Genomic DNA, 72089 nt, shown 5'->3' on the forward strand with positions numbered 1-72089 from the left:
AATGTTGTATTCTTGGCTGAACGACTGCAGATCGGTTTCTTGAAGGACCGATGGCAGCTCGTCTAGGGGGAGGTTCTCTCTCCCTAAAGAAGGCGCATGCCTTGATAATGTCGCTTGTCCCAGAGCCGAATGAAGACCCTAGGAGGTTCAGTCGCGCGCTGGCCCGACTACCTCTACCTCATCTGACGACCACAAAATCAATAGAAGGAGGGCTCAGAGCTCTCAACCTTCTGCACCGCCATTTTCAAGGAAATAAAGATTTTAAACTAAAAAGAAAGATCAAAGCCCTTACCGAGTCCGACGGTGCCTGAGGAACTTGAGAAAATGAGAGGATTTCAAGGTTGTTCGCAAGAGACCGAAATGACATAAGAGAGCGAATGGCCGCCCTCCTCTATTTATACTCATCCGAGCATTTAATGCTCACTGGCCCTAGGCGGCGATCGGCTAACTGGATTCGCCACCTGCTTCTCGACATTTCCCAAGAATATTCTAGATACCTCACAAAGAGATCGCTAGGTAAGGATCATGGATTAAAAGGGATTTTTGAATTGCAGATCGGATAAGTGTCATTCGTAAAGAACCAGATAGGATAATCACATTAGAGATCAAAATAATCAATGCAATAATAATAAGATGATAATCGACAAAATAAAGTCTTTATTTTCAAAAGATCGGATTACATCATTTGGGCCATCTCTAGGGATCGGATTACACTAAAATTGGATCACATCATTTCTGTGATCTCTAGAGATCGGATTACATTGAAAACAAAATACATAATTTGGGCGATCTCTAGGGACCGTAATGTCACATTGTGATCGATCCAAAGGGGTGTCACCGACTGTAACCGAGGCGCCAGTTTAACACCCAATGTGGAGGGAAGTCGTTTAACACCCAATGTGGTGAGAAGTTGAATAAACTTGGAAGAGCAACCTTCAAGGGTCACGAACATCGCAATTTGCTCGGTCAAAATCGGTTCACGATTATGCCGCTTGAACGACTCGAGATCGACACAATCGAGGTCCGCAATCCAGATCGGTTAATTGATTTAGTTCTCTCACCATCATCAGATAAAGTCATCACGATTATTCGATCACCAGGGTCATGAGTTTTCAGTCGGGGAATAAAAAGGTCCATCAAAAGATCAAAACCACAATCCGCGAACAACTACGAACGATCACGAATAACTAGAATAGGAAAGTAAAGAAGAAAAGAGGAAAATCGATGGAGAAAGTTTTGGGTCAGTATATATAGGGGAAATCAAGCATTTATTGTCGAAGGTAAAACGGCTTGACGCCGAATTGAGGGGAATTAATGCTTGACCGACCGAGCCCGTTAAGGGAAGTATTGGAATAATAGAGATCGAAGAGGGAAGATCGCATGAAAGATCTGAGAAGGACCATGTTAAGAAGATCGAAAGGAAGAGAGAACAGAAACGAAAGCGCCATCGCCACCATAATCAAAGCCGAGGTAGTTAAAGCATTGCTGTAAAATCTCAACCGCACGCCTGCACTGCCCATTTCTCGACATGCGCTGACATCCTAATCTCCACCATTGATCCAATTTGTAAGGACGAGCTCAGAGCCCTTAGATCAAAGAAGAAGACGACAAAACTCAGCCTTTTCACTCCTAGCCCTGATCCCCTGCATAAGAGAATTTAGGACCGCTGATTAGAAGAAGAAAATGACAAATGTTCTAAAGAGGATCTCACTGGTCTGCTCGATCCTCTTTAATTCCCGAGCCTCGATCATGACCTTCAAATCTCGACCTCCATCTCCTCAAAATAGATCCCGACTCTTCATGGGGAGCACCCGATTCCTATAAATACTGCATGAAAACTGCTCAAAAGGAGGACGGAAAAAGATAGAAAAAGGCAAAGTTGATCATAGTGGAAGAACTCAAACTTAATTCACTACATTCGCTATTTTAGCTTACATAAGAAAACTTTGGAAACCATTTCAAGTGTTTTCTGCAAAGGATTTTTGAATATCAAATTCTTCATTTTCAAATTGCTCATTATCCCGTGACACTCTCACCTTTTGTCCTTGTTATCTTCTATTTCCATTCATATTGTCCAAGTTCAACTCTATTCAAGATTGGTTATTTTGACTGCTTACATTTTAACAAAGAATCTTTCATTTCGAGTAACCTTAGTCCTCCAAACTATCAACCTCAGCCTCACATTCTGTGATTCCATAGTTAGTTTAGTAGATTCGACTCCCAGTGAGTGCTAGCATCGCCCTGGTGAGTGCGTTTCATCAAGCCCGTGACTGTTGTCCTGGACAGCTAGGATGCCTAGAACTACACTTTGACATGAGGGAGGAGACATAAAATAATGAAATACAAGAAAAGAAAATACAAGAAAACAAAGAAAAATAATAGCAAAGAAATGTGATCAAGTTAAACGAAATGAAACCTAACGATGGGTGATCAGACTGGAAGTCACGGCGTGGACCGTTGACTAGCTCTGATCATGGGAACCCTGGAAAACATTTTTAGGACTTACATAGAACCTTATTTAAGAATAAATATCATTAGAAAGATTAAAGAAAAATTAAATAATTAGTACAAAGAAAAGTGAGAAATCAAAAATGCATAAAATACTTGTTATCGAAAATCGAATGCCACTCCTAACAGGCATTATGGTCATTTGACATCCCGAATTGTCTTTTGACCTAAATGTCCATTAAAAATAAATAATATTACACTTAGAAAATGAAATGAAAATTAAAAGAGGGTACCTAATACAAATAGCCAAAAGTGGGGTGACAAATGTGTAAATAACACATTTAAACTTATTTTATGATATAATTTAAATGAGTGGACCACTAAGGGAATAAAATAAAACAAAGAGGGGCAGCTGTACTTCCACTAAACCAATAGAAACTTCATCTTCTTCATTTGGATTCAAAGTTGCCGAATTGAAGAAAATGGAAACCACCATGGCCATTTTTCATGCAAGCTCTCTTAACTCTCCATTTTCAACTCCAACTCTTAGGTTCCTTCATGAAACTTTGTCTACTCATCACAAGGAAGAGTTTGATACTAAATTTGAGAAGTTTAAGCAAGGTTTAGCAAGTTACAATTAAAAGTAAGTTTACATTTTTGAGAATTCCTTTGTTAAACTTTATGTTCATGTTATGGGTGTTAGTTTTGTGAAGGAAATTTTAAAGTTTAAATAGTTATTGAGATAGCCATTTTGACAACCATGGGGTCACGATTTAATGATTTATTATGCATATAATTGATGAGAAATAATGTTGATCATGGTGATTTAATATCCTAGTGAATTATTTCACATATATATGGTGATTTATGCACTTGGATGGGAATTGGTAAATTGTAGGCACTTTGATGTTGAAGGACAATTTTTGGCAGCTTGGGAACACTTGAGTAAATGTATGTATTCATGGACGTGTAGGCAGAATATTGACCTAGAAGGATTGATGGATAGGTATGTAGATTGATATTGTAAAGTGTATGTAAGATTTGTAATGGTTAGGTGTGTATGTAATGGTACTTAGAACTTGTAAATGTGAATTATATTTGGTGTGTTGAGGGTAATTGTAATCTGCCCAAAGTAATGTTAGTGTAAAGTAGAATATGCTTTTGGTAGTGTACCAAAACAGATTGGTAGGAAGTAAACATATTGCAAGGTAAATGTGTGTAATTGATGTGTTAAGCAAAGTAACCAAGGGCAGTGTACATTTTAGCCAATTAGTTTAAATGTGTAACCTCTATTGGTATGAGACCAATTGGAGGTGGAACTAGGCTCAAAATGTGCCAACTTTCATTGAGAAAACATACCAAATTTCTGCTTGCAAGGTGACCTAAGAAAATGACCAATTCGGATTAGGTACAATTAGGACCTGAAAAATGACCAATTGGGTAGCAGTGAGTGTTTAGGCCATAACTCACTCAAAACAGGTCCAATTGACTGAAATTTTAACCATGAATAGTTAAGACCCATACCTACAAGTCTTATGAAGATACCAAACCCAGAAATGACCAGAAGCAAGTCAAAAGCTTGCACAAGTTCGGGTCCAAAACTGGCCGAACCAAAGTTGACCAAATTGACCTAAAATTGACTTAATTTGATGCCATTTGACCAGCAATAGTATAATGACCATAACTTGGTCTACTTAACTCGGATTGACCTGAAATTTTGCCCCGTGCAATAAGACATAGGTCTACAAGTTTGTAGTTTTGACCAAACCTGAAAACCGAGGAACTAGTCCGTCCGGCTTAGGTCAAACTAGTATCCTAATCCATTTATGGTTGAGACTAGGACGGTATCCGATCGCCTTCGAGCCCCCAACTTTCGCTTCTGATTAATGAAAACATCCTTGGCAAATGCTTTCGCAGCTTGTTCGCCTTTCATAAATCCAAGAATTTCACCGACTATGAAATACGAATGCCCCGATCGTCCCTCGTTAATCATTACTCCGATCCCAAGGCCAACACAATAGGACCGAAATCCTATGATGTTATCCCATGCTAATGTATCCAGAGCGTAGGCTTGCTTTGAGCACTCTAATTTCTTCAGTAACAAATACGAGGCACGACTCCGCCGCTAAGGCCAGAGCGCATCGCCGCGCAGAAGGGACGAGCCGACAGTGCACACCGCGAGGCGGACCGGCCGACCCAACCCAAGGTCCAACTACGCAGCTTTTTAACCGCAACAACTTAAATATACGCTATTGAGCTGGAATTACCGCGCTACCGCACCGCATTTGCCCTCCAATGGATCCTCGTTAAGGGATTTAGATTGTACTATTCCAATTACTGCACTCAAGAGCCCGGTATTGTTATTTATTGTCACTACCTCCCGTGTCGATTGGGTAATTTGCGCGCCGCCGCCTTTCCTTGGATGTGGTAGCCGCTTCTCGTGCTCCTCTCCTAATCGAACCCTAATTCTCCGTCACCCGCCACCACCATGGTAGGCCTCATCCTACCATCGAAAGTTGATAGGGCGTAAATTTGAATGATGCGCCGCACGATGGCCGCGGCGATCCGCCGAGTTATCATGAATCATCGTGAGCAACGCAGAGCCCGCCGACCTTTTATCTAATAAATGCATCCCTTCCGTAAGTCGGGTTTGTTGCACGATAGCTCTAGAATTACTACTGCTATCCGAGTAGCGTATACCATCAAACAAACTATAATCGATTTAATGAGCCATTCGCAGCTTTCACAATCAATTAGTTCATACTTACACATGCATGGCTTAATCTTTGAGACAAGCATATGACTACCGCGTGATCAACCAGTAGCATTCCTTCGCGACGGCTGCCGCCGCACGAAGCCCCCGCGAGCCGAGGCCTCGAGACAGCGCGCCGGCCGCTCCGCTACCGATTGGACGCTTGGGCCGATGGAGGAGTTGCCACCCTCCGCCCGCATCACATTCCGCATCCGAGAGCACACGACATTCCGTGGGCCACGGCAGCTGAGGCATGCTTGGAGCACTGATGCCGCTACGGGTTCACCTCGCACTCCTAAACAAGGCGCAGCTAAAACGGACAAAGATAGCTTTCAATTCCGCTGTGGGTATGCAACACAGAACCGATCATGTCACCGAGGCACATTCCGCCTCGCAACAATCAAGGGGATCGAGCCAACAGCTCAATGCTCGAGCAAAGAGCCCGCCAACCCAAACGACCAAACAACCGCCATGCGCCGCCACGCACGTTGAGCGCTGATCCCACTCCAACGAATTGCCCCCGACGCAGCGTAAGCACGATGGGAAGTCAAAACGCCGAATGGAACCGCTACTCACACCGCTTGGCGCTAAACAAATCCGAGGAGGGACGGCTAACAAGGAAATACAAGCAACACGGCGACCCGCCTCGATTCTCGACGTAGCGCTGACTCGCCACGAGGATTCCCATACAAAGGCTCTCACTTTGCCTCAAGAAACCGCACATCGGATTGAGCACAGCCGAACGCCGCACTCCTCACCAAGCACTCGCCGCCTCAACAAAACATCCGCACTGTGCTCATCCCCGCAACCTTAGTAGCAAATGCAAGCACCGGAAGGGAAAGAACGGGCTTTGTAATAAAGCAGTAATCACCGCACCAAGAAACTCGCCGCATAATGTTCTCAACACATGCCTCGCTGAGCTCATGCATCGCTCGAGCACATGTGGCATGAAACGCCACGCCTCACCTCAACATTCGCACAACTTCAAAGCAAAGTAAAGGCACCGTGCTCGCCCCTCTACCTAAGCAAAGGCAACGCTCTCACAGGGACACATCGCCGCAAGCAACACTGCACACCACCGCAATCGTAGGAAAGCGCCTACCACTCATTGCCAATACTCATGCCTCGACATCGCCACAAGATAGGATCAAGCACGGCATCGTAACGCCACGCCTCTCCCAACACTTGTAATGCCTCAACACTTGCGGAAGCACCGCCACCATTCCCACAACCCGAGCAATGCACGATCGCAATGTCCGACGCCCATCCACGACTCCCGAGTAATGTAGCATCCCAACTCCCCGCAAGCCTTCCCCATCGTGAGCTCACCCCATGCCCGATGGCGTTGCATGTCCGCTCGCACTCGACACAAGCACAAAGACGTAAGCACCATGCCCACACCTTGTACCGACTTTCACTTAACACCCTCGAGAGCAAGGAGATCGACCCCAATAAAGCTCGGCCTACCACTGCACTCCAAACTCCTCAAAAGCCTATGCCACCGAGAACTCACACCATGCCCAAGCAGTATCGCTTATCCGCAAGACGCCAAAGACAGAATAGCACGTAAATGCCACGCCCACACCTTGCACCAAAGATCCAATTGACACACGCAAGCATGGAGATCGCCCCAATAGCACCGGGTTCATCGCCGTGATTCGAGTCCAGCCCAAGGAGTTAGTTTGCAAACGCTGGCCAACCGAAGCTCCCATGCCCAAGGTAACGCATGTCCGCCGCACGCTTCAAGACAAGCACAAAGACGCAAATGCCCTGCTCGCACCATGCACTAGCATCCATTCGACACACTTTTATATAGGATTCAACCACCGATTCATTTCCCACAATTGCTGCGAACGGGCCCGAGCCATGGCGGGCCGGGCCCACCACGCACGGGATTTTTTTCCGATTTTTTCCGACTTCCAACCGACGGGGTAGAGGTGGAGAGGGGGCTAACAAGCTAATTTCCATGCTAAACCGATGCCCACATATGGCCTGGAGGCATCCCTGTGCCCGGCCTTGTCCCTGTGGGGGTGACTACCCACACCCCCCTAAAGAGCATTAGGAACACAATGAAGTCTGGCAGGAGGAAACATGACTATGTCTGAGCCATCACACCCCCCCTAAAAAATTCAATTTTGGGTATTTTGACCTGATTTTTTGCAGAGGTGTTTAGAAAAATGTAATCTACTCTCACAAAAATTTTGAAATTTTTTTTTTCACCGTAGCTATTTTTTTTTATTTTTTTAACCCGAAAAATACATAAATTCATAAAAAATAGAAAACTCATCAGAAAATCACCAAATTTTTTGTGGAACATCAGAAAAATATTATAAACCCATTTGAGTTGTCATTGGGTGGTTTTCTTAAAGTTTGCACGGAGAATTGGCTTAGGGGCATAACATTTGGCCATATCGGCATGGAAGGTAAGTAGAGAAAAAATCATAGAAGAGTTGTCATGTGCACAATATTAGATTTTGTGCTCTTTATACTCAATGAGGGAATTGTTCCATAAAACATGAAGCACAAAACCTTAGGGTCATAGTGAGAACGCACGAAGCGCTCCATAGATAGCATCCCCACATGATGAAGGTAAGCGTAGATGCAAGGCACCAATGACTGGAATATCTTGGGTAATATTTCAATCACGTATACGAAGAGAATAACATAACTTATAAGCAAAAAGCATGTTAGGGACGAGAGCCTGCCGAAAATAAAAATGTTAGTGTATGCTAGCAAAGGGGCCAGGCGAACCTCTTTTTTGCCTATTAGCTGAGGAATAAAACTGCATCCCGTGCCAATTATAGCCTCATTTTGCATGAGATGGGTGAATAACAAACGCCCCGCAAGAGCACCGGGAGGCGCGGCATCGCCACGGCCCGCTTGGGGCAATCGAGGCACTGGCATCGCCACGGCCCGCTTGGGGAGCAATCGGGCAATCGGGAGGAACTGGCATCGCCACGGCCCGCTTGGGGCAATCGGGAGGCACCGCATCGCCACGGCCCGCTTGGGAGCAATCGAGGAATCGGGCATCGCCACGGCCCGCTGGGCAATCGGGAGGCATCGGCATCGCCACGGCCCGCCGGGGCAATCCGAGGCACCGGGCATCGCCACGCCAATCGCGGGAGCAATCGAGGCATCGGGCATCGCCACGGCCCGCTTGGGCAATCGAGGAATCGGGCATCGCCACGGCCCGCTTGGGCAATCGAGGCACCGCATCGCCACGGCCCGACGGGGAGCAACCGGGAGGCACTGGCATCGCCACGCCAATCGGCGGGAGCAATCGAGGCACTGGCATCGCCACGGCCCGCTGGGCAATCGGGAGGCACCGGGCATCGCCACGGCCCGCCGGGGCAATCGAGGCACCGGGCATCGCCACGCCCGGCGGGAGCAATCGGGAGGCACCGGGCATCGCCACGGCCCGCCGGGGCAATCGAGGCACTGGCATCGCCACGGCCCGGGGCAATCGGGAGGCACTGGCATCGCCACGGCCCGCTGGGCAAATCGAGGCATCGCACGCCACGCCAATCGGGGAGCAATCGGGAGGCACTGGCATCGCCACGGCCCGCTGGGGCAATCGGGAGGCACTGGCATCGCCACGGCCCGCCGGGGCAATCGGGAGGCATCGGGCATCGCCACGGCCCGCCGGCAATCGAGGCACTGGCATCGCCACGGCCGGGGCAATCGGGAGGCATCGGGCACGCCACGCCAATCGGGGAGCAATCGGGAGGCACTGGCATCGCACGCGCCACGCCCGCCGGGGCAATCGAGGCACTGGCATCGCCACGGCCCGCCGGGGCAATCGGGAGGCATCGGGCATCGCCACGGCCCGCTGGGAGCAATCGAGGCATCGGGCATCGCCACGCCCGCCGGGGCAATCGAGGCACTGGCATCGCCACGGCCCGCTTGGGGCAATCGGGAGGCACTGGCATCGCCACGGCCCGCCGGGGCAATCGGGAGGCACCGGCATCGCCACGGCCCGCCGGGGCAATCGGGAGGCATCGGGCATCGCCACGGCCCGCCGGGCAATCGAGGCATCGGGCATCGCCACGCCCGCCGGGGCAATCGGGAGGCACTGGCATCGCCACGGCCCGCCGGGGAGCAATCGAGGCATCGGGCATCGCCACGGCCCGACGGGGCAATCGGGAGGCACTGGCATCGCCACGCCCGGCTGGGAGCAATCGGGAGGCATCGGGCATCGCCACGGCTCGCTTGGGGCAATCGGGAGGAATCGGGCATCGCCACGGCCCGCCGGGGCAATCGGGAGGCACTGGCATCGCCACGGCCCGCTTGGGAGCAATCGAGGCACCGCATCGCCACGGCCCGCTGGGAGCAATCGAGGCACCGCATCGCCACGGCCCGCCGGGGCAATCGAGGCACCTGCATCGCCACCGCCAATCGAGGGGATCAACCGAGGCACCGGGCACCGCCACGGCCCGCTGGGAGCAACCGAGGCATCGCATCGCCACGCCTGCTTTTGGACTTGGGAAAGGGATGGTGCTCGCACTTGACCTCTAATGTTTCAAGACTTGCCGCACCGAAGTGATGGGGCATCCTCAAGGGGCCTCGCATGTTAAGGGTGGGGTAAGGGGGCGCTAACCTCGTGGGGCGTAGAGGAGATGAGGCGAGGGGGAGGGACGAATCTGAGCGACAAAGGGCTGAATTCGCGGATCGTGGCAGCAAGGCCACTCGCCACTTACAATACCCCGTCACAGATTTAAGCCGCCCGCAAAGCGATTCTCGCCCGACGCCCGTGGGAATAGTACTTCAGCGCCCGCGCTCGCCCGCCGCGGGGCTTGGCCAACGGCACGCGCTCGGGGCCGGAGGGCCTCATCGCTGGTCGGCAAGCGGCGCCGACACGGGCGCCGCTCGCCCGGATTCGACTTAGAGGCGTTTCACCATAATCCAAATAAGACGGTAGCTTCACGCCATCGCTTTTCAACCAAGCGCGATGACCAATTGTGCGAATCAACCGCCTCTCGCATTCAGGTTGAATTACCACGCGACGCCGCCATCGCAGGGTAAAACTAACCTCGCCTCACGACGGCCTAAACCCACCACGCTCCCTATTGGTGGGTGAACAATCCAACACTTGGTGAATTCGCTTCACAATGATAGGAAGAGCCGACATCGAAGGATCAAAAGCAACGCCGCTTATGAACGCTTGGCTCGCCACAAGCCGCTTATCCCCGTGGTAACTTTTCCGACACCTCTAGCTTCAAATCCCAAGGTCTAAAGGATCGATAGGCCACGCTTTCACTGGCTCAGATTCGCATCGGAAATCGTAATCAAACGAGCTTTTACCCTTTGTTCCACACGAGATTGCTCGCTGAGCTCATCTTAGGACACCGTTATCTTTTAACAGATGTGCCGCCTCACCAAACTCCCCACCGACAATGTCTTCCGCTCGATCGGCCGTGGCGGCCTTGGGTCCAAAAAGAGGGGCGAGGCCCCGCCTCCGATTCACTAATAAGTAAAATAACGTTAAAAGTAGTGGTATTTCACCGCCGCCGCTTCCGCCCCACTTATCCTACACCTCTCAAGTCATTTCACAAAGTCTGACTAGAGTCAAGCTCAACAGGTCTTCTTTCCTCACGATTCCGCCAAGCCCGCTCCTTGGCCGTGGTTTCACCGATAGTAGACAGGACAAGTGGGAATCTCGTTAATCCATTCATGCGCCACTAATTAGATGACGCAGGCATTTGGCTACCTTAAGAGAGTCATAGTTACTCCCGCCGCTTACCCGCGCTTGGTTGAATTTCTTCACTTTGACATTCGTGAGCATCAAGCGTAAATCACATTGCGTGAGCATCCGCAGGACCATCGCAATGCTTTGTTTTAATTAAATGGATTCCCTTGTCCGCACTCGGGCCTCGAAGTCGATCGCTCGACGCCTCGGAAGGCCCCCTGAGGGGCTGCTCACCGTCTCTCTCGCCAAGACGCTGGCGACCCGCCTCGCCGCGGAGCAGCCGAGCAGTCCGCCGACACCGACGGGTTGGGGATCGACCCCGCCCACCTCGTGAGCCAATCCTTTTCCCGAGGTTACTGATCCGCTTTGCCGACTTCCTTGCCTACATTGTTCCATTGGCCGCAGGTCGCTCACCTTGGAGACCTGATGCGTTATGAGTACGACCGGGCGCGGAGGCACTCGGCCCTCCGGATTTTCACGGCCGCCGGGCGCGCACCGACACCGCGCGACGCGGCGGTGCTCTTCTCCGGCCGCTGACCCTACCTCCGATCGAAGTCGCTTCTGTGGTGGGCGGGTCGTTAAACGTAAAAGATAACTCTTCCCGAGGCCCCCGCCGACGCCTCCGACTTCTAACGCCGCTACCGCCAAGGCCTTGCTCGGGAATTTTAACCCGATTCCTTTCGGCTCGCATGACGCTACTGCCGGACGCGCTTCCCCGCCTCTTAGGATCGACTAACCCATGTGCAAGTGCCGCTCACATGGAACCTTTCCTCTTCGCCTTCAAAGTTCTCATTTGAATATTTGCTACTACCACTAAGATCCGCACCGACGGCCGCTTCCGCCGCTCGCGCTCGGTTTTGCAGGCCGCCGCGCCTCCTACTCATCTGGCTCGCTCTTGCCCCGACGGCCGGTATAGGTCGCGCGCTAAGCGCCATCCATTTTCGGGCTAGTTGATTCGGCAGTGAGTTGTTACACACTCCTTAGCGGATTTCGACTTCCATGACCACCGCCCCGCTGCCTTAATCGACCAACACCCTTTGTGGGTTCTCGTTAGCGCGCAGCTGGGCACCGTGAATCCCGGCCTTCGGCTCATCCCGCATCGCTAGCTCGCTACCAAAAATGGCCCACTTGGAGCTCTCGATTCCGTGGCGCCGCCAAATGGGCAGCCGCCGCCCTACCTATTTAAAGTTTGAGAATAGGTCGAGGGCGCTGCGCCCGATGCCTCTAATCATTGGCTTTACCCGATAGAACTCGCCCCGAGCTCCACTATCCCGAGGGAAACTTCTGAGGGAACCAGCTACTAGACGGCTCGATTAGTCTTTCGCCTCTATACCCAAGTCGATTTAACGATTTGCACGCCAAGATCGCCGCTGGCCTCCACCAGAGTTTCTCGCTTCGCCCCGCCAGCATAGTTCACCATCTTTCGGTCCCGACAGCATGCTCTCACCGAACCCTTCTCGTAAGATCGAGGTCGGCCGGCGGTGCAACCTCTGGGATCCCGCCACCGCCTTCCTTGCGCTTACGTTTACTTCCGCCCGCTGACTCGCACACATGTCGACTCTTGGTCCGTGTTTCAAGACGGCCGAATGGGGAGCCCGCCGCCGACGCCAGAGCGCTACTGGTGCCGGGCACGCCGTGACGGCGCCGCTACGATGTCCACGATCGCCGCGACGGCGCTCCGCTGGCGCTTAGTGCCCGGCTTGGGCCGCCGCGATCCGCTGGCCGTCCGCGCTTCGAAGCCGATCGGGCGGACCGCTTGTCGCTCCACATCCGACCGGGCGCATCGCCGCCCCCATCCGCTTCCTCCCGACAATTTCAAGCACTCTTTGACTCTCTTTTCAAAGTCCTTTTCATCTTTCCTCGCAGATTTGTTCGCCATCGGCCTCTCGCACGATTTAGCCTTGGACGGAATTTACCGCCCGATTGGGGTCAGATTCCCAAACAACCCGACTCGCAGACAATACCGTGGTGCGACAGTGGTCCGGCACGACGGCTCTCACTTTCTCCGCGCCTCTTCCAGTGGACTTGGGCCCGGTCCGCACGAGGACGCTTCCAGATTACACCCGGACGCCGAGGGCGCCCGATTCTCGCCGGGCTCTTCCTGCTCGCCGCTACTAGGGGAATCTCGTAAGTTTCTTTTCCTCCGCTTTATTGATATGCTTAAACTCACGGGTGTTCCCGCCGACTGGTCGCGGTCGGAGGCGCTCCTCGTGGACGCGCAGGGGTCTCGGTCCCGGTGGCCGGCGACACGCGCGCTCGTCCGAGGGTCTTTCAACCACCGATAGCCGTGGCGTATCATCGCCGAGGACTCGCTTTTGGGCCAACCGCGAGCGAGGAGCGCACGGAGGCCAGATCCGCTTCGCACCGCACGGGCGAGGGGTTGGGGCGACGGCTGCGTGACACCCAGTGCAGACGTGCCTCGGCCGGATGGCTTCGGCGCAACTTGCGCTCAAAGACTCGATGGTTCGCGGATTCTCGCAATTCACACCAAGCATCGATTTTGCCGCGCTTCTTCATCGATGCGAGCCGAGATATCCGCTGCCGAGTCGCTATGGTTCTCGAAGAGGACGACGCTGTCCCGAACGGAGCGCTTCTTTTCGCTTCATGTTCCTTGGCGCTTCGCGGGTTGGTTGTTAGGCCGCGAGAGCCGGCGGGCGAGGCCCACCGCTTCTCGACCTTTCGGGCGACGGGGACCGAAGGCCCCCGCGTCCTCGCTGCTTGTGGACGCTGTCATGGGTCGCTCGCGGAGCAGTTTCGACAATGATCCTTCCGCAGTTCACCTACGGAAACCTTGTTACGACTTCTCCTTCCTCTAAATGATAAGGTTCGCGACTTCTCGCGACGCCGCCGGCGCGAACCGCCCACGCCGCCGCGATCCGAACACTTCACCGACCATTCAATCGGTAGGAGCGACGGGCGTGTGTACAAAGGGCGTGGACGTAGTCAACGCGAGCCGATGACTCGCGCTTACTAGGAATTCCTCGCTGAAGACCAACAATTGCAATGATCTATCCCCATCACGATGAAATTTCAAAGATTACCCGGCCCGCTTCGCCAAGGCTATAGACTCGCTGAATACATCGCAGAAGCGCGGCGCCCGTAACATCTAAGGGCATCACTGCACTGCTATTGCCTCAAACTTCCTTGGCCTAAAAGGCCATAGTCCTCTAAGAAGCCGGTCCGCGAGGGTCACCTCCGCATAGCTAGTTAGCAGGCCGAGGTCTCGCTCATAACTAATTAACTGCATAAATCGCTTCCACCAACTAAGAACGCCATGCACCACCACCCATAGAATCAAGAAAGAGCTCTCACCACAATCCTTACTATGTCCGACTCGTAAGTTTCCCGTGTTGAGTCAAATTAAGCCGCAGTGCTCCACTCGTGGTGCCCTTCCACAATTCCTTTAAGTTTCAGCCATGCACCATACTCCCTAACCCAAAGACTTTGATTTCTCATAAGGTGCCATGAGTCCTAAAAGCAACATCCGCCGATCCTCGGCTCGGCATCGCTTATGGTTGAGACTAGGACGGTATCCGATCGCCTTCGAGCCCCCAACTTTCGCTCTGATTAATGAAAACATCCTTGGCAAATGCTTTCGCAGCTTGTTCGCCTTTCATAAATCCAAGAATTTCACCGACTATGAAATACGAATGCCCCGATCGTCCCTCGTTAATCATTACTCCGATCCCAAGGCCAACACAATAGGACCGAAATCCTATGATGTTATCCCATGCTAATGTATCCAGAGCGTAGGCTTGCTTTGAGCACTCTAATTTCTTCAAAGTAACAAATACGAGGCACGACCCGGCCGCTAAGGCCGTGAGCGCATCGCCGCAGAAGGGACGAGCCGACAGTGCACACCGCGAGGCGACCGGCCGACCCAACCCAAGGTCCAACTACGCAGCTTTTTAACCGCAACAACTTAAATATACGCTATTGAGCTGGAATTACCGCGGCCGCACCGCATTTGCCCTCCAATGGATCCTCGTTAAGGGATTTAGATTGTACTATTCCAATTACTGCACTCAAGAGCCCGGTATTGTTATTTATTGTCACTACCTCCCGTGTCGATTGGGTAATTTGCGCTACCGCTTTCCTTGGATGTGGTAGCCGCTTTCGTGCTCCTCTCCTCCGAATCGAACCCTAATTCTCCGTCACCCGCCACCACCATGGTAGGCCTCATCCTACCATCGAAAGTTGATAGGGCGTAAATTTGAATGATGCGCCGCCGCACGATGGCCGCGGCGATCCGCCGAAAGTTATCATGAATCATCGTGAGCAACGCAGAGCCCGCGCCGACCTTTTATCTAATAAATGCATCCCTTCCGTAAGTCGGGTTTGTTGCACGATTAGCTCTAGAATTACTACTGCTATCCGAGTAGCGTATACCATCAAACAAACTATAATCGATTTAATGAGCCATTCGCAGCTTTCACAAATCAATTAGTTCATACTTACACATGCATGGCTTAATCTTTGAGACAAGCATATGACTACCGCAGATCAACCGTAGCATTCCTTCGCGACGGCTGCCGCTCGCACGAAGCCCCCGCGAGCCGAGGCCTCGAGACAGCGCCGGCCGCTCCGCTACCGATTGGACGCTTGGGCCGATGGAGGGAGTTGCCACCCTCCGCCCGCATCACATTCCGCATCCGAGAGCACAATGACATTCCGCGGCCACGGCAGCCGCTGAGGCATGCTTGGAGCACTGATGCCGCTACGGGTTCACCTCGCACTCCTAAACAAGGCGCAGTTAAAACGGACAAAGATAGCTTTCAATTCCGCTGCGGGTATGCAACACAGAACCGAACCATGTCACCGAGGCACATTCCGCCTCGCAACAATCGGCGGGATCGAGCCAGCTTCAATGCTCGAGCAAAGAGCCCGCCAACCCAAACGATCAAACAACCGCCATGCGCCGCCACGCACGTTGAGCGCTGATCCCACTCCAACGAATTGCTCCCGACGCAGCGTAAGCACGATGGGAAGTCAAAACGCCGAATGGAACCGCTACTCACACCGCTTGGCGCTAAACAAATCCGAGGAGGGACGGCTTAACAAAGGAAATACAAGCAACACGGCGGGACCCGCTCGATTCTCGACGTAGCGCTGACTCGCCACGAGGATTCCCATACAAAGGTTCTCGCCTTGCCTCAAGAAACGCACATCGGATTGAGCACAGCCACAACGCCGCACTCTCACCAAGCACTCGCCGCCTCAACAAAACATCCGCACTGTGCTCATCCCCGCAACCTTAGTAGCAAATGCAAGCACCGGAAGGGAAAGAACGGGCTTTGTAATGCAGTAATCACCGCACCAAGAAACTCGCCAGACAATGTTCTCAACACATGCCTCGCTGAAGCTCATGCATCGCTCGAGCACATGTGGCATGAAACGCCACGCCTCACCTCAACATTCGCACAACTTCAAAGCAAAGTAAAGGCACCGTGCTCGCCCCTCAACCTAAGCAAAGGCAACGATCACAAAGGGACACATCGACGCAAGCAACAATGCACACCACCGCAATCGAAGGAAAGCGCTACCACTCAATGCCACAACTCATGCCTCGACATCGCCACAAGATAGGATCAAGCACGGCATCGTAACGCCACGCCTCTCCCAACACTTGTAATGCCTCAACACTTGCGGAAGCACCGCCACCATTCCCACAACCCGAGCAATGCACGATCGCAATGTACTCCGACGCCCATCCACGACTCCCGAGTAATGTAGCATCCCAACTCCCCGCAAGCCTTCCCCATCGTGAGCTCACCCCATGCCCGATGGCGCTGCATGTCCGCTCGCACTGACACAAGCACAAAGACGTAAGCACCATGCCCACACCTTGTACCGACTTTCACTTAACACCCTCGAGAGCAAGGAGATCGACTCAATAAAGCTCGGCCTACCACTGCACTCCAAACTCCTCAAAAGCCTATGCCACCGAGAACTCACACCATGCCCAAGCAGTATCGCTTATCCACAAGACGCCAAAGACAGAATAGCACGTAAATGCCACGCCCACACCTTGCACCAAAGATCCAATTGACACACGCAAGCATGGAGATCGCCCCAATAGCACCGGGTTCATCGCCGTGATTCGAAGTCCAGCCCAAGGAGTTAGTTTGCAAACGCTGGCCAACCGAAGCTCCCATGCCCAGTAACGCATGTCCGCCGCACGCTTCAAGACAAGCACAAAGACGCAAATGCCATGCTCGCACCATGCACTAGCATCCATTCGACACACTTTTATATAGGATTCAACCACCGATTCATTTCCCACAATTGCTGCGAACGGGCCCGAGCCATGGCGGGCCGGGCCCACCACGCACGGGATTTTTTTCCGATTTTTTCCGACTTCCAACCGACGGGGTAGAGGTGGAGAGGGGGCTAACAAGCTAATTTCCATGCTAAACCGATGCCCACATATGGCCTGGAGGCATCCCTGTGCCCGGCCTTGTCCTGTGGGGGTGACTACCCACACCCCTAACGAGCATTAGGAACACAATGAAGTCGGGCAGGAGGAAACATGACTATGTCTGAGCCATCACACCCCCCCTAAAAAATTCAATTTTGGGTATTTTGACCTGATTTTTTGCAGAGGTGTTTAGAAAAATGTAATCTACTCTCACAAAAATTTTGAAATTTTTTTTTTCACCGTAGCTATTTTTTTTATTTTTTTAACCCGAAAAATACATAAATTCATAAAAAATAGAAAACTCATCAGAAAATCACCAAATTTTTTGTGGAACATCAGAAAAATATTATAAACCCATTTGAGTTGTCATTGGGTGGTTTTCTTAAAGTTTGCACGGAGAATTGGCTTAGGGGCATAACATTTGGCCATATCGGCATGGAAGGTAAGTAGAGAAAAAATCATAGAAGAGTTGTCATGTGCACAATATTAGATTTTGTGCTCTTTATACTCAATGAGGGAATTGTTCCATAAAACATGAAGCACAAAACCTTAGGGTCATAGTGAGAACGCAAGAAGCGCTCCATAGATAGCATCCCCACATGATGAAGGTAAGCGTAGATGCAAGGCACCAATGACTGGAATATCTTGGGTAATATGTCAATAACGAATACCAAGAGAATAACAAAACTTATAATCAAAAAGCATGTTAGGGACGAGCTCTCAAAAAATAAAATGTTAGTGTATGCTAGCAAAGGGGCCAAAGTAAACCTCTTTTTTGCCTATTAGCTAAGGAATAAAACCGCATCCCGTACAATTATAGCCTCATTTTGCATGAGATGGTGTGAATAATAAACGCCTCGCAAGAGCAAGAGCATCGCCACGGCCCGCTTGAGGCAATCGAGGCACTGGCATCGCCACGGCCCGCTTGGGAGCAATCGAGGAATCCGGGCATCGCCACGCCAATCGGGAGCAATCGAGGAACCGCATCGCCACGGCCCGCTGGGGCAATCGGGAGGCACTGGCATCGCCACGGCCCGCTTGGGAGCAATCGAGGAATCGGGCATCGCCACGGCCCGCCGGGGCAATCGAGGCACTGGCATCGCCACGCCAATCGGAGCAACCGGGAGGCACCGGGCATCGCCACGGCCCGCTGGGAGCAATCGAGGAACTGGCATCGCCACGCCCGCTTGGGGCAATCGAGGCACCGGGCATCGCCACGGCCCGCTTGGGGCAATCGAGGCATCGCATCGCCACGCCAATCGGGGAGCAATCGAGGCACTGGCATCGCCACGGCCCGCTGGGGCAATCGAGGCACCGGGCATCGCCACGGCCCGCTGGGAGCAATCGAGGCACTGGCATCGCCACGGCCCGCTGGGGCAATCGAGGCATCCGGGCATCGCCACGCCAATCGCGGGAGCAATCGAGGCACTGGCATCGCCACGGCCCGCCGGGGCAATCGAGGAATCGGGCATCGCCACGGCCCGCTGGGGCAATCGAGGCACTGGCATCGCCACGCCCGCCGGGGCAATCGAGGCACTGGCATCGCCACGGCCCGCCGGGGCAATCGAGGCACTGGCATCGCCACGCCCGCCGGGGCAATCGGGAGGCACCGGGCATCGCCACGGCCCGCTGGGCAATCGAGGCACTGGCATCGCCACGGCCCGCCGGGGCAATCGAGGCACTGGCATCGCCACGGCCCGCCGGGGCAATCGGGAGGCATCGGGCATCGCCACGCCCGCCGGGGCAATCGAGGCATCGCATCGCCACGGCCCGCTGGGGCAATCGAGGCACCGGGCATCGCCACGGCCCGCTTGGAGCAATCGGGAGGCACCGGGCATCGCCACGGCCCGCCGGGGCAATCGAGGCATCGGGCATCGCCACGGCCCGCCGGGGCAATCGAGGCACTGGCATCGCCACGCCCGCCGGGGCAATCGAGGCACTGGCATCGCCACGGCCCGCCGGGAGCAATCGAGGCATCGGGCATCGCCACGGCCCGACGGGGCAATCGGGAGGCACTGGCATCGCCACGCCCGGCTGGGAGCAATCGAGGCATCGGGCATCGCCACGCTCGCCGGGGCAATCGAGGAATCGGGCATCGCCACGGCCCGCTTGGGGAGCAATCGGGAGGCATCGGGCATCGCCACGGCCCGCTTGGCAATCGAGGCACTGGCATCGCCACGCCCGCTGGGAGCAATCGAGGCACGGCATCGCCACGGCCCGCCGGGGCAATCGGGAGGCACTGGCACCGCCATCGCCAATCGAGGATCAACCGAGGCACTGGCATCGCCACGGCCCGCTGGGAGCAATCGAGGCATCGGGCATCGCCACGCCTGCTTTTGGACTTTGGGAAAGGGATGGTGCTCGCACTTGACCTCTAATGTTTCAAGACTTGCCGCACCGAAGTGATGGGGGCATCCTCAAGGGGCCTCTCGTATGTTAAGGGTGGGGAAAGGGGGCGCTAACCTCGTGGGGCGTAGAGGAGATGAGGCGGAGGGGAGGGATTTAATCTGAGCGACAAAGGGCTGAATCTCGCGGATCGTGGGCAGCAAGGCCACTCGCCACTTACAATACCCCGTCACAGATTTAAGTCGCCCGCAAAGCGATTCTCGCCCGACGCCCGTGGGAATAGTACTTCAGGCGCCCGCGCTCGCCCGCGGGGCTTGGCCAACGGCACGCGCTCGGGGCCGGAGGGCCTCATCGCTGGTCGGCAAGCTGGCGCCGACACGGGCGCCGCTCGCCCTGACTCGACTTAGAGGCGTTTCACCATAATCCAACAAGACGGTAGCTTCGCGCCATCGCTTTTCAACCAAGCGCGATGACCAATTGTGCGAATCAACCGCTCCTCTCGCATTCAGGTTGAATTACCACGCGACGCCGGCCATCGCAGGGTAAAACTAACCTGCCTCACGACTCGCCTAAACCCACCACGCTCCCTATTGGTGGGTGAACAATCCAACACTTGGTGAATTCTCGCTTCACAATGATAGGAAGAGCCGACATCGAAGGATCAAAAGCAACGCCGCTTATGAACGCTTGGTCGCCACAAGCCGCTTATCCTCGTGGTAACTTTTCCGACACCTCTAGCTTCAAATTCAAGGTCTAAAGGATCGATAGGCCACGCCACTCGTCAGACTGCATCGGAAATCGTAATCAAACGAGCTTTTACCCTTTGTTCCACACGAGATTGCTCGCTGAGCTCATCTTAGACACCGCGTTATCTTTTAACAGATGTGCCGCCTCACCAAACTCCCCACCGACAATGTCTTCCGCTCGATCGGCCGTGGCGGCCTTGGGTCCAAAAAGAGGGGCGAGGCCCCGCCTCCGATTCACTAATAAGTAAAATAACGTTAAAAGTAGTGGTATTTCACCGCCGCCGCTTCCGCTCCCACTTATCCTACACCTCTCAAGTCATTTCACAAAGTCTGACTAGAGTCAAGCTCAACAGCAGGTCTTTCCTCACGATTCCGCCAAGCCCGCTCTCTTGGTCGTGGTTTCGCCGATAGTAGACAGGACAAGTGGGAATCTCGTTAATCCATTCATGCGCCACTAATTAGATGACGAGGCATTTGGCTACCTTAAGAGAGTCATAGTTACTCCCGCCGCTTACCCGCGCTTGGTTGAATTTCTTCACTTTGACATTCGTGAGCATCGGGCGTAAATCACATTGGCGTGAGCATCCGCAGGACCATCGCAATGCTTTGTTTTAATTAAACAATGGATTCCCTTGTCCGCACTCGCTCGAAGTCGATCGCTCGACGCCGGAAGGCCCCCGAGGGGCTGCTCACCGCCTCTCGCCAAGACGCTGGCGACCCGCCTCGCCGCGGAGCAGCCGAGCAGTCCGCCGACACCGACGGGTTCGGATCGACCCCGCCCACCTCGTGAGCCAATCCTTTTCCCGAGGTTACTGATCCGCTTTGCCGACTTCCTTGCCTACATTGTTCCATTGGCCGCAGGTCGCTCACCTTGGAGACCGATGCGCGTTATGAGTACGACCGGCGCGGAGGCACTCGGCCCTCCGGATTTTCACGGCCGCCGGCGCACCGACACCGCGCGACGCGGCGGTGCTCTTCCGGCCGCTGACCCTACCTCCGATCGAAGTCGCTCTGTGGTGGGCGGGCTGTTAAACGTAAAAGATAACTCTTCCCGAGGCCCCGCCGACGCCTCCGACTTCTAACGCCGCTGCCACCAAGGCTCCTTCGGGAATTTTAACCCGATTCCTTTCGGCTCGCGCTACGACGCTTGCCGGACGGGCTTCCCGCCTCTTAGGATCGACTAACCCATGTGCAAGTGCCGCTCACATGGAACCTTTCCTCTTCGCCTTCAAAGTTCTCATTTGAATATTTGCTACTACCACTAAGATCTGCACCGACGGCCGCCCGCCGCTCGCGCTCGGTTTTGCAGCCGCCGCGCCTCCTACTCATCGGGCTCGCTCTTGCCCCGACGGCCGGTATAGGTCGCGCGCTAAGCGCCATCCATTTTCGGGCTAGTTGATTCGGCAGTGAGTTGTTACACACTCCTTAGCGGATTTCGACTTCCATGACCACCGCCCCATTGCCTTAATCGACCAACACCCTTTGTGGGTTCTCGGGTTAGCGCAGCTTGGGCACCGTGAACCCGGCTTCCGGCTCATCCCGCATCGCTAGCTCGCTACCAAAAATGGCCCACTTGGAGCTCTCGATTCGCGTGGCGCCGCCAAATGGGCACCGCGCTGGCCCTACCTATTTAAAGTTTGAGAATAGGTCGAGGGCGCTGCGCCCGATGCCTCTAATCATTGGCTTTACCCGATAGAACTCGCCCCGAGCTCCAGCTATCCCGAGGGAAACTTCTGAGGGAACCAGCTACTAGACGGCTCGATTAGTCTTTCGCCTCTATACCCAAGTCGATTTAACGATTTGCACGCCAAGATCGCCGCGCCTCCACCGTAGTTTCTCGCTTCGCCCCGCCAGCATAGTTCACCATCTTTCGGTCCCGACAGCATGCTCTCACTCAACCCTTCTCGTAAGATCGAGGTCGGCCGGCGGTGCAACCTCTGGGATCCCGCCACGCCTTCCTTGCGCTTACGGTTTACTTCGCCCGCTGACTCGCATACATGTCGACTTTGGTCCGTGTTTCAAGACGGCCGAATGGGGAGCCCGCCGCCGACGCCAGAGCGCTACGGGTGCCGGGCACGCCGTGACGGGCGCTACCGATGTCCACGATCGCCGCGACGGCGCCTCCGCGGGCGCTTTAGTGCCCGGCTTGGGCCGCCACGCGATCCGCCGGTCCGCGCTTCGAAGCCGATCGGGCGACCGCTTGTCGCTGCTCCACATCCGGACGGGCGCATCGCCGCCCCCATCCGCTTCCTCCCGACAATTTCAAGCACTCTTGACTCTCTTTTCAAAGTCCTTTTCATCTTTCTCGCGCAGATTTGTTCGCCATCTGCCTCTCGCACGATTTAGCCTTGGACGGAATTTACCGCCCGATTGGGGTCTGATTCCCAAACAACCCGACTCGCAGACAATACCGTGGTGCGACAGGTCCGGCACGACGGGGCTCTCACCTTCTCCGCGCCTCTTCCAGGGACTTGGGCCCGGCCCGCCGAGGACGCTTCTCCAGATTACAATTCGACGCCGAGGGCGCCCGATTCTCAAGCCGGGCTCTTCCTGCTCGCCGCCGCTACTAGGGGAATCTCGTAAGTTTCTTTTTCCTCCGCTTTATTGATATGCTTAAACTCACGGGTGTTCCTACCGACTGGTCGCGTCGGAGGCGCTCCTCAGGGACGCGCAGGGGTCTCGGTCCCGGTGGCCGGCGACGCGCGCGGCTCACCGAGGGTCTTTCAACCACCGATAGTCAGGCGATCATCGCCGAGGACTCGCTTTTGGGCCAACCGCGAGCGAGGAGCGCACGGAGGCCAGATCCGCTTCGCACCGCACGGGCGAGGGGTTGGGGCGACGGCTGCGTGACACCTGTGCAGACGCGTTCTCACGGATGGCTTCGGCGCAACTTGGCGCTCAAAGACTCGATGGTTCGCGGATTCTCGCAATTCACACCAAGCATCGATTTTGCCGCGCTCTTCATCGGCGCGAGCCGAGATATCCGCTGCCGAGTCGCTATGGTTCTCGAAGAGGACGACGCTGCCCCGAACGGAGCGCTTCTTTTCGCTTCATGTTCCTGGCGCTTCGCACGGTTGGTTGTTAGGCCGCGAGAGCCGGCGGGCGAGGCCCACCGCTTCCTCGACCTTTCGGGCGACGGGGACCAAGGCCCCCGCGTCCCCGCTGCTTGTGGACGCTGTCATGCGGTCGCTCGCGGAGCGTGTTTCGACAATGATCCTTCCGCAGTTCACCTACGGAAACCTTGTTACGACTTTTACTTCCTCTAAATGATAAGGTTCGCGACTTCGCGACGCCGCCGGGCGCGAACCGCCCACGCCGCCGCGATCCAACACTTCACCTGACCATTCAATCGGTAGGAGCGACGCGGTGTGTACAAAGGGCGTGGACGTAGTCAACGCGAGCCGATGACTCGCGCTTACTAGGAATTCCTCGCTGAAGACCAACAATTGCAATGATCTATCCCCATCACGATGAAATTTCAAAGATTACCCGCCCGCTTCGCCAAGGCTATAGACTCGCTGAATACATCGCAGTAGCGCGCGGCGCCCGTAACATCTAAGGGCATCACTGCACTGCTATTGCCTCAAACTTCCTTGGCCTAAAAGGCCATAGTCCTCTAAGAAGCCGTCCGCGAGGGTCACCTCCGCATAGCTAGTTAGCAGGCCGAGGTCTCGCTCGCTAACTAATTAACTGCATAAATCGCTTCCACCAACTAAGAACGCCATGCACCACCACCCATAGAATCAAGAAAGAGCTCTCACCACAATCCTTACTATGTCCGACTCGTAAGTTTCCCGTGTTGAGTCAAATTAAGCCGCAGTGCTCCACTCCCGTGGTGCCCTTCCACAATTCCTTTAAGTTTCAGCCTTGCACCATACTCCCTAACCCAAAGACTTTGATTTCTCATAAGGTGCCATGAGTCCTAAAAGCAACATCCGCCGATCCTCGGCTCGGCATCGCTTATGGTTGAGACTAGGACGGTATCCGATCGCCTTCGAGCCCCCAACTTTCGCTCTGATTAATGAAAACATCCTTGGCAAATGCTTTCGCAGCTTGTTCGCCTTTCATAAATCCAAGAATTTCACCGACTATGAAATACGAATGCCCCCGATCGTCCCTCGTTAATCATTACTCCGATCCCGAAGGCCAACACAATAGGACCGAAATCCTATGATGTTATCCCATGCTAATGTATCCAGAGCGTAGGCTTGCTTTGAGCACTCTAATTTCTTCAAAGTAATACGAGGCACGACTCCGCCGCTTAAGGCCGTGGAGCGCATCGCCGCAGTAAGGGACGAGCCGACAGTGCACACCGCGAGGCGACCGGCCGACCCAACCCAAGGTCCAACTACGAGCTTTTTAACCGCAACAACTTAAATATACGCTATTGAGCCGAATTACCGCGTACCGCACCGCATTTGCCCTCCAATGGATCCTCGTTAAGGGATTTAGATTGTACTATTCCAATTACTGCACTCAAGAGCCCGGTATTGTTATTTATTGTCACTACCTCCCGCGTGTCGATTGGGTAATTTGCGCGCCGCCTTCCTTGGATGTGGTAGCCGCTTCTCGTGCTCCTCTCCTAATCGAACCCTAATTCTCCGTCACCCGCCACCACCATGGTAGGCCTCATCCTACCATCGAAAGTTGATAGGGCGTAAATTTGAATGATGCGCCGCCGCACGATGGCCGCGGCGATCCGCCGAGTTATCATGAATCATCGTGAGCAACGCGCAGAGCCCGCGCCGACCTTTTATCTAATAAATGCATCCCTTCCGTAAGTCGGGTTTGTTGCACGATAGCTCTAGAATTACTACTGCTATCCGAGTAGCGTATACCATCAAACAAACTATAATCGATTTAATGAGCCATTCGCAGCTTTCACACCAATTAGTTCATACTTACACATGCATGGCTTAATCTTTGAGACAAGCATATGACTACCGCGTGATCAACCGTAGCATTCCTTCGCGACGGCTGCCGCTCGCGACGAAGCTCCCGCGAGCCGAGGCCTCGAGACAGCGCGCCGGCCGCTCCGCTACCGATTGGACGCTTGGGCTGATGGAGGAGTTGCCACCCTCCGCCCGCATCACATTCCGCATCCGAGAGCACAATGACATTCCGTGGGCCACGGCAGCGCTGAGGCATGCTTGGAGCACTGATGCCGCTACGGGTTCACCTCGCACTCCTAAACAAGGCGCAGCTAAAACGGACAAAGATAGCTTTCAATTCCGCTGTGGGTATGCAACACAGAACCGAACCATGTCACCGAGGCACATTCCGCCTCGCAACAATCAAGGGGATCGAGCCAACAGCTCAATGCTCGAGCAAAGAGCCCGCCAACCCAAACGACTCAAACAACCGCCATGCGCCGCCACGCACGTTGAGCGTTGATCCCACTCCAACGAATTGCTCCGACGCAGCGTAAGCACGATGGGAAGTCAAAACGCCGAATGGAACCGCTACTCACACCGCTTGGCGCTAAACAAATCCGAGGAGGGACGGCTTAACAAAGGAAATACAAGCAACACGGCGACCCGCCTGATTCTCGACGTAGCGCTGACTCGCCACGAGGATTCCCATACAAAGCTGCCTCGCCTTTGCCTCAAGAAACGCACATCGGATTGAGCACAGCCACCAACGCCGCACCTCACCAAGCACTCGCCGCCTCAACAAAACATCCGCACTGTGCTCATCCCCGCAACCTTAGTAGCAAATGCAAGCACCGGAAGGGAAAGAACGGGCTTTGTAACAGGTAATCACCGCACCAAGAAACTCGCCGCATAATGTTCTCAACACATGCTCCCGCTGAAGCTCATGCATCGGCCGAGCACATGTGGCATGAAACGCCACGCCTCACCTCAACATTCGCACAACTTCAAAGCAAAGTAAAGGCACCGTGCTCGCCCTCAACCTAAGCAAAGGCAACGATCACAAAGGGACACATCGACGCAAGCAACAATGCACACCACCGCAATCGAAGGAAAGCGCTACCACTCAATGCCACAACTCATGCCTCGACATCGCCACAAGATAGGATCAAGCACGCATCGTAACGCCACGCCTCTCCCAACACTTGTAATGCCTCAACACTTGCGGAAGCACCGCCACCATTCCCACAACCCGAGCAATGCACGATCGCAATGTTCCGACGCCCATCCACGACCCCGAGTAATGTAGCATCCCAACTCCCCGCAAGCCTTCCCCATCGTGAGCTCACCCCATGCCCGATGGCGTTGCATGTCCGCTCGCACTCGACACAAGCACAAAGACGTAAGCACCATGCCCACACCTTGTACCGACTTTCACTTAACACCCTCGAGAGCAAGGAGATCGACCCCAATAAAGCTCTGGCCTACCACTGCACTCCAAAGTCCTCAAAAGCCTATGCCACCGAGAACTCACACCATGCCCAAGCAGTATCGCTTATCCACAAGACGCCAAAGACAGAATAGCACGTAAATGCCACGCCCACACCTTGCACCAAAGATCCAATTGACACACGCAAGCATGGAGATCGCCCCAATAGCACCGGGTTCATCGCCGTGATTCGAAGTCCAGCCCAAGGAGTTAGTTTGCAAACGCTGGCCAACCGAAGCTCCCATGCCCAAGGTAACGCATGTCCGCCGCACGCCTAAGACAAGCACAAAGACGCAAATGCCATGCTCGCACCATGCACTCAGCATCCATTCGACACACTTTTATATAGGATTCAACCACCGATTCATGTCCCTCAATTGTCGCGAACGGGCCCGAGCCATGGCGTCGCCCACCACGCACGGGATTTTTTCCGATTTTTTCCGACTACCAAACGACGCCGTAGAGGTTGAGAGTTGGCAAACAAGCAAATATCAATGCTAAACCGATGCCCACATATGGCCCGGAGGCATCCCTGTGCCCGGCCTTGTCAGCCCTGTGGGGGTGACTACCCACACCCCCCTAAAGAGCAGTAGGAACCCAATGTAGTCTGGCATGCGGAAACATGACTATGTCTGAGCCATCACACCCCCCCTAAAAAATTCAATTTTGGGTATTTTGACCTGATTTTTTGCAGAGGTGTTTAGAAAAATGTAATCTACTCTCACAAAAATTTTGAAATTTTTTTTTTCACCGTAGCTATTTTTTTTTATTTTTTTAACCCGAAAAATACATAAATTCATAAAAAATAGAAAACTCATCAGAAAATCACCAAATTTTTTGTGGAACATCATAAAAATATTATAAACCCATTTGAGTTGTCATTGGGTGGTTTTCTTAAAGTTTGCACGGAGAATTGGCTTAGGGGCATAACATTTGGCCATATCGGCATGGAAGGTAAGTAGAGAAAAAATCATAGAAGAGTTGTCATGTGCACAATATTAGATTTTGTGCTCTTTATACTCAATGAGGGAATTGTTCCATAAAACATGAAGCACAAAACCTTAGGGTCATAGTGAGAACGCAAGAAGCGCTCCATAGATAGCATCCCCACATGATGAAGGTAAGCGTAGATGCAAGGCACCAATGACTGGAATATCTTGGGTAATATTTCAATCACGTATACGAAGAGAATAACATAACTTATAAGCAAAAAGCATGTTAGGGACGAGAGCCTGCCGAAAATAAAAATGTTAGTGTATGCTAGCAAAGGGGCCAGGCAAACCTCTTTTTTGCCTATTAGCTGAGGAATAAAACTGCATCCCGTGCCAATTATAGCCTCAGTTTGCATGAGATGGGTGAATAACCAACGCCCCCCGTGCAAGAGCACCGGGAGGCGCGGCATCGCCACGGCCCGCTTGGGAGCAATCGAGGAATCGGCATCGCCACGGCCCGCTTGGGCAATCGAGGCACTGGCATCGCCACGGCCCGCTTGGGAGCAATCGGGAGGAATCGGGCATCGCCACGCCAATCGGGAGCAATCGAGGCACTGGCATCGCCACGGCCCGCTTGGGAGCAATCGAGGAACTGGCATCGCCACGGCCCGCTGGGCAATCGAGGCACCGGCATCGCCACGCCCGCTTGGGAGCAATCGAGGCACCGCACGCCACGCCAATCGGCGGGAGCAATCGAGGCACTGGCATCGCCACGCCCGCTTGGGGCAATCGAGGCATCGGGCATCGCCACGGCCCGCTTGGCAATCGAGGCACTGGCATCGCCACGGCCCGACGGGGCAACCGGGAGGCATCGCACGCCACGGCCAATCGGGGGAGCAATCGAGGCACCGGGCATCGCCACGGCCCGCTTGGGGCAATCGGGAGGCACTGGCATCGCCACGGCCCGCCGGGGCAATCGAGGCACCGGGCATCGCCACGGCCCGCCGGGGCAATCGGGAGGCACTGGCATCGCCACGGCCCGCTGGGAGCAATCGAGGCACTGGCATCGCCACGGCCCGCCGGGGCAATCGAGGCACCGGGCATCGCCACGCCCGCTGGGGCAATCGGGAGGCACTGGCATCGCCACGCCCGCCGGGAGCAATCGAGGCACTGGCATCGCCACGGCCCGCTTGGGCAATCGGGAGGCACCGGGCATCGCCACGGCCCGCTGGGAGCAATCGGGAGGCACTGGCATCGCCACGCCCGCTGGGGCAATCGGGAGGCATCGGGCATCGCCACGCCCGCCGGGAGCAATCGAGGCACTGGCATCGCCACGGCCCGCTTGGGCAATCGGGAGGCACTGGCATCGCCACGGCCCGCCGGGAGCAATCGGGAGGCACCGGGCATCGCCACGGCCCGCTGGGGCAATCGGGAGGCATCGGGCATCGCCACGGCCCGCCGGGCAATCGAGGCACTGGCATCGCCACGGCCCGCTTGGGGCAATCGGGAGGCACTGGCATCGCCACGGCCCGCCGGGGCAATCGAGGCACTGGCATCGCCACGCCCGCTGGGGCAATCGGGAGGCACCGGGCATCGCCACGCCCGCCTGGGAGCAATCGGGAGGCACTGGCATCGCCACGCCCGCCGGGGCAATCGGGAGGCATCGGCACGCCCGCTTGGGCAATCGAGGCACCGGGCATCGCCACGGCCCGCCGGGGCAATCGGGAGGCACTGGCATCGCCACGGCCCGCTTGGGAGCAATCGAGGCATCGCACGCCACGCCATCGCAATCGGGAGGAATCGGGCATCGCCACGCCAATCGAGGGGAGCAGGGAGGCATCGGGCATCGCCACGGCCCGACGGGGCAATCGAGGCACCGGGCATCGCCACGCCCGCTGGGAGCAATCGAGGCACCGCATCGCCACGGCCCGCCGGGGCAAATCGGGAGGCACTGGCACCGCCACCGCCAATCGAGGGGATCAACCGAGGCATCGGGCATCGCCACGCCTGCTTTTGGACTTGGGAAAGGGATGGTGCTCGCGCTTGACCTTTAATGTTTCAAGACTTGCCGCACCGAAGTGATGGGGGCATCCTCGCACGTTAAGGGACGGAGGGTAAGGGGGCGCTAACCTCGTGGGGCGTAGAGGAGATGAGGCGAGGGGGAGGGACGACCTGAGCGACAAAGGGCTGAATCTCGCGGATCGTGGCAGCAAGGCCACTCGCCACTTACAATACCCCGTCACAGATGGCCGCCCGCAAAGCGATTCTCGCCCGACGCCCGTGGGAATAGTACTTCATGCCCGCGCTGCTCGTCCGCCGCTGGGCTTGGCCAACGGCACGCGGCTCGGGGCCGGAGGGCCCCCATCGCTGGTCGGCAAGCGGCGCCGACACGGGCGTTGCCGCTCGCCCTGATTCTCGACTTAGAGGCGTTTCACCATAATCCAAATAAGACGGTAGCTTCACACGCCATCGCTTTTCAACCAAGCGATGACCAATTGTGCGAATCAACCGCCTCTCGCATTCAGGTTGAATTACCACGCGACGCCGGCCATCGCAGGGTAAAACTAACCTCGCCTCACGACGGCCTAAACCCACCACGCTCCCTATTGGTGGGTGAACAATCCAACACTTGGTGAATTCTCGCTTCACAATGATAGGAAGAGCCGACATCGAAGGATCAAAAGCAACGCCGCTTATGAACGCTTGGTCGCCACAAGCCGCTTATCCCCGTGGTAACTTTTCCGACACCTCTAGCTTCAAATTCAAGGTCTAAAGGATCGATAGGCCACGCTTTCACTGGCTCAGATTCGCATCGGAAATCGTAATCAAACGAAGCTTTTACCCTTTGTTCCACACGAGATTTCGCTCGCTGAGCTCATCTTAGACACCGCGTTATCTTTTAACAGATGTGCCGCCTCACCAAACTCCCCACCGACAATGTCTTCCGCCGGACGGCCGCGTGGCGGCCTTGGGTCCAAAAAGAGGGGCGAGGCCCCGCCTCCGATTCACTAATAAGTAAAATAACGTTAAAAGTAGTGGTATTTCACCGCCGCCGCTTCCGGCCCCACTTATCCTACACCTCTCAAGTCATTTCACAAAGTCTGACTAGAGTCAAGCTCAACAGGTCTTCTTTCCTCACGATTCCGCCAAGCCCGCTCTTTGGCCGTGGTTTCGCCGATAGTAGACAGTGACAAGTGGGAATCTCGTTAATCCATTCATGCGCTACTAATTAGATGACGCAGGCATTTGGCTACCTTAAGAGAGTCATAGTTACTCCCGCCGCTTACCCGCGCTTGGTTGAATTTCTTCACTTTGACATTCGTGAGCATCGGGCGTAAATCACATTGCGTGAGCATCCGCAGGACCATCGCAATGCTTTGTTTTAATTAAACAATGGATTCCCTTGTCCGCACTCGCTCGAAGTCGATCGCTCGACGCCGGAAGGCCCCCGAGGCCGCTCACCGTCTCGCTCGGCAAGACGCTGGCGACCCGCCTCGCCGCGGAGCAGCCGAGCAGTCCGCCGACAACCGACGGTTCGGATCGGGACCCCGCCCAAATCTCGTGAGCCAATCCTTTTCCCGAGGTTACTGATCCGCTTTGCCGACTTCCCTTGCCTACATTGTTCCATTGGCCGCAGGTCGCTCACCTTGGAGACCGATGCGTTATGAGTACGACCGGGCGCGGAGGCACTCGGCCCTCCGGATTTTCACGGGCCGGGCGCACCGACACCGCGACGCGGCGGTGCTCTTCCGGCCGCTGACCCTACCTCCGATCGAAGTCGCTTCTGTGGTGGGCGGGCTCGTTAAACGTAAAAGATAACTCTTCCCGAGGCCCCGCCGACGCCTCCGACTTCTAACGCCGCCACACCAAGGCCCTGCTCGGGAATTTTAACCCGATTCCTTTCGGCTCGCATACGGACGCTACCGTCGGACGGGCTTCCCGCCTCTTAGGATCGACTAACCCATGTGCAAGTGCCGCTCACATGGAACCTTTCCTCTTCGCCTTCAAAGTTCTCATTTGAATATTTGCTACTACCACTAAGATCCGCACCGACGGCCCGCCCGCTCGCTCGGTTTTGCAGCCGCGCCGCGCCTCCTACTCATCTGGCTCGCTCTTGCCCCGACGGCCGGTATAGGTCGCGCGCTTAAGCGCCATCCATTTTCGGGCTAGTTGATTCGGCAGTGAGTTGTTACACACTCCTTAGCGGATTTCGACTTCCATGACCACCGCCCCGTTGCCTTAATCGACCAACACCCTTTGTGGGTTCTCGTTAGCGCACCTTGCACCAGAATCTCCTGCTCATCCCGCATCGCTAGCTCGCTACCAAAAATGGCCCACTTGGAGCTCGATTCGTGGCGCCACAAATGGGCACCGCGCTGGCCCTACCTATTTAAAGTTTGAGAATAGGTCGAGGGCGCTGCGCCCGATGCCTCTAATCATTGGCTTTACCCGATAGAACTCGCCCCGAGCTCCAGCTATCCCGAGGGAAACTTCTGAGGGAACCAGCTACTAGACGGCTCGATTAGTCTTTCGCCCTATACCCAAGTCGATTTAACGATTTGCATCGCCAAGATCGCCGCGCCTCCACCGTAGTTTCTCCGCTTCGCCCGCCAGCATAGTTCACCATCTTTCGGTCCCGACAGCATGCTCTCACCGAACCCTTCTCGTAAGATCGAGGTCGGCCGGCGGTGCAACCCTGGGATCCCGCCACGCCTTCCTTGCGCTTTACGGTTTACTCCGCCCGCTGACTCGCATACATGTCGACTTTGGTCCGTGTTTCAAGACGGCCGAATGGGGAGCCCGCCGCCGACGCCAGAGCGCCATGGTGCCGGGCACGCCGTGATTCGCCAGCTGATGTCCACGATCGCCGCGACGGCTCACGGGCGCTTAGTGCCCGGCTTGGGCCACGCGATCCAAGGCTGGTCCGCGCTTCGAAGCCGATCGGCGGACCGCTTGTCGCTGCTCCACATCCGACCGGGCGCATCGCGCCCCCATCCGCTTCCTCCCGACAATTTCAAGCACTCTTTGACTCTCTTTTCAAAGTCCTTTTCATCTTTCCTCGCAGATTTGTTCGCCATCTGCCTCGCACGATTTAGCCTTGGACGGAATTTACCGCCTGATTGGGGCAGATTCCCAAACAACCCGACTCGCAGACAACGTGGTGCGACAGTGGTCCGGCACGACGGCTCACTTTCTCCGCGCTTCTTCCAGGGACTTGGGCCCGGCCCGCACGAGGACGCTTCTCCAGATTACACCGGACGCCGAGGGCGCCCGATTCTCAAGCCGGGCTCTTCCTGCTCGCCGCCACATTAGGGGAATCTCGTAAGTTTTTCCTCCGCTTTATTGATATGCTTAAACTCACGGGTGTTCCTACCGACTGGGTCGCGGTCGGAGGCGCTCCTCGGGGACGCGCAGGGGTCTCGGGTCCCGGTGGGCGGACGCGCGCCTGGTCCGAGGGTCTTTCAACCACCGATAGCCGTGGCGTATCATCGCCGAGGACTCGCTTTTGGGCCAACCGCGAGCGAGGAGCGCACGGAGGCCAGATCCGCTTCGCACCCGCACGGGCGAGGGGTTGGGGGCGACGCTGCGTGACACCTGTGCAGACGCGTTCTCACGGATGGCTTCGCGCAACTTGCGCTCAAAGACTCGATGGTTCGCGGATTCTCGCAATTCACACCAAGCATCGATTTTGCGCGCTTCTTCATCGATGCGAGCCGAGATATCCGCTGCCGAGTCGCTATGGTTCTCGAAGAGGACGACGCTGCCCGAACGGAGCGCTTTTTCGCTTCATGTTCCTTGGCGCTTCGCCGGTTGGTTGTTAGGCGAGAGCCGGCGGGCGAGGCCCACCGCTTCCTCGACTTTCGGCGACGGGGACCGAAGGCCCGCGTCCTCGCTGCTTGTGGACGCTGTCATGGGTCGCTCATGCGAGCGTGTTTCGACAATGATCCTTCCGCAGTTCACCTACGAAACCTTGTTACGACTTCTCCTTCCTCTAAATGATAAGGTTCGCGACTTCGCGACGCCGCGGCGGCGAACCGCCCACGCCGCGATCCAACACTTCACCTGACCATTCAATCGGTAGGAGCGACGGGCGTGTGTACAAAGGGCGTGGACGTAGTCAACGCGAGCCGATGACTCGCGCTTACTAGGAATTCCTCGCTGAAGACCAACAATTGCAATGATCTATCCCCATCACGATGAAATTTCAAAGATTACCCGCCCGCTTACCAAGGCTATAGACTCGCTGAATACATCGCAGAAGCGCGGCGCCCGTAACATCTAAGGGCATCACTGCACTGCTATTGCCTCAAACTTCCTTGGCCTAAAAGGCCATAGTCCTCTAAGAAGTCGCCGCGAGGGTCACCTCCGCATAGCTAGTTAGCAGGCCGAGGTCTCGCTCGCTAACTAATTAACTGCATAAATCGCTTCCACCAACTAAGAACGCCATGCACCACCACCCATAGAATCAAGAAAGAGCTCTCACCACAATCCTTACTATGTCCGACTCGTAAGTTTCCCTGTTGAGTCAAATTAAGCCGCAGTGCTCCACTCGTGGTGCCCTTCCACAATTCCTTTAAGTTTCAGCTTGCGACCATACTCCCTAACCCAAAGACTTTGATTTCTCATAAGGTGCCATGAGTCCTAAAAGCAACATCCGCCGATCCTCGGCTCGGCATCGCTTATGGTTGAGACTAGGACGGTATCCGATCGCCTTCGAGCCCCCAACTTTCGCTCTGATTAATGAAAACATCCTGGCAAATGCTTTCGCAGCTTGTTCGCCTTTCATAAATCCAAGAATTTCACCGACTATGAAATACGAATGCCCCCGACTGTCCCTGTTAATCATTACTCCGATCCCGAAGGCCAACACAATAGGACCGAAATCCTATGATGTTATCCCATGCTAATGTATCCAGAGCGTAGTCATGCTTTGAGCACTCTAATTTCTTCAAAGTAACAATACGAGGCACGACTCCGCTAAGGCGCCGAGCGCATCGCCGCAGTAGGGACGAGCCGACAGTGCACACCGCGAGGCGGACCGGCCGACCCAACCCAAGGTCCAACTACGCAGCTTTTTAACCGCAACAACTTAAATATACGCTTATTGAGCCGAATTACCGCGCCGCCGCACCGCATTTGCCCTCCAATGGATCCTCGTTAAGGGATTTAGATTGTACTATTCCAATTACCACTCAAGAGCCCTGTATTGTTATTTAGTGTCACTACCTCCCGTGTCGATTGGGTAATTTGCGCTACCGCCGCTTTCCTTGGATGTGGTAGCCGCTTCTCGTGCTCCTCTCCTAATCGAACCCTAATTCTCCGTCACCCGTCACCACCATGGTAGGCCTCATCCTACCATCGAAAGTTGATAGGCGTAAATTTGAATGATGCGCCGCACGATGGCCGTGCGATCCGCCGAAAGTTATCATGAATCATCGTGAGCAACGCAGAGCCCGCGCCGACCTTTTATCTAATAAATGCATCCCTTCCGTAAGTCGGGTTTGTTGCACGATAGCTCTAGAATTACTACTGCTATCCGAGTAGCGTATACCATCAAACAAACTATAATCGATTTAATGAGCCATTCGCAGCTTCACAATCAATTAGTTCATACTTACACATGCATGGCTTAATCTTTGAGACAAGCATATGACTACCGGCAGATCAACCGTAGCATTCCTTCGCGACGGCTGCCGCGACGAAGCTCCCGCGAGCCGAGGCCTCGAGACACAGCGCTTGGCTCCGCTACCGATTGGACGCTTGGGCTGATGGAGGAGTTGCCACCCTCCGCCCGCATCACATTCCGCATCCGAGAGCACAATGACATTCCGTGGGCCACGGCAGCGCTGAGGCATGCTTGGAGCACTGATGCCGCCACGGGTTCACTCGCACTCCTAAACAAGGCGCAGCGAAACGGACAAAGATAGCTTTCGACCCGCTGCGGGTATGCAACACAGAACCGAATCATGTCACCGAGGCACATTCCGCCTCGCAACAATCAAGGGGATCGAGCCAGCTTCAATGCTCGAGCAAAGAGCCCGCCAACCCAAACGACTCAAACAATCGCCATGCGCCGCCACGCACGTTGAGCGCTGATCCCACTCCAACGAATTGCCCCCGACGCAGCGTAAGCACGATGGGAAGTCAAAACGCCGAATGGAACCGCTACTCACACCGCTTGGCGCCAAACAAATCCGAGGAGGGACGGCTTAACAAAGGAAATACAAGCAACACGGCGACCCGCCTCGATTCTCGACGTAGCGCTGACTCGCCACGAGGATTCCCATACAAAGGTTTCGCCTTTGCCTCAAGAAACGCACATCTGATTGAGCAGCACCAACGCCGCACTCTCACCAAGCACTCGCCGCTCAACAAAACATCCGCACTGTGCTCATCCCCGCAACCTTAGTAGCAAATGCAAGCACCGGAAGGGAAAGAATGGGGCTTTGTAATGCAGTAATCACCGCACCAAGAAACTCGCCAGATAATGTTCTCAACACATGCCTCCGAAGCTCATGCATCGGCCGAGCACATGTGGCATGAAACGCCACGCCTCACCTCAACATTCGCACAACTTCAGAAAGTAAAGGCACCGTGCTCGCCCTCAACCTAAGCAAAGGCAACGATCACAAAGGGACACATCGACGCAAGCAACAATGCACACCACCGCAATCGGCGAAAGCGCTACCACTCAATGCCACAACTCATGCCTCGACATCGCCGCAAGATAGGATCAAGCACGCATCGTAACGCCACGCCTCTCCCAACACTTGTAATGCCTCAACACTTGCGGAAGCACCGCCACCATTCCCACAACCCGAGCAATGCACGATCGCAATGTACTCCGACGCCCATCCACGACTCCCGAGTAATGTAGCATCCCAACTCCCCGCAAGCCTTCCCCATCGTGAGCTCACCCCATGCCCGATGGCGTTGCATGTCCGCTCGCACTGACACAAGCACAAAGACGTAAGCACCATGCCCACACCTTGTACCGACTTTCACTTAACACCTCGAGAGCAAGGAGATCGACCCCAATAAAGCTCGGCCTACCACTGCACTCCAAAGTCCTCAAAAGCCTATGCCACCGAGAACTCACACCATGCCCAGCATCGCTTATCCGCAAGACGCCAAAGACAGAATAGCACGTAAATGCCACGCCCACACCTTGCACCAAAGATCCAATTGACACACGCAAGCATGGAGATCGCCCCAATAGCACCGGGTTCATCGCCGTGATTCGAAGTCCAGCCCAAGGAGTTAGTTTGCAAACGCTGGCCAACCGAAGCTCCCATGCCCAAAGTAACGCATGTCCGCCGCACGCCTAAGACAAGCACAAAGACGCAAATGCCATGCTCGCACCATGCACTAGCATCCATTCGACACACTTTTATATAGGATTCAACCACCGATTCATTTCCCACAATTGTCGCGAACGGCCCGAGCCATGGCGTCGCCCACCACGCACGGATTTTTTCCGATTTTGTCCGACATCCAACCGACGGGTAGAGGTGGAGAGGGGGCTAACAAGCTAATTTCCATGCTAAACCGATGCCCACATATGGCCCGGAGGCATCCCTGTGCCCGGCCTTCTGTGGGGGTGACTACCCACACCCCTAAAGAGCATTAGGAACACAATGAAGTCCGGGCAGAGGAAACATGACTATGTCCGAGCCATCACACCCCCCCTAAAAAATTCAATTTTGGGTATTTTGACCTGATTTTTTGCAGAGGTGTTTAGAAAAATGTAATCTACTCTCACAAAAATTTTGAAATTTTTTTTTTCACCGTAGCTATTTTTTTTTATTTTTTTAACCCGAAAAATACATAAATTCATAAAAAATAGAAAACTCATCAGAAAATCACCAAATTTTTGTGGAACATCAGAAAAATATTATAAACCCATTTGAGTTGTCATTGGGTGGTTTTCTTAAAGTTTGCACGGAGAATTGGCTTAGGGGCATAACATTTGGCCATATCGGCATGGAAGGTAAGTAGAGAAAAAATCATAGAAGAGTTGTCATGTGCACAATATTAGATTTTGTGCTCTTTATACTCAATGAGGGAATTGTTCCATAAAACATGAAGCACAAAACCTTAGGGTCATAGTGAGAACGCAAGAAGCGCTCCATAGATAGCATCCCCACATGATGAAGGTAAGCGTAGATGCAAGGCACCAATGACTGGAATATCTTGGGTAATATTTCAATCACGTATACGAAGAGAATAACATAACTTATAAGCAAAAAGCATGTTAGGGACGAGCTCACTAAAATAAAAATGTTAGTGTATCGGCCATAGCAAAGGGGCCAAAGTAACCTCTTTTTGCCTATTAGCTAAGGAATAAAACCGCATCCCGTACAATTATAGCCTCATTTTGCATGAGATGGGTGAATAATAAACGCCTCGCAAGAGCACCGGGAGGCGCGTGGGCACGGCCCGCTGGGGCAATCGGGAGGCACTGGCATCGCCACGCTTCGGGGCAATCGAGGCACCGGGCATCGCCACGGCCCGCTTGGGAGCAATCGAGGAACTGGCATCGCCACGGCCCGCTTGGGCAATCGGGAGGCACTGGCATCGCCACGGCCCGCTTGGGAGCAATCGAGGAACTGGCATCGCCACGGCCCGCCGGCAATCGGGAGGCATCGGGCATCGCCACGCCAATCAAGGGAGCAATCGGGAGGCACTGGCATCGCCACGGCCCGCTTGGGCAATCGAGGAATCGGGCATCGCCACGCCCGTGTAAGGGGGACAGCCCGTCATCCCTCGAGGATTGGCCAAACCCAGCCAAGCCGTAGGCCTATGAGATGGTATAAGGGCACAGTTGAAGAGAATGAGAAGTTTGCGGGACACTTTTATAAATATGGAATAGTCCAAGGGGGTGTGATGGGTGAGACATACTGATGTCTCCTCCTGCCAGAGGTCACTATGCTCCAAATGCTCTTTAGGGGGGTGTGACTAGTTGGCCATCGGTGAGCACGGTCGGGCACGATCGGGCCAGCTAGTCTCCGAATTTGGTGTCAAGCTCTCCACCATCCCCGGGGTCACTGGCGCAAGGGCGTGACTCTAAGTGAGCTCCCTACGTACTCATTGTACTAGGCGGCGGGCATCGAGCTCTCGAGAGATAGGGACTCGGTGTCTCCATGAAGAAGGAGCTTCATGGACACTACAAGGCCGGGGGGCTTGTAGTGCGCGTCTCTCCTAGGCCCGAGGTTTCGGTATAAGGCCGACGATGCTGCTCGGTATACGGGCCAATGATGCTACTCGGTATAGGGGAACATTGGCTTTGGGTTCAGCCATACGGTCGGATGTTGCTTATTACCTTGCTGTCGGACCATGCCTGTTGCTAGGCTTTCGGAAGATGCGGGAGGATGTGCACGATAAAGGGCGACATCGTGCTACAAGGAATATCAATGCTCGATGATCGGGCTAGATACTTAAAAGACCCTCGATAAGAACACTTGAGATCCTTTATTAAGGGGGAAAGACCTTTGAATACGCAGTAAGGTCGCCTAGATTGGGTGGAAGTCTAGGCGCCGCACGGGACTACTGTCCGAGCTAGGAAGTGGCCCCGTGACAGTTGGTATCAGAGCAAGGTCAGTGCTCGTGATGGATAATAATCCATACCTTCCTTGAGAAATCTTCGATTGTGTGATGCACACGAGATACAAATATAAAGCGATGAAAGCTAATCGTGTGTTCACCTTGAGAAAGGGTGAGCGGAGTGGACAACCCCGAGATGGGGAAAGGGCATGATGTCCTTGTTAGAAACATATGGTGGCATGCACAACGTATAAGTGATATGTTGAGCAAATAAGTATTCTTGATGTTGTTGAGCCCTGAAGAGGTGGTATGCGAGTGCAGTACACCAATTGGGGCTCCTCAATGCAAAGGATGCTAACGTGGTGGCAAATGACATTTGCCAAGCAAGTAACATCTTTTGAGACTTTGGTCGGATAAAAATGAGACGATCGATATTGAGAAAACACTAGAAAATATGGGGCAACTGGTAGCCCTAAAAGCCATTGAGATGGTGAATGACCCTTGTCGGATGAGGAGATAATACTCGGGATTGCTTAAAAGACTGTGAAAGTCTTCGAGATGTGTGGGGACGAGTAAGCCCCAAGGATTGATAAGACGATTGCGAAATTTTGATAGACTGTGGAAGTCTTTCGAGATAGGGGGTGTGTTATCCCCAGGAGTTGTGAAATTGACGGCTTATCTCACGGAGATGGTATCTTACCCTAGTTGGGTTAAGAGTTGGCATTCGGAAGCTACTTGTTGGCTATGAAAGCCTTCAAAATACCTTAACGTATTTTGTGCGAGTAAAGAGATGGAAAATTCGAGATAGCTTAAATGGTTATGAGAACCTTCGGAATGATGGGTTGAAATACCCGAATCGGTATGGAGATGGTTGTTTTCTCCTTGGAGAATGCCATTGCGGTTGGCTGCTATAACCTTCAAATGAAGGATGAGAAATGCATTGAGTCCCTTGAGATAATAATGTTGCTATCCTATGGATAACATAGAAAATGAGACTGTTGCTAGAGTGCAACTTGAGGCGAGACGGTCCTTGAATGCCATTGATGGCAAGTTCGGCTTATGTGTGGATTCTATTGAATCCCACTTAATTACGAGGCGATAGATGCTAAGAGCGGCTGAAGTAAAATCAGCTATGAGATAAATTCGGAAAAGGGACAAGTGGATCCCGAATCATGTTGCGTAGAAATTGAGTTGGCTTACGATAAGCCTAGAAAGGGTATAAAACCCAAGGTCCCATTTCGGAGGTAACGAGTTGGCTAGTGGTAACACGAGAAAGGGCGGAGGCCCAATTGTGCGCGTAAGCACTATTAAGTTGCATTGGCAAACGGTAGCCCGAATGTCCCTATGAAACTCAAAAGTTTCGGATGCCTAGTACTGGTAACTAGGTCATAATGCTGATGGTGGTAGCTTATATGAGAAAAAGCTCACCAAAACAATCGTAAAATACGAGATGGTGCTGTTCAGAGCCACATGGTGATAAAAGTGGTGATACCACATGTGGGAGGGCTGCACGCCTCATTAGATATAGTCTTTTGAGGAGAGGGTAATGACTCCCCGATGAATTGGGTGTGCCAATAGAGCTTGAGGCCACCTTGAATACCTATGAAGTGAGAATACATAGAGATGATGAAGCACTTGTCAAGTGACATTGAGTTATGGGCAAACGAATGATCTTGGGATCACAATTGTGATGATAGTGGGGTCGAAGAGAGTTCCAGACACTTGTGGGAAATCTAAGCAATTGTGATGTCCAAGCATTTAGATTGCGATAACGAGATGAGCTTGATGACTGTGGCAGTCGTGTATATGTGTTTTTCACCGAGGAAACAAAAATAAGAAGCATATGGGATAAGAGAAGTCCCTCGAGGCAATCTTGTGAAATTTTGCAGGTGGAGAGTGCAATCATGAGCAATATGGTAGCCATCGAGGTGTCAACCACATTCCAAGTGGAAGATGAGAAGTAGCAAAAGGTGGAGACCTCAAGAGAACATGAATGTCAAACTCACTTGGCGATGCCCAAGATGAATCAAAACCAAACAGAAAGAGAACGAGGCGAGCGAAAGCAATTGGTAGCCGAGAATTGCTTATCGTCGATAAGCAGTAGCATCAAGAGATGGATATACAAACAATGGGTGTGCAGTAAGAAATGAGGGCAAGCATAACTTGAGCAATGAGTCCCACGAGCATAATGGGAGTTCCCGAGAGGAACGTGGCAATACACGAAATCGGTAATGTGTCAGTTTCGGTATTCATTTACATGATGAATATGTTGTTCATTATTGGCAACTATAATATTATAGCATATCTTCGAAATCGAATATTGTTACTTTCGTATGTCTGAGTTCATGTATAACACTATTTTGTATTGTGATTATTTGCGAGGTACTTATGATGGCGCAACTATAAGGCAAAGCCACGAGAATGACTTAGCGAAGGCCCAAAGAGATTCATGCGGAGGCATGTTGATCACAATACGGAGAAATGAAGCATCGGAGGAATCATCCCAAAATGAGATATGAAGAATTAAGTGGGGGAGTATGCAGATGATTGAACAGATCCATCATAGTGGGAACTCGCTGGGTTGCAATGCCACAAAGAATAATAATGGTCGCATGTGGTTGTCGAGTATCCGAGTGGGGCAGAATGTCACAAGGAAGAAAATGATAATACCATTATTAATCAAGCGGGGTAGCCATTCCATCATTGATCGAGTGGGGCAACCATGCCACCATCCTAACATGAGGATGATATGAAGAATGTGTATGAAGATGGGCACAAGTTGATATGAAAATGCATGAGGGAATCGGTATATGCGAGAACCAGACATGATGAAGGATTTGATGAGGCACAAGGCATTTAGGAGAGCTTGGTCCTACATGATGAATAACATGAAGAGGCACATGATGATCAAGAGAGCATTGTTCAATAGGAGGTGTTCGGGGCAAATCGATGAGGACATCGATCGTCTAAGTGGGGGAGAATGTAAGGGGGACAGCCCGTCATCCCTCGAGGATTGGCCAAACCCAGCCAAGCCGTAGGCCTATGAGATGGTATAAGGGCACAGTTGAAGAGAATGAGAAGTTTGCGGGACACTTTTATAAATATGGAATAGTCCAAGGGGGTGTGATGGGTGAGACATACTGATGTTTCCTCCTGCCAGAGGTCACTATGCTCCAAATGCTCTTTAGGGGGGTGAGACTAGTTGGCCACGGGTGAGCACGGTCGGGCACGATCGGGCCCAGCTAGTCTCCGAATTTGGTGTCAAGCTCTCCACCATCCCCGGGGTCACTGGCGCAAGGGCGTGACTCTAAGTGAGCTCCCTACGTACTCATTGTACTAGGCGGCGGGCATCGAGCTCTCGAGAGATAGGGACTCGGTGTCTCCATGAAGAAGGAGCTTCATGGACACTACAAGGCCGAGGGGCTTGTAGTGCGCGTCTCTCCTAGGCCCGAGGTTTCGGTATAAGGCCGACGATGCCGCTCGGTATACGGGCCAATGATGCCACTCGGTATAGGGGAACAAATATTCTATATTGGCTTTGGGTTCAGCCATACGGTCGGATGTTGCTTATTACCTTGCTGCCGGACAATGCTTGTTGCTAGGCTTTCGGACGATGCGTGAGGATGTACACGATGAAGGGTGACATCGTGCTACAAGGAATATCGATGCTCGATGATCGGGCTGAGATATGTGAAAGACCCTCGATAAGAACACTTGAGATCCAACATAAGGGGGAAAGACCCTTGAATACGAGTAGGCTGGCCTAGATTGGGTGGAAGTCTAGGCGCCGCATGGGACTACTGTCCGAGCTAGGAAGTGGACCCGTGACACGTCGGGGCAATCGGGAGGCACTGGCATCGCCACGGCCCGCTTGGCAATCGGGAGGCATCGCACCGCCACGCCAATCGGCGGAGCAATCGAGGCACTGGCATCGCCACGGCCCGCTTGGGAGCAATCGGGAGGCACTGGCATCGCCACGGCCCGCTGGGCAATCGGGAGGCACCGGGCATCGCCACGGCCCGACGGGGCAATCGGGAGGCACCGGGCATCGCCACGCCAATCGGCGGGAGCAATCGGGAGGCACTGGCATCGCCACGGCCCGCCGGGGCAATCGGGAGGCACTGGCATCGCCACGGCCCGCTGGGGCAATCGGGAGGCACTGGCATCGCCACGGCCCGCTGGGGCAATCGAGGCACTGGCATCGCCACGGCTCGGGCAATCGAGGCACCGGGCATCGCCACGGCCCGCCGGGGCAATCGGGAGGCACTGGCATCGCCACGGCCCGCTGGGAGCAACCGGGAGGCACCGCATCGCCACGGCCCGCTGGGGCAATCGGGAGGCACTGGCATCGCCACGGCCCGCCGGGGCAATCGAGGCACCGGGCATCGCCACGGCCCGCTGGGGGCAATCGGGAGGCACTGGCATCGCCACGGCCGCTTGGCAATCGAGGCATCGGGCATCGCCACGCCAATCGGGAGCAACCGGGAGGCACTGGCATCGCCACGGCCCGCTTGGGCAATCGGGAGGCACCGGGCATCGCCACGGCCCGCCGGGAGCAATCGGGAGGCACTGGCATCGCCACGGCCCGCCGGGGCAATCGAGGAACTGGCATCGCCACGGCCCGCTTGGGGCAATCGGGAGGCACTGGCATCGCCACGCCCGCCGGGGCAATCGGGAGGCACCGGGCATCGCCACGGCCCGCTGGGGCAATCGAGGCACCGGGCATCGCCACGGCCCGCCGGGAGCAATCGGGAGGCATCGGGCATCGCCACGGCCCGCCGGGGCAATCGGGAGGCACTGGCATCGCCACGGCCCGCGGGGCAATCGAGAGGCACCGGGCATCGCCACGGCCCGCTTGGGAGCAATCGAGGCACTGGCATCGCCACGCTCGCCATCGCAACCGAGGAATCGGGCACGCCACGCCAATCGAGGGGAGCAAGTGGGAGGCACTGGCATCGCCACGGCCCGACGGGGCAATCGGGAGGCACTGGGCACGCCACGCCAATCGCTGGGAGCAATCGAGGCACCGCATCGCCACGGCCCGCTTGGGGCAATCGGGAGGCACTGGCACCGCCATCGCCAATCGAGGGGATCAACCGAGGCACTGGGCATCGCCACGGCCTGCTTTGGACTTGGGAAAGGGATGGTGCTCGCGCTTGACCTTTAATGTTTCAAGACTTGCCGCACCGAAAGTGATGGGGGCATCCTCGCACGCTAAGGGACGGAGGGTAAGGGGGCGCTGAACCTCGTGGGGCGTAGAGGAGATGAGGCGAGGGGGAGGGACGACCTGAGCGACAAAGGGCTGAATCTCGGATCGTGGGCAGAAGGCCACTCGCCACTTACAATACCCCGTCACAGATTTAAGCCGCCCGCAAAGCGATTCTCGCCCGACGCCCGTGGGAATAGTACTTCAGCGCCCGCGGCTCGCCCGGCCGGGCTTGGCCAACGGCACGCGCTCTCGGGCCGGAGGGCCTCATCGCTGGCAAGCTGGCGCTGACACGGCGTCGCTCGCCCTGGATTCGACTTAGAGGCGTTTCAACCATAATCCAAATAAGACGGTAGCTTCGCGCCATCGCTTTTCAACCAAGCCGATGACCAATTGTGCGAATCAACCGCCTCTCGCATCAGGTTGAATTACCACGCGACGCTGGCCATCGCAGGGTAAAACTAACCTGCCTCACGACGGCCTAAACCCACCACGCTCCCTATTGGTGGGTGAACAATCCAACACTTGGTGAATTCTCGCTTCACAATGATAGGAAGAGCCGACATCGAAGGATCAAAAGCAACGCCGCTATGAACGCTTGGCTGCCACAAGCCGCTTATCCCCGTGGTAACTTTTCCGACACCTCTAGCTTCAAATTCAAGGTCTAAAGGATCGATAGGCCACGCTTTCACGGCTCAGATTCGCATCGGAAATCGTAATCAAACGAGCTTTTACCCTTTGTTCCACACGAGATTTGCTCGCTGAGCTCATCTTAGACACCGCGTTATCTTTTAACAGATGTGCCGCCCACCAAACTCCCCACCGACAATGTCTTCCGCTCGATCGCCGTGGCGGCCTTGGGTCCAAAAAGAGGGGCGAGGCCCCCCCGCTCCGATTCACTAATAAGTAAAATAACGTTAAAAGTAGTGGTATTTCACCGCCGCCGCTTCCGCCCCACTTATCCTACACCTCTCAAGTCATTTCACAAAGTCTGACTAGAGTCAAGCTCAACAGGTCTTCTTTCCTCACGATTCCGCCAAGCCCGCTCCTTTGGCCGTGGTTTCACTGATAGATAGTGACAAGTGGGAATCTCGTTAATCCATTCATGCGCTACTAATTAGATGACGCAGGCATTTGGCTACCTTAAGAGAGTCATAGTTACTCCCGCCGCTTACCCGCTTGGTTGAATTTCTTCACTTTGACATTCGTGAGCATCGGGCGTAAATCACATTGCGCGGAGCATCCGCAGGACCATCGCAATGCTTTGTTTTAATTAAACAATGGATTCCCTTGTCCGCACTCGCTCGAAGTCGATCGCTCGACGCCGGAAGGCCCCCGAGGCCGCTCACCGCCCTCGGCAAGACGCTGGCGACCCGCCTCGCCGCGGAGCAGCCGAGCAGTCCGCCGACACCGACGGGTTGGGGATCGACCCCGCCCACCTCGTGAGCCAATCCTTTTCCGAGGTTACGATCCGCTTTGCCGACTTCCTTGCCTACATTGTTCCATTGGCCGCAGGTCGCTCACCTGGAGACTGATGCGTTATGAGTACGACGGGCGCGGAGGCACTCGGCCTCCGGATTTTCACTGCCGCCGGCGCACCGACACCGCGCGACGCGGCGGTGCTTCCGCCGCCGACCCTACCTCCGATCGAAGTCGCTTCTGTGGTGGGCGGCTGTTAAACGTAAAAGATAACTCTTCCCGAGGCCCCCGCCGACGCCTCCGACTTCTAACGCCGCCACCGCCAAGGCCCTGCTCGGGAATTTTAACCCGATTCCTTTCGGCGCATGACGCTACTGCCGGACGGCTTCCCCGCCTCTTAGGATCGACTAACCCATGTGCAAGTGCCGCTCACATGGAACCTTTCCTCTTCGCCTTCAAAGTTCTCATTTGAATATTTGCTACTACCACTAAGATTCGCACCGACGGCCGCCCGCCGCTCGCGCTCGGTTTTGCAGCCGCCGCGCCTCCTACTCATCTGGCTCGCTCTGCCCCGACGGCCGGTATAGGTCGCGCGCTAAGCGCCATCCATTTTCGGGCTAGTTGATTCGGCAGTGAGTTGTTACACACTCCTTAGCGGATTTCGACTTCCATGACCACCGCCCCGCTGCCTTAATCGACCAACACCCTTTGTGGGTTCTCGGGTTAGCGCAGCTTGGGCACCGTGAACCCGCTTCCGGCTCATCCCGCATCGCGCTCGCTACCAAAAATGGCCCACTTGGAGCTCTCGATTCGTGGCGCCGCCAAATGGGCACCGCGCACTGGCCCTACCTATTTAAAGTTTGAGAATAGGTCGAGGGCGCTGCGCCCGATGCCTCTAATCATTGGCTTTACCCGATAGAACTCGCCCCGAGCTCCAACTATCCCGAGGGAAACTTCTGAGGGAACCAGCTACTAGACGGCTCGATTAGTCTTTCGCCTCTATACCCAAGTCGATTTAACGATTTGCATCGCCAAGATCGCCGCTGGCCTCCACCGTAGTTTCTCCGCTTCGCCCCGCAGCATAGTTCACCATCTTTCGGTCCCGACAGCATGCTCTCACCAACCCTTCTCGTAAGATCGAGGTCGGCCACGGTGCAACCTCTGGGATCCCGCCACGCCTTCCTTTGCGCTTACGGTTTACTTCGCCGCTGACTCGCATACATGTCGACTTGGTCCGTGTTTCAAGACGGCCGAATGGGGAGCCCGCCGCCGACGCCAGAGCGCTGCGGTGCCGGGCACGCCGTGATTCGGGCCGATGTCCACGATCGCCGCGACGGCTCCGCGGGCGCTTTAGTGCCCGGCTTGGGCCGCGATCCGCTGCCGGTCCGCGCTTCGAAGCCGATCGGGCGGACCGCTTGTCGCTGCTCCACATCCGACCGGGCGCATCGCGCCCCATCCGCTTCCTCCCGACAATTTCAAGCACTCTTGACTCTCTTTTCAAAGTCCTTTTCATCTTTCTCTCGCAGATTTGTTCGCCATCGCCTCGCACGATTTAGCCTTGGACGGAATTTACCGCCGATTGGGGCAGATTCCCAAACAACCCGACTCGCAGATACCGTGGTGCGACAGTGGTCCGGCACGACGGGCTCACTTTCTCCGCTTCTTCCAGGGACTTGGGCCCGGTCCACGAGGACGCTTCTCCAGATTACACCCGACGAGGGCGCCCGATTCTCGCCGGGCTCTTCCCGCTCGCCGCTACTAGGGGAATCTCGTAAGTTTCTTTTCCTCCGCTTTATTGATATGCTTAAACTCACGGGTGTTCCCGCCGACTGGGTCGCGGCTGAGGCGCTCTAGGGACGCGCAGGGGTCTCGGGTCCCGGTGGCCGGCGACGCGCCTGGCCCGAGGGTCTTTCAACCACCGATAGTCGTGGCGATCATCGCCGAGGACTCGCTTTGGGCCAACCGCGAGCGAGGAGCGCACGGAGGCCAGATCCGCTTCGCACCGCACGGGCGAGGGGTTGGGGGCGACGGCTGCGTGACACCCAGCAGACGCGCCCTCACGGATGGCTTCGGGCGCAACTTGGCGCTCAAAGACTCGATGGTTCGCGGATTCTCGCAATTCACACCAAGCATCGATTTTGCCGCGCTCTTCATCGGCGCGAGCCGAGATATCCGCTGCCGAGTCGCTGGTTCTCGAAGAGGACGACGCTGCCCGAACGGAGCGCGCTTTTTCGCTTCATGTTCCTTGGCGCTTCGCGCCGGTTGGTTGTTAGGCCGCGAGAGCGGCGGGCGAGGCCCACCGCTTCCTCGACCTTTCGGGCGACGGGGACCAAGGCCCTCGCGTCCTCGCTGCTTGTGGACGCTGTCATGGGTCGCTCGCGGAGCGTGTTTCGACAATGATCCTTCCGCAGTTCACCTACGGAAACCTTGTTACGACTTCTCCTTCCTCTAAATGATAAGGTTCGCGACTTCTCGCGACGCCGCCGGCGCGAACCGCCCACGCCGCCGCGATCCAACACTTCACCGACCATTCAATCGGAGGAGCGACGCGCGTGTGTACAAAGGGCGTGGACGTAGTCAACGCGAGCCGATGACTCGCGCTACTAGGAATTCCTCGCTGAAGACCAACAATTGCAATGATCTATCCCCATCACGATGAAATTTCAAAGATTACCCGCCCGCTTACCAAGGCTATAGACTCGCTGAATACATCGCAGTAGCGCGCGGCGCCCGTAACATCTAAGGGCATCACTGCACTGCTATTGCCTCAAACTTCCTTGGCCTAAAAGGCCATAGTCCTCTAAGAAGTCGCCGCGAGGGTCACCTCCGCATAGCTAGTTAGCAGGCCGAGGTCTCGCTCATAACTAATTAACTGCATAAATCGCTTCCACCAACTAAGAACGCCATGCACCACCACCCATAGAATCAAGAAAGAGCTCTCACCCACAATCCTTACTATGTCCGACTCGTAAGTTTCCGTGTTGAGTCAAATTAAGCCGCAGTGCTCCACTCGTGGTGCCCTTCCACAATTCCTTTAAGTTTCAGCCTTGCACCATACTCCCTAACCCAAAGACTTTGATTTCATAAGGTGCCATGAGTCCTAAAAGCAACATCCGCCGATCCTCGGTCGGCATCGCTTATGGTTGAGACTAGGGCGGTATCTGATCGCCTTCGAACCTCTGACTTTCGTTCTTGATCAACGAGAACATCCTTGGCAAATGCTTTCGCAGCTTGTTCGCCTTTCATAAATCCAAGAATTTCACCGACTATGAAATACGAATGCCCCGATCGTCCCTCGTTAATCATTACTCCGATCCCGAAGGCCAACACAATAGGACCAAATCCTATGATGTTATCCCATGCTAATGTATCCAGAGCGTAGGCTTGCTTTGAGCACTCTAATTTGTTCAAAGTAACACGCCGAGGCACGACTCCGCCGCTTAAGGCCAGAGCGCATCGCCGCAAGGGACGAGCCGACAGTGCACACCGCGAGGCGGACCGGCCGACCCAACCCAAGGTCCAACTACGAGCTTTTTAACCGCAACAACTTAAATATACGCTATTGAGCCGAATTACCGCCGGGCACCGCATTTGCCCTCCAATGGATCCTCGTTAAGGGATTTAGATTGTACTATTCCAATTACTGCACTCAAGAGCCCTGTATTGTTATTTATTGTCACTACCTCCCCGTGTCGATTGGGTAATTTTGCGCTACCGCCGCTTTCCTTGGATGTGGTAGCCGCCGTGCTCCCTCTCCTAATCGAACCCTAATTCTCCGTCACCCGCCACCACCATGGTAGGCCTCATCCTACCATCGAAAGTTGATAGGGCGTAAATTTGAATGATGCGCCGCCGCACGATGGCCGCGGCGATCCGCCGAGTTATCATGAATCATCGTGAGCAACGCAGAGCCCGCGCCGACCTTTTATCTAATAAATGCATCCCTTCCGTAAGTCGGGTTTGTTGCACGATAGCTCTAGAATTACTACTGCTATCCGAGCAGCGTATACCATCAAACAAACTATAATCGATTTAATGAGCCATTCGCAGCTTCACAATCAATTAGTTCATACTTACACATGCATGGCTTAATCTTTGAGACAAGCATATGACTACCGCGTGATCAACCGTAGCATTCCTTCGCGACGGCTGCCGCTCGCACGAAGCTCCCGCGAGCCGAGGCCTCGAGACAGCGCTTGGCCGCTCGCTACCGATTGACGCTTGGGCCGATGGAGGGAGTTGCCACCCTCCGCCCGCATCACATTCCGCATCCGAGAGCACAATGACATTCCGTGGGCCACGGCAGCTGAGGCATGCTTGGAGCACTGATGCCGCTACGGGTTCACCTCGCACTCCTAAACAAGGCGCAGTTTAAAACGGACAGCATAGCTTTCGACTCCGCTGCGGTATGCAACACAGAACCGAATCATGTCACCGAGGCACATTCCGCCTCGCAACAATCAAGGGGATCGAGAGCCAACAGCTCAATGCTCGAGCAAAGAGCCCGCCAACCCAAACGATCAAACAATCGCCATGCGCCGCCACGCACGTTGAGCGCTGATCCCACTCCAACGAATTGCTCCCCGACGAGCGTAAGCACGATGGGAAGTCAAAACGCCGAATGGAACCGCTACTCACACCGCTTGGCGCTAAACAAATCCGAGGAGGGACGGCTTAACAAAGGAAATACAAGCAACACGGCGCGACCCGCCTGATTCGACGTAGCGTTGACTCGCCACGAGGATTCCCATACAAGGCTCTCACCTTTGCCTCAAGAAATGCACATCTGATTGAGCACAGCACGAACGCCGCACCTCACCAAGCACTCGCCGCCTCAACAAAACATCCGCACTGTGCTCATCCCCGCAACCTTAGTAGCAAATGCAAGCACCGGAAGGGAAAGAATGGGGCTTTGTAACAAGCAATCACCGCACCAAGAAACTCGCCAGATAATGTTCTCAACACATGCCTCCGCTGAAGCTCATGCATCGGCCGAGCACATGTGGCATGAAACGCCACGCCTCACCTCAACATTCGCACAACTTCAAAGAAAGTAAAGGCACCGTGCTCGCCCCTCAACCTAAGCAAAGGCAACGATCACAAAGGGACACATCGACGCAAGCAACAATGCACACCACCGCAATCAAGGCGAAAGCGCTACCACTCAATGCCACAACTCATGCCTCGACATCGCCGCAAGATAGGATCAAGCACGATCGTAACGCCACGCCTCTCCCAACACTTGTAATGCCTCAACACTTGCGAAGCACCGCCACCATTCCCACAACCCGAGCAATGCACGATCGCAATGTACTCGACGCCCATCCACGACTCCCGAGTAATGTAGCATCCCAACTCCCCGCAAGCCTTCCCCATCGTGAGCTCACCCCATGCCCGATGGCGTTGCATGTCCGCCCGCACTCGACACAAGCACAAAGACGTAAGCACCATGCCCACACCTTGTACCGACTTTCACTTAACACCCTCGAGAGCAAGGAGATCGACCAATAAAGCTCTGGCTCTACCACTGCACTCCAAAGTCCTCAAAAGCCTATGCCACCGAGAACTCACACCATGCCCAAAGGTATCGCTTATCCACAAGACGCCAAAGACAGAATAGCACGTAAATGCCACGCCCACACCTTGCACCAAAGATCCAATTGACACACGCAAGCATGGAGATCGCCCCAATAGCACCGGGTTCATCGCCGTGATTCGAGTCTAGCCCAGCCCAAGGAGTTAGTTTGCAAACGCTGGCCAACCGGCTCCCATGCCCGCAGTAACGCATGTCCGCCGCACGCTTCAAGACAAGCACAAAGACGCAAATGCCATGCTAGCACCATGCACCAGCATCCAATTGACACACTTTTATATAGGATTCAACCACCGATTCATTTCCCACAATTGCTGCGAACGGGCCCGAGCCATGGCGTCGCCCACCACGCACGGATTTTTTCCGATTTTTACGACATCCAACCGAAGCGGTAGAGGTGGAGAGGGGGCTAAAAAGCTAATTTCCATGCTAAACCGATGCCCACATATGGCCTGGAGGCATCCCCTGTGCCCGCCTTGTTGGCTCTGTGGGGGTGACTACCCACACCCCTAAAGAGCATAAGGAACACAATGAAGTCTCTCAGCAGGAAACATGACTATGTCTGAGCCATCACACCCCCCCTAAAAAATTCAATTTTGGGTATTTTGACCTGATTTTTTGCAGAGGTGTTTAGAAAAATGTAATCTACTCTCACAAAAATTTTGAAATTTTTTTTTTCACCGTAGCTATTTTTTTTTATTTTTTTAACCCGAAAAATACATAAATTCATAAAAAATAGAAAACTCATCAGAAAATCACCAAATTTTTTGTGGAACATCAGAAAAATATTATAAACCCATTTGAGTTGTCATTGGGTGGTTTTCTTAAAGTTTGCACGGAGAATTGGCTTAGGGGCATAACATTTGGCCATATCGGCATGGAAGGTAAGTAGAGAAAAAATCATAGAAGAGTTGTCATGTGCACAATATTAGATTTTGTGCTCTTTATACTCAATGAGGGAATTGTTCCATAAAACATGAAGCACAAAACCTTAGGGTCATAGTGAGAACGCAAGAAGCGCTCCATAGATAGCATCCCCACATGATGAAGGTAAGCGTAGATGCAAGGCACCAATGACTGGAATATCTTGGGTAATATTTCAATCACGTATACGAAGAGAATAACATAACTTATAAGCAAAAAGCATGTTAGGGACGAGAGCCTGCCGAAAATAAAAATGTTAGTGTATGCTAGCAAAGGGGCCAGGCAAACCTCTTTTTTGCCTATTAGCTGAGGAATAAAACTGCATCCCGTGCCAATTATAGCCTCATTTTGCATGAGATGGGTGAATAACAAACGCCCCGCAAGAGCACCGGGAGGCGCGGCATCGCACGGCCCGCTGGGCAAGTGGGAGGCACTGGCATCGCCACGGCCCGCTGGGCAATCGAGGCACTGGCATCGCCACGGCCCGCTTGGGAGCAATCGAGGAACTGGCATCGCCACGGCCCGCTTGGGCAATCGAGGCACTGGCATCGCCACGGCCCGCTTGGGAGCAATCGAGGAACTGGCATCGCCACGGCCCGCTTGGGGCAAATCGGGAGGCATCGGGCACGCCACGCCAATCAAAGGGAGCAATCGGGAGGCACTGGCATCGCCACGGCCCGCTGGGGCAATCGGGAGGAATCGGGCATCGCCACGCCCGCCCGGGGCAATCGGGAGGCACCGGGCATCGCCACGGCCCGCTTGGGAGCAACCGGGAGGCACCGGGCATCGCCACGCCAATCAAAGGGAGCAATCGGGAGGCACTGGCATCGCCACGGCCCGCTTGGGCAATCGGGAGGCACTGGCATCGCCACGGCCCGCTTGGGCAATCGGGAGGCACTGGCATCGCCACGGCCCGACGGGGCAATCGGGAGGCATCGGGCACGCCACGCCAATCGGCGGGAGCAACCGGGAGGCACTGGCATCGCCACGGCCCGCCGGGAGCAATCGAGGCACTGGCATCGCCACGGCCCGCTGGGGCAATCGGGAGGCATCTGGCATCGCCACGGCCCGCCGGGGCAATCGAGGCATCGGGCATCGCCACGCCCGCTTGGGCAATCGGGAGGCACTGGCATCGCCACGCCCGGCCGGGCAATCGGGAGGCACTGGCATCGCCACGCCCGCTGTAAGGGGGACAGCGTTATCCTCGAGGATTGGCCAAACCCAGCCAAGCCGTAGGCCTATGAGATGGTATAAGGGCACGATTGATGAGAATGAGAAGTTTGCTGGACACTTTTATAAATATGGAAAAGTCCAGGGGGGTGTGATGGGTGAGACATACTGATGTCTCCTCCTGCCAGAGGTCACTATGCTCCAAATGCTCTTTAGGGGGGTGAGACTAGTTGGCCACGGGTGAGCACGGTCGGGCACGATCGGGCCCAGCTAGTCTCCGAATTTGGTGTCAAGCTCTCCACCATCCCCGGGGTCACTGGCGCAAGGGCGTGACTCTAAGTGAGCTCCCTACGTACTCATTGTACTAGGCGGCGGGCATCGGGCTCTCGAGATAGGGACTCTGGTCTCCATGAAGAAGGAGTTCATGGACACTACAAGGCCGAGGGGCTTGTAGTGCGCTGCCTCCTAGGCCCGAGGTTTCGTGATAAGGCCGACGATGCCGCTTCAGATACCGCCGATGATGCTACTCGGTAAAGGGGAATAAATATTATACCTTGGCTTTGGGTTCAGCCATAAGGTCGGATGTTGCTTATTACCTTGCTTTCGGACGATGCTGGTTGCTAGGCTTTCGGTAGATGCTGGAAGCTGTACACGATGAAGGGCGACATCGTGCTACAAGGAATATCAATGCTCGATGATCGGGCTGAGATACGGGAAAGACCCTCGATAAGAACACTTGAGATCCTTTATAAGGGGGAAAGACCCTTGAATACGAGTAGGCTGGCCTAGATTGGGTGGAAGTCTAGGCGCCGCACGGGACTACTGTCCGAGCTAGGAAGTGGCCCCGTGACAGTTGGTATCAGAGCAAGGTCAGTGCTCGTGATGGATAATAATCCATACCTTCCTTGAGAAACCGTCGATTGTGTGATGCATACGAGATGCAAAAATAATGAGAAACGATGGAAGCGATGAAAGCCAATCGTGTGTTCACCTTGAGAAAGGGTGAGCGGAGTATGTAACCCCGAAATGGGGGAAGGGCATGATGTCCTTGTTAGAAACATATTGTGGCATGCACAACGTATAAGTGATATGTTGAGCAAATGAGTATTCTTGATGTTGTTGAGCCCTGAAGAGGTGGTATGCGAGTGCAGTACACCAATTGGGGCTCCTCAATGCAAAGAATGCTAACGTGAGCAAAACGGTGGGCGAAATTGGCAAATGACATTTGCCAAGCAAGTAACATCATTTGAGACTTTGGTCGGATAAAAATGAGGCGATCGATATTGAGATAACACTAGTAAATATGGGGCAACTGGTAGCCCTAAAGCCATTGAGATGGTGAATGACCCTTGTCGGGTGATGAGATACAATACTCGGGATTGCTTAAAAGACTGTGAAAGTCTTCGAGATGTGTGGGGATGAGTAAGCCCCAAGGATCGATAAGACGATTGCGAATTGTTAATAGACTGTGGAAGTCTTTCGACATATGGGGTGTGCTATCCCCAAGCGTTGCGAAATTGTTGGCTCATCTCTTCTATGAGATGGTGTCATACCCTAGTTGGGGTAAGAGTTGGAATTCGAGAGTTACTTATTGGCTATGAAAGCCTTCAAAATACCGTAACATATGTTGTGCGGGTAAAGAGATGGGAAAATTTGAGATAGCTAATGGTTATGAGAACCTTCGGAATATGGGGTTGAAATACCCTAATCGGTATGGAGATGGTTGTTTTCTCCTTGGAGAATGCCATTGCGGTTGGCTGCTATAACCTTCAAATGAAGGATGAGAAATGCATTGAGTCCCTTGAGATAATAATGTTGCTATCCTATGGATAACATAGAAAATGAGACTGTTGCTAGAGTGCAACTTGAGGCGAGACGGTCCTTGAATGCCATTGATGGCAAGTTCGGATTATGCGTGGATTCTATTGAATCCCACTTAATTACGAGGCGATAGATGCTATGAGCTGCTGAAGTAAAATCAGCTACGAGATAAATTCGGAAAAGGGACAGGTGGATCCCTAATTATGTTGCGTAGAAATTGAGTTGGCTTACGATAAGCCTAGAAACGGTATAAAACACAAGGACCAATTTCGAGAGTAACGAGTTGGCTTGTGGTAACACGAGAAAGGGCAGAGGCCCAATTGTGCGTGTAAGCACTATGAAGTTGCATTGGCAAACGATAGCACGAATGTCCCTATGAAACTCAAAAGTTTCGGATGCCTAGTACTGGTAACTAGGTCATAATGCTGATGGTGGTAGCTTATATGAGAAAAGCTCACCAAAACAATCGTAAAATACGAGATGGTGCTGTTCAGAGCCACATGGTGATAAAAGTGGTGATACCACGTGTGGGAGGGCTGCACGCCTCATTAGATATAGTCTTTTGAGGAGAGGGTAATGACTCCCCGATGAATTGGGTGTGCCAATAGAGCTTGAGGCCACCTTGAATACCTATGAAGTGAGAATACATAGAGATGATGAAGCACTTGTCAAGTGACATTGAGTTATGGGCAAACGAATGATCTTGGGATCACAATTGTGATGATAGTGGGGTCGAAGAGAGTTCCAGACACTTGTGGGAAATCTAAGCAATTGTGATGGCCAAGCATTTAGATTGCGATAACGAGATGAGCTTGACGACTGTCACCGTCGTGTATATGTGTTTTTCACCGAGGAAACTAAAATAAGAAGCATATGGGATAAGAGAAGTCCCTCGAGGCAATCTTGTGAAAATTTTGCAGGTGGAGAGTGCAATCATGAGCCATATGATATCCTGTCGAGATGTCAACCACATTCCAAGTGGAAGATGAGAAGTAGCAAAAGGTGGAGACCTCAAGAGAACATGAATGTCAAACTCACTTGGTGGTGCCCAAGATGAAACAAAACCAAACAGAAAGAGAACGAGGCAAGCGAAAGCAATTGGTAGCCGAGAATTACTTATCGTCGATAAGCGGTAGCATCAAGAGATGGACATACAACCAATGGGTGTGCAGTAAGAAAGGAGGGCAAGCCTAACGGGAGCAATGAGTCCCACGAGCATAATGGGAGTTCCCGAGAGGAACGTGGCAATACACGAAATCGGTAATGTGTCAGTTTCGGTATTCATTTACATGATGAATATGTTGTTCATTATTGGCAACTATAATATTATAGCATATCTTCGAAATCGAATACTGTTACTTTCGTATGCTTGAGTTCATGTATAACACTATTTTGTATTGTGATTATTTGCGAGGTACTTATGATGGCGCAACTATAAGGTAAAGCCACGAGAATGACTTAGCGAAGGCCCAAAGATATTCATGCGGAGGCATATTAATCACAATACGGAGAAATGAAGCATCGGAGGAACCATCACAACATGAGATGTGAAGAATTAAGTGGGGGAGTATGCAGATGATTGAACAGATCCATCATAGTGGGAACTCGCTGGGTTGCAATGCCACAGCAACAACAGTGGTAGTCGACAGGGTTGTCGAGTATCCGAGTGGGGCAGAATGTCACAAGGAAGAAAATGATAATACCATTATTAATCAAGCGGGGTAGCCATTCCATCATTGATCGAGTGGGGCAACCATGCCACCATCCTAACATGAGGATGATATGAAGAATGTGTATGAAGATGGGCACAAGTTGATATGAAAATGCATGAGGGAATCGGTATATGCGAGAACCAGACATGATGAAGGATTTGATGAGGCACATGATGTTTGGGGAGAGCTTTATTCAACATAGTGAATAACATGAAGAGGCACATGATTGATCAAGAGAGCATTGTTCAATAGGAGGTGTTCGGGGCAAATCGATGAGGACATCGATCGTCTAAGTGGGGGAGAATGTAAGGGGGACAGCCCGTCATCCCTCGAGGATTGGCCAAACCCAGCCAAGCCGTAGGCCTATGAGATGGTATAAGGGCACAGTTGAAGAGAATGAGAAGTTTGCGGGACACTTTTATAAATATGGAATAGTCCAAGGGGGTGTGATGGGTGAGACATACTGATGTTTCCTCCTGCCAGAGGTCACTATGCTCCAAATGCTCTTTAGGGGGGTGAGACTAGTTGGCCACGGGTGAGCACGGTCGGGCACGATCGGGCCCAGCTAGTCTCCGAATTTGGTGTCAAGCTCTCCACCATCCCCGTGGTCACCGGGCGCAAGGGCGTGACTCTAAGTGAGCTCCCACGCACTCATTGTACTAGGCGGCATCGAGCTCTCGAGAGATAGGGACTCTGTCTCCATGAAGAAGGAGTTTCATGGACACTACAAGGCCGAGGGGCTTGTAGTGCGCTGCCTCTCCTAGGCCCGAGGTTTCGTGATAAGGCCGACGATGCCGCTGCAGATACCGCCAATGATGCTACTCGCTAAGGGGAATAAATATTATATTGGCTTTGGGTTCAGCCATACGGCCTGATGTTGCTTATTACCTTGCTTGCTAGGCTTTCGGTGGATGCTTGAGGATGTACACGATGATGGGCGACATCGTGCTACAAGGAATATCAAGGCTCGATGATCGGGCTAGATACTTGAAAGACCCTCGTTAAGAACACTTGAGATCCTTTATAAGGGGGCAAGACCCTTGAATACGAGTAGGCTGGCCTAGATTGGGTGGAAGTCTAGGCGCCGCACGGGACTACTATCCGAGCTAGGAAGTGGCCCCGTGACACGACGGGGGCAACTGGGAGGCACTGGCATCGCCACGGCCCGCTGGGCAATCGGGAGGCACTGGCATCGCCACGGCCCGCTGGGGCAATCGAGGCACCGGGCATCGCCACGGCCCGCTTGGGGCAATCGAGGCACTGGCATCGCCACGGCCCGCCGGCAATCGGGAGGCATCGGGCATCGCCACGCCCGCTGGGAGCAATCGAGGCACCGGGCATCGCCACGGCCCGCTTGGGGCAATCGGGAGGCACTGGCATCGCCACGGCCCGCTGGGGCAATCGGGAGGCACTGGCATCGCCACGGCCCGCTTGGGGCAATCGGGAGGCACTGGGCATCGCCACGCTCGCTGGGCAATCGGGAGGCACTGGCATCGCCACGGCCCGCGGGGCAATCGGGAGGCACTGGCATCGCCACGGCCCGCTTGGGAGCAATCGGGAGGCACTGGCATCGCCACGCTCGCTTGGGCAATCGAGGCACTGGCATCGCCACGCCCGGGCCGGCAATCGAGAGGCACTGGCATCGCCACGGCCCGCTTGGGAGCAATCGAGGCACTGGCATCGCCACGCTCGCCATCGCAATCGGGAGGAATCGCACGCCACGCCAATCGAGGGGAGCAGCGGGAGGCACTGGCATCGCCACGGCCCGACGGGGCAATCGGGAGGCACCGGGCATCGCCACGGCCCGCTTGGGAGCAATCGAGGCACCGCATCGCCACGGCCCGCTGGGGCAATCGGGAGGCACTGGCACCGCCATCGCCAATCGAGGATCAACCGAGGCACTGGGCATCGCCACGCCTGCTTTTGGACTTGGGAAAGGGATGGTGCGGGCGCTTGACCTTTAATGTTTCAAGACTTGCGCACCGAAGTGATGGGGGCATCCTCGCACGCTAAGGGACGGAGGGTAAGGGGGCGCTAACCTCGTGGGGCGTAGAGGAGATGAGGCGAGGGGGAGGGACGAACTGAGCGACAAAGGGCTGAATTCGCGGATCGTGGCAAAGCAAGGCCACTCGCCACTTACAATACCCCGTCACAGATGGCCGCCCGCAGCGATTCTCGCCCGACGCCCGTGGGAATAGTACTTTGCGCGCCCGCGGCCCCGCCGCGGGGCTTGGCCAACAGACGCGCTCGGGGCCGGAGGGCCTCATCGCTGGTCGGCAAGCGGCGCCGACACGGCGCCGCTTCGCCCTGATTCGACTTAGAGGCGTTTCACCATAATCCAAATAAGACGGTAGCTTCGCCACATCGCTTTTCAACCAAGCGCGATGACCAATTGTGCGAATCAACCGCTCTCTCGCATTCAGGTTGAATTACCACGCGACGCCGGCCATCGCAGGGTAAAACTAACCTCGCCTCACGACGGCCTAAACCCACCACGCTCCCTATTGGTGGGTGAACAATCCAACACTTGGTGAATTCTCGCTTCACAATGATAGGAAGAGCCGACATCGAAGGATCAAAAGCAACGCCGCTATGAACGCTTGGCCACAAGCCGCTTATCCCTCGTGGTAACTTTTCCGACACCTCTAGCTTCAAATTCAAGGTCTAAAGGATCGATAGGCCACGCTTTCACGGTCGTATTCGCATCGGAAATCGTAATCAAACGAGCTTTTACCCTTTGTTCCACACGAGATTGCTCGCTGAGCTCATCTTAGACACCGCGTTATCTTTAACAGATGTGCCGCCCACCAAACTCCCCACCGACAATGTCTTCGCCGGATCGGCCGTGGCGCCTTGGGTCCAAAAAGAGGGGCGAGGCCCCGCCCCGATTCACTAATAAGTAAAATAACGTTAAAAGTAGTGGTATTTCACCGCCGCCGCTTCCGCTCCCACTTATCCTACACCTCTCAAGTCATTTCACAAAGTCTGACTAGAGTCAAGCTCAACAGGTCTTCTTTCCTCACGATTCCGCCAAGCCCGCTCCTTGGTCGTGGTTTCACTGGATAGTAGACAGGACAATGGGAATCTCGTTAATCCATTCATGCGCGCCACTAATTAGATGACGAGGCATTTGGCTACCTTAAGAGAGTCATAGTTACTCCCGCCGCTTACCCGCGCTTGGTTGAATTTCTTCACTTTGACATTCGTGAGCATCGCGTAAATCACATTGCGTGAGCATCCGCAGGACCATCGCAATGCTTTGTTTTAATTAAACAATGGATTCCCTTGTCCGCACTCGGCTCGAAGTCGATCGCTCGACGCCGGAAGGCCCCCGAGGCCGCTCACCGTCCTCGCCAAGACGCTGGGCACCCGCCTCGCCGCGGAGCAGCCGAGCAGTCCGCCGACACCGACGGTTGGGGATCGGGACCCCGCCCACCTCGTGAGCCAATCCTTTTCCCGAGGTTACGATCCGCTTTGCCGACTTCCTTGCCTACATTGTTCCATTGGCCGCAGGTCGCTCACCTTGGAGACTGATGCGTTATGAGTACGACCGGCGCGGAGGCACTCGGCCCTCCGGATTTTCACGGCCGCCGGCGCACCGACACCGCGCGACGCGGCGGTTTTCCGGCCGCTGACCTACCTCCGATCGAAGTCGCTCTGTGGTGGGCGCTGTTAAACGTAAAAGATAACTCTTCCCGAGGCCCCCGCCGACGCCTCCGACTTCTAACGCCGCCGCCACCGCCAAGGCCCGCTCGGGAATTTTAACCCGATTCCTTTCGGCTCGCGCTGACGCTGCTTGGACGCGCTTCCCGCCTCTTAGGATCGACTAACCCATGTGCAAGTGCCGCTCACATGGAACCTTTCCTCTTCGCCTTCAAAGTTCTCATTTGAATATTTGCTACTACCACCAAGATTCGCACCGACGGCCGCTTCCGCTCGCGCTCTCGGTTTTGCAGCGCCGCCGCGCCTCCTACTCATCTGGCTCGCTCTTGCCCCGACGGCCGGGTATAGGTCGCGCGCTTAAGCGCCATCCATTTTCGGGGCTAGTTGATTCGGCAGTGAGTTGTTACACACTCCTTAGCGGATTTCGACTTCCATGACCACCGCCCATTGCCTTAATCGACCAACACCCTTTGTGGGTTCTCGGGTTAGCGCTGGGCACCGTGAATCCGCTTCCGGCTCATCCCGCATCGCTACTCGCTACCAAAAATGGCCCACTTGGAGCTCGATTCCGTGGCGCCACAAATGGGCAACACTGGCCCTACCTATTTAAAGTTTGAGAATAGGTCGAGGGCGCTGCGCCCGATGCCTCTAATCATTGGCTTTACCCGATAGAACTCGCCCCGAGCCCAGCCTATCCCGAGGGAAACTTCTGAGGGAACCAGCTACTAGACGGCTCGATTAGTCTTTCGCCCTATACCCAAGTCGACGAACGATTTGCACGCCAAGATCGCCGCGGCCTCCACCGTAGTTTCTCCGCTTCGCCCGCCGCAGCATAGTTCACCATCTTTCGGTCCCGACAGCATGCTCTCACCAACCCTTCTCGTAAGATCGAGGTCGGCCGGCGGTAACCTCTGGGATCCCGCCACGCCTTCCTTGCGCTTACGTTTACTCGCCCGCTGACTCGCACACATGTCGACTTTGGTCCGTGTTTCAAGACGGGCCGAATGGGGAGCCCGCCGCCGACGCCAGAGCGCCATGGTGCCGGGCACGCCGTGATTCGGCGCCGATGTCCACGATCGCCGCGACGGCTCACGCTGGCGCTTTAGTGCCCGGCTTGGGCCGCGATCCAAGGCCGGTCCGCGCTTCGAAGCCGATCGGGCGACCGCTTGTCGCTGCTCCACATCCGACCGGCGCATCGCCGCCCATCCGCTTCCTCCCGACAATTTCAAGCACTTTGACTCTCTTTTCAAAGTCCTTTTCATCTTTCCTCGCAGATTTGTTCGCCATCGCCTCGCACGATTTAGCCTTGGACGGAATTTACCGCCCGATTGGGGTCAGATTCCCAAACAACCCGACTCGCAGACAAATACCGTGGTGCGACAGTGGTCCGGCACGACGGGGTCTCACTTTCTCCGCGCTTCTTCCAGGACTTGGGCCCGGCCACGAGGACGCTTCTCCAGATTACACCGACGCCGAGGGCGCCCGATTCTCAAGCCGGGCTCTTCCTGCTCACTGCTACTAGGGGAATCCGTAAGTTTTTTCCTCCGCTTATTGATATGCTTAAACTCACGGGTGTTCCCGCCGACTGGTCGCGGTCGAGGCGCTCCTAGGGACGCGCAGGGTCTCGGGTCCCGGTACGGCGACGCGCGCTCCGTCCGAGGGTCTTTCAACCACCGATAGCCGTGGATATCATCGCCGAGGACTCGCTTTTGGGCCAACCGCGAGCGAGGAGCGCACGGAGGCCAGATCCGCTTCGCACCGCACGGGCGAGGGGTTGGGGCGACGCCATGCGTGACACCTGTGCAGACGTGCCTCACGGATGGCTTCGGCGCAACTTGGCGCTCAAAGACTCGATGGTTCGCGGATTCTCGCAATTCACACCAAGCATCGATTTTGCCGCGTTTCTTCATCGGCGCGAGCCGAGATATCCGCTGCCGAGTCGCTATGGTTCTCGAAGAGGACGACGCTGCCCGAACGGAGCGCTTTTCGCTTCATGTTCCTTGGCGCTTCGCACGGGTTGGTTGTTAGGCCGCGAGAGCCGGCGGGCGAGGCCCACCGCTTCCTCGACCTTTCGGGCGACGGGGACAAGGCCCCGCGTCCTCGCTGCTTGTGGACGCTGTCATGGGTCGCTCGCGGAGCAGTTTCGACAATGATCCTTCCGCAGTTCACCTACGAAACCTTGTTACGACTTCTCCTTCCTCTAAATGATAAGGTTCGCGACTTCGCGACGCCGCCGCGGGCGAACCGCCCACGCCGCGATCCAACACTTCACCGACCATTCAATCGGTAGGAGCGACGGGCGGTGTGTACAAAGGGCGTGGACGTAGTCAACGCGAGCCGATGACTCGCGCTTACTAGGAATTCCTCGCTGAAGACCAACAATTGCAATGATCTATCCCCATCACGATGAAATTTCAAAGATTACCCGCCCGCTTACCAAGGCTATAGACTCGCTGAATACATCGCAGTAGCGCGCGCCGTAACATCTAAGGGCATCACTGCACTGCTATTGCCTCAAACTTCCTTGGCCTAAAAGGCCATAGTCCTCTAAGAAGCCGCCGCGAGGGTCACCTCCGCATAGCTAGTTAGCAGCCGAGGTCTCGCTCGCTAACTAATTAACTGCATAAATCGCTTCCACCAACTAAGAACGCCATGCACCACCACCCATAGAATCAAGAAAGAGCTCTCACCACAATCCTTACTATGTCCGACTCGTAAGTTTCCCTGTTGAGTCAAATTAAGCCGCAGTGCTCCACTCCGTGGTGCCCTTCCACAATTCCTTTAAGTTTCAGCCATGACCATACTCCCTAACCCAAAGACTTTGATTTCTCATAAGGTGCCATGAGTCCTAAAAGCAACATCCGCCGATCCTCGGTCTGCATCGCTTATGGTTGAGACTAGGACGGTATCCGATCGCCTTCGAGCCCCCAACTTTCGCTCTTGATTAATGAAAACATCCTTGGCAAATGCTTTCGCAGCTTGTTCGCCTTTCATAAATCCAAGAATTTCACCTCCGACTATGAAATACGAATGCCCCGATCGCCCCTCGTTAATCATTACTCCGATCCCAAGGCCAACACAATAGGACCGAAATCCTATGATGTTATCCCATGCTAATGTATCCAGAGCGTAGGCTTGCTTTGAGCACTCTAATTTCTTCAAAGTAACAATACGAGGCACGACCCGCCGCTAAGGCCGTGAGCGCATCGCCGCAGAAGGGACGAGCCGACAGTGCACACCGCGAGGCGGACCGGCCGACCCAACCCAAGGTCCAACTACGAGCTTTTTAACCGCAACAACTTAAATATACGCTATTGAGCCGAATTACCGCGGCCGGGCACCGCATTTGCCCTCCAATGGATCCTCGTTAGGGATTTAGATTGTACTATTCCAATTACTGCACTCAAGAGCCCTGTATTGTTATTTATTGTCACTACCTCCCGTGTCGATTGGGTAATTTGCGCGCTCGCCGCTTTCCTTGGATGTGGTAGCCGCCGTGCTCCTCTCCTAATCGAACCCTAATTCTCCGTCACCCGTCACCACCATGGTAGGCCTCTATCCTACCATCGAAAGTTGATAGGGCGTAAATTTGAATGATGCCGCCGCACGATGGCCGCGGCGATCCGCCGAAAGTTATCATGAATCATCGTGAGCAACGCAGAGCCCGCCGACCTTTTATCTAATAAATGCATCCCTTCCGTAAGTCGGGTTTGTTGCACGATAGCTCTAGAATTACTACGGTGCTATCCGAGTAGCGTATACCATCAAACAAACTATAATCGATTTAATGAGCCATTCGCAGCTTCACACCAATTAGTTCATACTTACACATGCATGGCTTAATCTTTGAGACAAGCATATGACTACCGCGTGATCAACCGTAGCATTCCTTCATGACGGCTGCCGCCGCACGAAGCTCCCGCGAGCCGAGGCCTCGAGACAGCGCGCCGGCCGCTCCGCTACCGATTGACGCTTGGGCCGATGGAGGAGTTGCCACCCTCCGCCCGCATCACATTCCGCATCCGAGAGCACAATGACATTCCGTGGGCCACGGCAGCCGCTGAGGCATGCTTGGAGCACGGATGCCGCTACGGGTTCACCTCGCACTCCTAAACAAGGCGCAGTTAAAACGGGACAAAGATAGCTTTCGATTCCGCTGTGGGTATGCAACACAGAACCGAATCATGTCACCGAGGCACATTCCGCCTCGCAACAATCAAGGGGATCGAGCCAGCTCAATGCTCGAGCAAAGAGCCCGCCAACCCAAACGACCAAACAATCCGCCATGCGCCGCCACGCACGTTGAGCGCTGATCCCACCCAACGAATTGCCTCCGACGAGCGTAAGCACGATGGGAAGTCAAAACGCCGAATGGAACCGCTACTCACACCGCCATGGCCAAACAAATCCGAGGAGGGACGGCTTAACAAAGGAAATACAAGCAACACGGCGACCCGCCTGATTCTCGACGTAGCGCTGACTCGCCACGAGGATTCCCATACAAAGGCTCTCACTTTGCCTCAAGAAGCCGCACATCGGATTGAGCACAGCCGAACGCCGCACTCTCACCAAGCACTCGCCGCCTCAACAAAACATCCGCACTGTGCTCATCCCCGCAACCTTAGTAGCAAATGCAAGCACCGGAAGGGAAAGAATGGGGCTTTGTAATAGCAGTAATCACCGCACCAAGAAACTCGCCGCATAATGTTCTCAACACATGCCTCGCTGAAGCTCATGCATCGGCCGAGCACATGTGGCATGAAACGCCACGCCTCACCTCAACATTCGCACAACTTCAAGAAAGTAAAGGCACCGTGCTCGCCCTCAACCTAAGCAAAGGCAACGATCACAAAGGGACACATCGACGCAAGCAACAATGCACACCACCGCAATCGGCGGAAAGCGCTACCACTCAATGCCACAACTCATGCCTCGACATCGCCACAAGATAGGATCAAGCACGCATCGTAACGCCACGCCTCTCCCAACACTTGTAATGCCTCAACACTTGCGGAAGCACCGCCACCATTCCCACAACCCGAGCAATGCACGATCGCAATGTTTCCGACGCCCATCCACGACCCCGAGTAATGTAGCATCCCAACTCCCCGCAAGCCTTCCCATCGTGAGCTCACCCCATGCCCGATGGCGTTGCATGTCCGCTCGCACTCGACACAAGCACAAAGACGTAAGCACCATGCCCACACCTTGTACCGACTTTCACTTAACACCCTCGAGAGCAAGGAGATCGACCCAATAAAGCTCGGCTCTACCACTGCACTCCAAAGTCCTCAAAAGCCTATGCCACCGAGAACTCACACCATGCCCAGCAGTATCGCTTATCCGCGCAAGACGCCAAAGACAGAATAGCACGTAAATGCCACGCCCACACCTTGCACCAAAGATCCAATTGACACACGCAAGCATGGAGATCGCCCCAATAGCACCGGGTTCATCGCCGTGATTCGAGTCCAGCCCAAGGAGTTAGTTTGCAAACGCTGGCCAACCGGCTCCCATGCCCAAGTAACGCATGTCCGCCGCACGCTTCAAGACAAGCACAAAGACGCAAATGCCATGCTCGCACCATGCACTAGCATCCATACGACACACTTTAATAAAGGATACAACCACCGATTCATTTCCCACAATTGTCGCGAACGGCCCGAGCCATGGCGTCGCCCACCACGCACGGATTTATTTACGATTTTTTCAGACTTCCAACCGAGGCGGTAGATGTGTAGACGGGGCTAACAAGCTCATTTCCATGCTAAACCGATGCCCACATATGGCCTCGAGGCATCCCTGTGCCCGGCCTTGTCAGCCCTGGGGTGACTACCCACACCCCCCTAAAGAGCATTAGGAACACAATGAAGTCTGGCAGGAGGAAACATGACTATGTCTGAGCCATCACACCCCCCCTAAAAAATTCAATTTTGGGTATTTTGACCTGATTTTTTGCAGAGGTGTTTAGAAAAATGTAATCTACTCTCACAAAAATTTTGAAATTTTTTTTTTCACCGTAGCTATTTTTTTTAATTTTTTTAACCCGAAAAATACATAAATTCATAAAAAATAGAAAACTCATCAGAAAATCACCAAATTTTTTGTGGAACATCAGAAAAATATTATAAACCCATTTGAGTTGTCATTGGGTGGTTTTCTTAAAGTTTGCACGGAGAATTGGCTTAGGGGCATAACATTTGGCCATATCTGCATGGAAGGTAAGTAGAGAAAAAATCATAGAAGAGTTGTCATGTGCACAATATTAGATTTTGTGCTCTTTATACTCAATGAGGGAATTGTTCCATAAAACATGAAGCACAAAACCTTAGGGTCATAGTGAGAACGCAAGAAGCGCTCCATAGATAGCATCCCCACATGATGAAGGTAAGCGTAGATGCAAGGCACCAATGACTTGAATATCTTGGGTAATATTTCAATCACGTATACGAAGAGAATAACATAACTTATAAGCAAAAAGCATGTTAGGGACGAGAGCCTGCCGAAAATAAATATTTTTGTGTATTCTAGCAAAGGGGCCAGGCAAAACTCTTTTTTGCCTATTATCTGAGGAATAAAACTGCATACGGTGAAATCTATTGACTCATTTTGCATGAGATTGGTGAATAACAAACGCCCCGCAAGAGCACCGGGAGGCGCGGCATCGCACGGCCCGCTTGGGGCAATGGGAGGCACTGGCATCGCCACGGCCCGCTGGGGCAATCGGGAGGCACTGGCATCGCCACGGCCCGCTTGGGAGCAATCGAGGAATCGGGCATCGCCACGGCCCGCTTGGGCAATCGGGAGGCACCGGGCATCGCCACGGCCCGCTTGGGAGCAATCGAGGAATCTGGCATCGCCACGGCCCGCTTGGCAATCGAGGCACCGCACGCCACGCCAATCAAAGGAGCAATCGGGAGGCACTGGCATCGCCACGGCCCGCCGGGGCAATCGGGAGGAATCGGGCATCGCCACGGCCCGCCGGGGCAATCGGGAGGCACTGGCATCGCCACGGCCCGCTTGGGAGCAACCGAGGCATCGGGCATCGCCACGCCAATCGGCGGAGCAATCGGGAGGCACTGGCATCGCCACGGCCCGCTGGGAGCAATCGGGAGGCACTGGCACCACGACGCGCCGTGTCACGGCCACTTCCTAGCTCTGACAAGAGTCCCGCGCGCGCCAGACTTCCACCCACCCAGGCCACCTACTCGTATTCAGGGGTCTTTCCCCCTTGTAAAGGGTCTTAAGTGTTCTTATCGAGGGTCTTTCAAGTACCTAGCCCGATCATCGAGCATTGATATTTCCTTGTAGCACGATGTCGCCCTTCATCGTGTACATCCTCACGCATCGTCCGAAAGCCTAGCAACAAGCAACATCCGAAAGCAAGGCAACAAGCAACATCCGACCGTATGGCTGAACCCAAAGCCAAGGTATAATATTTATTCCCCTTACCGAGTAGCATCATTGGCCCGTATACCGAGCAGCATCGTCGGTCTTATACCGAAACCTCGGGCCTAGGAGAGACGCGCACTACAAGCCCCTCGGCCTTGTAGTGTCCATGAAGCTCCTTCTTCATGGAGACACCGAGTCCCTATCTCTCGAGAGCTCGATGCCCGCCGCCTAGTACAATGAGTACGTAGGGAGCTCACTTAGAGTCACGCCCTTGCGCCAGTGACCCCGGGGATGGTGGAGAGCTTGACACCAAATTCGGAGACTAGCTGGGCCCGATCGTGCCCGACCGTGCTCACCCGTGGCCAACTAGTCTCACCCCCCTAAAGAGCATTTGGAGCATAGTGACCTCTGGCAGGAGGAAACATCAGTATGTCTCACCCATCACACCCCCTTGGACTATTCCATATTTATAAAAGTGTCCCGCAAACTTCTCATTCTCTTCAACTGTGCCCTTATACCATCTCATAGGCCTACGGCTTGGCTGGGTTTGGCCAATCCTCGAGGGATGACGGGCTGTCCCCCTTACATTCTCCCCCACTTAGACGATCGATGTCCTCATCGATTTGCCCCGAACACCTCCTATTGAACAATGCTCTCTTGATCATCATGTGCCTCTTCATGTTATTCATCATGTAGGACCAAGCTCTCCTAAATGCCTTGTGCCTCATCAAATCCTTCATCATGTCTGGTTCTCGCATATACCGATTCCCTCATGCATTTTCATATCAACTTGTGCCCATCTTCATACACATTCTTCATATCATCCTCATGTTAGGATGGTGGCATGGTTGCCCCACTCGATCAATGATGGAATGGCTACCCCGCTTGATTAATAATGGTATTATCATTTTCTTCCTTGTGACATTCTGCCCCACTCGGATACTCGACAACCCTGTCGACTACCACTGTTGTTGCTGTGGCATTGCAACCCAGCGAGTTCCCACTATGATGGATCTGTTCAATCATCTGCATACTCCCCCACTTAATTCTTCATATCTCATTTTGGGATGATTCCTCCGATGCTTCATTTCTCCGTATTGTGATCAACATGCCTCCGCATGAATCTCATTGGGCCTTTGCTAAGTCATTCTAGTGGCTTTGCCTTATGATCACGCCATTGTAAGTACCTCGCAAATAATCACAATACAAAATAGTGTTATACATGAACTCAGACATACGAAAGTAACAATATTCGATTTCGAAGATATGCTATAATATTATAGTTGCCAATAATGAACAACATATTCATCATGTAAATGAATAGAGAAACTGACACATTACCGATTTCGTGTATTGCCACGTTTCTCTCGGGAACTCAAATTATGCTCGTGGGACTCATTGTTCATGTTAGGCTTGCCCTCATTTCGTACTGCACACCCATTGTTGGTAGACCCATCTCTTGATGCTACCGCTTATCGACGATCAATAGTTCTCGGCTACTAATTGCTTCCACTCGCTTCATTTTCTTCTTATTTTGGCTTTAATTCATCTTGGGCACCACCAAGTGAGTTTGACATTCATGTTCTCTTGAGGTCTCCACCTTTTGCTACTTCTCATCTCCCACATGGAATGGGGTTAACATCTCGACAGGATATCGTATTGCTCATGATTGCACTCTCCACCTGCAAAATTTCACAAGATAGACTCGAGGGACTTCTCTTATCCCATATGCTTCACATTTAGTTTCCTCGGTGAAAAACACATATACACGACTGCCACAGTCATCAAGCTCATCTCGTTATCGCAATCTAAATGCTTGGCCATCACAATTGCTTAGATTTCCCACAGATGTCCGAAACTCTATTCGACACCACTATCATCACAATTGTGATCCCAAGATCATTCGTTTGCCCATAACTCAATGTCACTTGACAAGTGCTTCATCATCTCTATGTATTCTCACTTCATAGGTATTCAAGGTGGCCTCAAGCTCTATTGGCACACCCAATTCATCGGGGAGTCATTACCCTCTCCTCAAAAGACTATATCTAATGAGGCGTGCAGCCCTCCCACATGTGGTATCACCACTTTTATCACCATGTGGCTCTGAACAGCACCATCTCGTATTTTACGATTGTTTTGGTGAGCTTTTTCTCATATAAGCTACCACCATCAGCATTATGACCTAGTTACCAGTACTAGGTATCCGAAACTTTTTGAGTTTCATAGGGACATTTGGCTACCGTTTGCCAATGCAACTTAATAGTGCTTACATGCACAATTGGGCCTCCGCCCTTTCTCGTGTTACCACGAGCCAACTCGTTACCTCCAAAATGGGACCTTGGGTTTCATACCCTTTCTAGGCTTATCGTAAGCCAACTCAATTTCTACGCAACATGATTAGGGATCCACCTGTCCCTTTTCCGAATTTATCTCGTAGCTGATTTTACTTCAGCAGCTCATAGCAACTATCGCGCCTCGTAATTAAGTGGGATTCAATAGAATCCACACATAATCCGAACTTGCCATCCATGGCATTCAAGGACCGTCTCGCCTCAAGTTGCACTCTAGCAACAGTTTCACTTTCTATATTATCCATAGGATATCAACATTCCTATTTCAAGGGACTCAATGCCTTTCTCATCCTTCATTTGAAGGTTATGGCAGCCAACCGCAATGGCATTCTCCAAGGAGAAAACAACCATCTCCATACCGATTTGGGTATTTCAACCCATCATTCCGAAGGTTCTCATAACCATTAAGCTATCTCGAATTTCCCATCTCTTTACCCAACTAGGGTACGACACCATCTCGGTGAGATACGCCAACAATTTCGCAACTCTCGGGGATAACACACCCCGCATGTCGAAAGACTTCCACAGTCTATTACAATTCGCAGTCGTCTTATCGATCCTTGGGGCCTTACTCGTCCCCACACGTCTCGAAGACTTTCATAGTCTTTTAAGCAATCCCGAGTATTGGATCTCATCACCGACATGGGTCATTCACCATCTCAATGGCTTTTAGGGCTACCATTTGCCCCATATTTTCTAGGGTTTTCTCAATAACGATCGCCTCATTTTTATCCGACCAAAGTCTCAAATGATGTTACTTGCTTGGCAAATGTCATTTGCCAACTTCGCACACCGTTTTGCCCACGTTAGCATCCTTTGCATTGAGGAGCCCCAATTGGTGTACTGCACTCGCATACCACCTCTTCAGGGCTCAACAACATCAAGAATACTCATTTGCTCAACATATCACTTATACGTTGTGCATGCCACAATATGTTTCTAACAAGGACATCATGCCCTTCCCCATCTCGGGGTTGAATACTCCGCTCACCCTTTCTCAAGGTGAACACCCGATTGGCTTTCATCGCTTCCATCGTTTCTCACTATTTTTGCATCTCGTATGCATCACACAATCGACGGTTTCTCAAGGAAGGTATGGATTATTATCCATCACGAGCACTGACCTTGCTCTGATACCAACTGTCACGGGGCCACTTCCTAGCTCGGACAGTAGTCCCGTGCGGCGCCTAGACTTCCACCCAATCTAGGCCAGCCTACTCGTATTCAAGGGTCTTTCTCCCTTATAAAAGATCTCAAGTGTTCTTATCGAGGGTCTTTCCAGTATCTAGCCCGATCATCGAGCATTGATATTCCTTGTAGCACGATGTCGCCCTTCATCGTGTACATCCACAAGCCTCATCCGAAAACTAGCAACACGCATCATCCGAAAGCAAGGCAACAAGCAACATCCGACCGTATGGCTGAACCCAAAGCCAAGTTATATTGTTCCCCTATACCGAATAGCATCATTGGCCCATATACCGAGCAAAGATCGCCGGCCTTATACCGAAACCCTGCCTAGGAGAGACGCGCACTACAAGCCCCTCGGCCTTGAAGTGTCCATGAAGCTCCTTCTTCATGGAGACACCGAGTCCCTATCTCT

General features: G+C 53.9%; 6 pseudogenes; 5 read left to right on the top strand and 1 right to left on the bottom strand.

The window, feature by feature from the left end:
- Positions 1 to 9834: 9834 nt before the first annotated feature.
- On the bottom strand, positions 9835 to 13078 carry LOC131177331 (28S ribosomal RNA; annotated as a pseudogene).
- A 1087-nt stretch (positions 13079 to 14165) lies between these two features.
- LOC131177325 (uncharacterized) lies at positions 14166 to 14964 on the top strand (annotated as a pseudogene).
- A 5320-nt stretch (positions 14965 to 20284) lies between these two features.
- On the top strand, positions 20285 to 20963 carry LOC131177326 (uncharacterized; annotated as a pseudogene).
- A 2432-nt stretch (positions 20964 to 23395) lies between these two features.
- Positions 23396 to 24849, top strand: LOC131177329 (uncharacterized; annotated as a pseudogene).
- Positions 24850 to 30338: 5489 nt separating this feature from the next.
- On the top strand, positions 30339 to 31074 carry LOC131177327 (uncharacterized; annotated as a pseudogene).
- A 13910-nt stretch (positions 31075 to 44984) lies between these two features.
- LOC131177328 (uncharacterized) lies at positions 44985 to 45711 on the top strand (annotated as a pseudogene).
- The last annotated feature ends 26378 nt before the right edge of the window (positions 45712 to 72089 follow it).

This window comes from Hevea brasiliensis, unplaced genomic scaffold (assembly GCF_030052815.1).
Source record: "Hevea brasiliensis isolate MT/VB/25A 57/8 unplaced genomic scaffold, ASM3005281v1 Scaf403, whole genome shotgun sequence".
Classification (NCBI taxonomy): Eukaryota; Viridiplantae; Streptophyta; class Magnoliopsida; order Malpighiales; family Euphorbiaceae; genus Hevea; species Hevea brasiliensis.